Genomic DNA, 72,089 nt, shown 5'->3' on the forward strand with positions numbered 1-72,089 from the left:
CAATTTGGCTTGTTCAAGATTTATGAAGGTTTGATGCATTGACTTCTTGTTGGTAATGTTAAATTTGGATACCTTTAAAAATTATTATAAATTTGACTACTTTATTATTTTTGTTAATCAAGGTAATCTCTTTATTTTCAATTCAATTAATGTTGGTAAGATGTACATCAACGAAGACATGCATGAAATCAACGAATTCAAGAATAGGTTTTGATTTCATATATATTTATTTTCAATTGTTTTTGTGTGCCTTATAATTTTTTAAATTTATTTTACATTTATATAATATTATTTGCCGTGTAATTTAAAATTTATTTTTTTCAGTATGATTTTTGTAAATTTATTTCACATTTATATAATATCTATATTAAAAATATTTACATTAGGTTGGTGTGGTTTGAAGGCATACTTTTGCAACAATGTTATACATTGCATAAGTGCTTATTTTCCTCTATGTCGGTATGGACTTTTTGGATGTTGAATAATGGAGGTTTGTTGATGGCAGGTAACCGTTATAAACTAGTTTTTTTTTAACTGAAATTCATTTTTTTTTTCAACTACTATTTTTAAAATTTTTCATTCTAGGAAAATCAATCTGAGTAAGTGTTATACTGCTTTTGCTAATTATGATTTGAAGAGATGGGCAATATCGATTGCACTTGCATATAAACTTTAAGAACCTGTATTCTCACACAGATAGCTATACGTCGTCTTATCAAGAGTTACAAGCAGACATTGACTAAAGATTTTGATTCTGGATAAACAAGGTATATTGACTAATACAACCATAAATGTAGTGTACAAAGAAATTTTTACTTATTTGTAATATATTTTTGTAATATCCGTTTTGTAATTCCTGTAATTTTAATGTAAATTGTAACTGTATTAACAATATATGATCAATGTATAGTTGATTGTATTTCGCTTAATGCTTAAAGTTTAAAATTTTCATAAATTCCCCGTGTATTACACGGGTCTCAAACTAGTGTGTGTGTGTGTATCTTTATTCTTTTACTTTTATTTATTAAATAATGTGTAAAATGTTAGTACTATCCTCATGTGCCTTGCACTTGTTCATAATTAACGAGAAAAGTTAACTGGATTAATGTCAAAGGACATAACTTGAAAGGGATTTGAAACATGAAGTATGTTTTATGTCATTTCTTTTTCTTTTGTTAAAGGGCGTTCATTGAAAAAATGAGCAAACATAAAGGACGCCTTTTTGCTATTCTATCTAATAATAATAATAATAAGTTATGATTTATAAAACTTGAGAACTTTAGAAATTTTGGCAAAGAGAGAAAGTAGTGAAATGTTTCACTCATGAATGTATATGTATGCATGTATAAGGTGCATTTCCTCCTTTACATTGAGCTAGTATTTATACTACCAAAGATTAACTTTTTCTCTAAACAAGGTTAACTATTTGATGAACATGTAGTATGGCACACTAGCAATAAGTTTGACAAAGAGCTCATCTACTTGCTTAGTATATCTAGATGGTAAATCTTGATCTTGTAAAATAAATATTCATAACACCCCCTTTGGATTTGCAAACTTTGGGGGCCTTGAATTACTGCCTCGTTAGAAACCTTGCAAAAGAAAAACCCAATAGGAAAAAAACCTTAGCTAAGGGAAAATGAGTTCAGTTTATAGACGCCCCTCAAGTTGCAATATATAAGGTGTTATATTCTCTATACATGGCATATACCAATGCCATTAACGTTTTTCATGAATGTTGCTGCGTGAAGTGCTTTTGTGAAAAGATCAGCTGAGTTGTTGCTGGATTAGACATATCTCATCTCAACCTGATTGTCTTTAAAAGGTTCTGAGTATACTCAAAGTATCTTGGTGGTATATGCTTTGTTCTGTCACTTTTGATATAGCATTCCTTCATCTACGAGAGACAAGCTGCATTATCTTCATAGATAGGAGTTGGACTTCGATCTTTCTCTAGTCCATAAGAAGTCAATATGTGCCGTGACATAGATCTTAACTATACACATTCTCTTAAAGCTTCATGCAGTGCAATGACTTTCGTGTGATTTGAAGATGTTGAAACGAGTGTTTGTTTCTGAAAACGCCAAGAAATCACAGTTCCTCCATTCTTAAATACGTATTCAGTTTGAGATTTTGCTTTATGGGGATCAGATAAATAGCCAGCATCTGCATAACCAACCAACCCTTATTTTAAATCGTTAGGATAAAACAAGCCTAAATGATTGACAGATTATGCAAACTCATATAAAAAACAAAATGAGTCATTAGTTCACCCAAGACACCATACATGATTGACAGACTATGCAAACTCATATAAAAACAAAATAAGGTCTTATACTAGATTTGATAACTCATATGAATCGTTTAAGGTGGTATGTAAAAGTTAGACAACACATATAACTTCATTGAAATTGACTAATGTGACCTTGATATTTTGTGTGAGAAATTATATAACCCATATAACCTTAATACAATCCGTGTACCAAGTGGGTACAATGCATTTGCAACAAGGTTCATTCAATCACGTGATTTTGTAAATGAATCGTTAGTGAATTACTTGAGATCAGAGTGTTAAAAAGTACACATAGATTAGAGTCACAAGTATAAATAATCCTACCATTTATGTAAATATAGCACTATAACTTTTTGACTTGATCTTGATCTGCTATTCAAAATTAAAGTCCCTCAACTTATGGCCACGTTTTACAACCACCACATTAGGGTGCACGGAGTGCTCTTCCCAGCTGGTCCATCAAGATGGTGGTGTATCCACACATCTTTCACCATGCTTCCCTCTCCTCCATCCTGTCGGGACCAATTTGCTCTTTGTTCTTCGTGGATTCCAGGAATGCTGCCAATCGAGGAGTTTTCTTTAGTCCCAAACCACCCGGGGTGGTGTTCCCAGTGGGGCCTGACCCAACCACAATCCCAGCCCAAGAGCACTCCCACCACCCTTATACCAGGTGCCCTATGGTGAATGAATGAAATTGATATTCTAATGACATACAATTATAAGATTTACACTCAGATTAACTACTCAACAGCCAATCAATGTAATCAACTATTTCTGAGTATAAAATGTAAACATAACCACCACACCTGTATTCGACACTTCTCAACGTCGCACAATAAACTTAAAACTTTTTCTTTAACATCAAGATCATATATTGAACAATTACTCCACAATATACTTATTTTATCCAGCCAAACGACAACTCAGAACTGAAAAATGTAATTTATTAAACTGTTAATGATAATAAACAACATCCTACGCTTCACTGGTTGAGACAGCGTCGTCTTTGTGCTTGATCATACCAGAATCCACAAGAATTGGTATTTCTGCTGCAAGCCATGGAGCAAGCCCCAAACATAGAGCATGTGCTATACCAAACCTAGGGCTGAAATACAAAAATATAAACATACTTTTAACGTATTTAAACATACTTAAACAATAAAAGATACTTATTAACATGCCAAAGAAAAAAAAGCATACTTCTAAGTTTTACTGACATTGTTAATGCACTAACGCACAGATATCAACAAATCAAGTATTCAACAAGCGTTTTATACAGAAACACAAACAGAAATAAAGTATTCAACAGGGGTATAATATAAACCAGTCAACAAATTTATAAGTAAAAAAAAATCATGAACTTGAACAATAAAACAAAATTCAAGTATTCAGATTGTTATCAAGTGTGAATTATATATATGAATAGATAATTTGTTTATTACATAATGAATCTATTATGTAAAATTTCATGTACAGTAGAAGTAACAAGAATTTTCTTACAAATTTTTGGCCCAAAGTGGCTTGAAATGCACAGTCAAGCAAATTTTCCCCCCTCTGTACATCTGTATGCAGAGAAAATAAACAATGATTCAGTAAGTAGCAAGTGATAACTACATTCAGTATGTAGTGGAAAAGATATTAAATCAGCTAACAACAAATGACAGATAATAAATATTTCCACAAACACAAATCTTATGACTAGCATGCGTGTTATTATAGCTATGATCTCTTCCCCTGACTTTGAAGAAACCTAATGCATTTGAAAGTGAGACAAAAGGATAAACACATAGTGCACCGCGCTCCCATAAAAATGTCCACAATTCATAGACCGGTTGACAAAGACTAAATCATGAAATGCCACTTTGATGAGTAAATAATAACCACAACCACAAGAATCATTTTTAGTCTGGTATGCCTGCCATTCTTTTAAACCAATTACAGTTTTCACTTGAATATGTATTATCTAAGCAAGCATTTTAAGCACAAAGTTAGCCAATTTTAAACTGATATTTCTCCAAAGCCAATCCTAGAATCCATAATTGAATCATAAACTCAGCAATAGGGGTGCCAACAAGGCAAGCCGCTCGCGAGCTACTTGAGATCGGATTGATAAAAAGCTTGGAAAAAACCAATCCTTATCGAGCCAGAACCTCAAATAAAACTCGTTCAGTTATCGAGCCCGAGCTCAACCTCGTATGAGAAGATTGTTTAGGCTCGTCAAGCCTTAACGAGCCGAATGTATTTATAGGTTTTAACTCTTTGGATTTCTATTTATTAACTTCACACTGCACATTCCAGCTCCAGCTGAGCTCTGGCTCATTTAAGGTACTGCACACGAGCTTGAGCCGAGCTTAGGCTTGTTAAGCTTTTTGTCAAAACAAAAAAATTAGCTAAAAATGTATACAAAGTTATCAGCTGTCTAATAAATAATATACAAACCGATCTCGAGCTTGAAAAAACATGTCACGAGCCGAGCTCGAGCTCTCATAAGTCAAACTAAGCTGACCTTAAGCTTGTTAAGGTTTTCGTCAAAATAAATAAAAATAACTAAAAATGTATATAAACTATTTATAATAAATAAGAAACAAGCCGAGCATGAGCTCTCATAAGTCAAATCGAGCCGAGCTTGAGCGTAGTGGAGCTCGGGCTCGTTTTCACCCCTATTCAGCAAGAAATCATATGAAGCGTCAATTCAGTTGATCAAAGATGATTTTGATTTAAAAGAATAAATGATTAATTAAGCCACATGGAAAAATTGAGTTATCCTAAATACTATATCCTGTGTCACACTTGTTCATTTCTCCTGATCTAAGCAGTTAATGCGGAAAAATATCGGATATCGGCCGAGGACCGATATTTGAGATTTCGGTTATCGCGGTGAGATATCGGTGGGATATCGGTAATTTTAATATCATGCAGAATTTATATATATAGCACTTTAACACTAACAATTCAGTATATTCTCCTCCTATTAACAAATTAACCTTTTGCAACACAAACAATTGTAGCAAGTAGGAACTGATTAATACTCGAAACACCAACATTAAACACTAAAAGTTGATAATTAAAACTTAAAATGCTGATATCGGGAATATCAGTGATATATCTGTGAAATAACGGTGAAATATCTGTCAATATCGCTTCTGACCGATATTTCACATGAGGACCGATAACCGAGATACCACCGATATACCACCGAGATTGACTGCATGGCTCCTGATCGAAATCACTATAAGTTAAAATCAACCCTAAGAAACCTAATAATCAACATTTCCCTATTGAATTACAAATAACCTAAAACACATTGATAAACTCAGAATTACAAACCTTATGAGTCTTGCCGTCGAGTTGCGGCAGCTCAAGCTCGGGAGCGGTAGCCGGATAGGTGACGGGAATATCAAACTGGAGATCGAACTCGTACCTGAGGAGATTATGGACGTACCAGCACTTTCCGGTCCAGCGTGTGCCTTCCGGGTTGGCGGCGGAGATACGGAACCAGTCGTTGTCTTTGGACTTGTTCATGGAAGTGTAGGCGATCAAGGCTTTGTACTCTTCCTTGAGGCGCTGGGTCCAGGCGGCGCCGTCGCGAGGGCCGGCTTTGACGGATAACAGAGGGATTTGGGTGAGGGTTGACTTAGTGGTTGGATCCCAGCCCTCCATTGTTGCCGGTGGTGGTTGAAGAATTAATTAAACCCTAGGCGGAGGACAAAGAAGGAACGATATTATTCTCTTTCTGCGTAACTTATGAAAATTCTTCTTCTCATTTTTATCTTTTTCTTTTTTTAATATCCGAGCAAGGTTACACTTAAACATGCATACTACTGAATTTTGACGCTTCAAGTCTGATACCGTGCTGATGAGGAAACCAACTATGGCGGAGAAATCTCATTTAATCAGGTTCATCATCCGCGAGATGCCATTGAACCAAAAGACAAATTGTAAGACTTAGAGCATGTTTAAGATTGAGTTTGAAAAATGCTTATTTATTTTTTTAAAAAATCCATTTTGAAAAGCTAGGATTTGAGACTTTTAAAAAATTACTTTCAAAAAACTAAAATAAAAAGAATTTTTGTAATTGCCAAGTACATTTTAAATTATTGGCTTTTTGAAAAAGCCAATAAGCATTTTTCAAACTCAATCACAAACATACTCTAACAAGTAAGAAACACGATTTTAATAACCATTGTATATACTCTTTTCCAAAATCTCTTTTAATTGTGTAACATAGACTAAATTTTCAATGGCATGTATCCTCTTTCTTAACTAAAAAAATTACAAATTTACTTATTTTGTTTTATTTTATTAAAAACAAATTATATAATGACTATATTATCCAAAAGATTAATAACACAATAAAAATTGTGTTTTTACCCATTTCAACAAATGTTTTGATGTGTTTTTATTTGACTCTTGCGTTGTTATTGAGACATTTTTTTTCCGTTTCACTAATTAGATATTTTTTAATCCATATTAACTATTTTTTTTTGTCTCTTAGAGCATTCACGTCATACTCATCAAAGAGTGGGGTTTTTTTTTTATAATTTAGGGAGTGGTTTAGAGTGGAGAAGAGAGAAAATATAGTGATTTTTCTGTATATTTGAAAAGTTCATGTAGCACCTTATAAATTTTCTAATACTTTTTTAAAGTAATTGTGAGTGAATGAGAGAGAAAAGGTAATGATAAAGGTATAAAAAAGTATTATTTACTTGAAAGGAAAGCGAAAACGTAGTAACTCTTAGGTAGCGTTTGGTATGCAGGAATGATAGTGGGAATGAAAAAAGTGGTGTTTGGTTGCTCAATGGAATGGAATCATCCATTACACATGGAATCCCATTCCATCAAAACCATTCCTTCTCACCCCCCTTCTTTTTTTTCATTCCATTCCTCCTTCACCTTACTTTCTCAACAACACCACCACCAAACAACCACCGGTACCACCACTACCATCGGCACCACCACCAACTCCGCCGCCACCACCACCATCGCCACCGCCACCACCATTTTTGTCCCCGAAGCTACCACCGTCGCCATTGTAGAGTTTTTTTTTTTGCGGGGGGGGGGGGGGGGGGGGTAAAAAGTATTTTGATATAGGAATGTTTTTATTATTTGTATTTCATTTCTACAATTTTTTTGGATACCAAACAATAAAAATTAATAATTGATTTCATTCATATAGGTTAACCAAACAAGACAAAGGAATGGTAATGATCCATTTCGTTTCCTTGTCCATTCAATTCCTTCTCTCATTCCATTCCCCTTTTATTCCATTACCTCCAACCAAATATACCCTTAGTGTTTTAAATTCAAAGATGGTAGATAGGATGTAAATGCTCTTAGAAGAAAGAAACTTTTCTAAACGTTGTTATCCACCATAAACCCAAATCACTTGCCGAGGTAATCCAGTGATACCTGATCAAACCCGAGGGTCGCCCCAACCACCCAAACTATGTATAGCGTACACGTCTTGATAGTTATATTCAACACACATGTTTTTGACGTTTTTAACGCCCATGTTTCATTTATCTTATATAAGTTACGCATTTTATCAACGCGTCAGTATGCTTTGACCTTGGTTTTTTCACGGTTTTAAGCCTTTGCCACAACAATAGTGTCCTAATGCTAGTTGTTTTTTTATTTTTTTCTTTTCTTTTTACTTAAATCATTTTGTATGATCACAATTACAATAGAATCACATATAGATCAAGATCAGTAGTCTACAAACAGACAGACAGACCAGTAGGGTTTGAAGTTGAAACTATTCGCCATTAAAATCTCAACTACCGAAACCATGATCGGAGCCGGTAAGATGAAGCAATACACAAATGTTCTCGATAAACCCCTTAGTAAAGGCCGTCAAGAGGTACCATTCATTCCGTCGATCTATCCAATATCATCAAGATCCCATCATTCCCATTATTCTTCTAGGGTTTCTGACCCCAATTTCATCTAATTCGGATAACTAATTGCAAAATTGATTTGGGTTTTGAGAATGGTTATGCAATATGAAAGATTTACCATGTGGGTTTGAATTTGCAGGTGAGTTTAAGTGGGTTTGCTTACTTGTTTTCGGAGCTTGTTCAGTATAACCAGACTCAGGTTGATAACATTGGGGAGCTAGAAAGGAGGTAAAACTATATTTAATCAAAATTGGAACTTTGTTATTTTACGTTAAGAATATTAGGTCGGATGGAAAGGAAAGACGTTGATGGTCGATTTTTATTAAGGTTAAAAGTTTGACCGAAGGCCGATTTTGGGTATGTTACATTAAGATAGTTAGGTCACATGGAAAGACGTTGATGGTCGGTTGTTAACGAGTAACATTAAGGTTGTTGATGTTTCCGTGGAGTCTATATGAACTAATGAGTGTTGAATGTATGATGCTGATATTCAGACCTAATGAAGTTATGTTTGATCAGATTAGAGGATGCTGGTTATGCTGTAGGAGTACGAGTTTTGGAATTACTGTGCCACAGGGAAAAGGTAGCGGTTATAGCTTTATGACAGTTGATGCATATTTGAATTTTTGTATGATCTAATAGGTGGATGTTCAAATTATTATTAAAAAGCAAAAATGAATCAGGCCCATAGTTAATAAAAGCCCTCACTTCTTGCGCCTAGGCCCATTTATCAGGCGAGGCTCAATGCGCCTCTAGTTCCTAGGCGAGCGCTTTGGCATTGTCTATCCCAAGAACACGAGAAGATAAAAGCCTAGTGAAAGAAACGAAAGGAGGGCTATTGAAGCTTAGATCTAGGAGAGGTCAAAAGCATTATACTGATGCATTTTGTTATTCAAGTTTTGGAATTACATTTGAATTTTGACTATTTTAGTTCTATTAGAGATAAAGATAGCTAATTAGTTGATATTAACTGTTATATAATAGCTTTTGTTTATTTTATTTGAAAAATAGTATTATTTTTCATAGACATAATATATTTTAAAATTTTTTTAAGTGCGCTTTTCTTCCCTTAGGCCTTCGCTTTTTTTGTGCCGTGCGCATAGGCCCCAAACGAGGCCTATATGCTTTGAGCATGCCTAGCACATTTGATAACTATGATTAGACCTAATATTTTATATGCGTATCCATGCGTTGGTTGACCGATGGTTGCTGTCAGGTTTAATAAAATGCTTTTTATTTGCATTTCCTGCTTTGATTTGATCAAAAAGAAGTTGCAGTCTTTGAAGTTGTGTGTTTTAATTGTTAGGATGGTGCTAAATAGTTGATATTTATGCTGTATTCTTTTTCATAATAATTCATAATATAAAATGAAGCATACTGATTTGTTTTCATGTATTAATGACTCTCGGATGTTAACAATTACGAATTTATGAATCACATAAACAATGTCTTCAATTTGTTGTTTCCTGCTATAATCTAGGACATGTATGGTTAGTGATCCAAACATTTATTTATGTGTATCTACCTGTTGTGGGTTGTGTAATAGACTAAGAGGTCAACATGAGTAGTATGGTAATTGTTAAGACAGGTTGAACTGTTCATAATGGGTGGGCCTGGAAAATTTTGTTCAACCAAATTATATTTACTGAACAGTTAGCGTGTCAAATATGATTATTAAGTAAGCATACTAAACTAATTTTTGTAGAAAATGATGTATTAACTCGTTAGAGATAAAGATTAACTGAATCGACCCAATCACAAGTAAATGAGTCAACATTGCCACCTCTACAATTCTCCATGATTATTCAATATTTATCAAACTAAACTCAAGCATTGTTTGCTTATTTTTTGTTACTTTATGCCAGTAATTCTTTTTAATTTGTTATTTTAGGGTAACAGAAGGGAGACACGTTTGTTGGGAATTTTATCCTTCGTACATAGTACGGTATGGAAGGTGCTTTTTGGAAAGGTTTGTCGCTATATTATGTTTGACTTTGACTTTTGTTTCTCTCCTAAGTGATTAGTGACTGCATTATGTTTGACTTTCAAGTTTGACCATCTTACTCCAATAACATATTAGGTAGCCGACTCTCTTGAGAAAGGTACTGAACATGAAGATGAATACATGATTAGTGAAAAGGAGCTTCTGGTCAACAGGTAGTTTATTTTAATATCATAAGCGTCTTTAATGTGATTTTATGATCTGTATTTGTCACTAATTGCGTATGCGCTTTGTTTCTTTTTCAATTGAAGATTTATTTCAGTGCCAAAAGATATGGGGTCGTTCAACTGTGGTGCTTTTGTTGCTGGGATAGTAAGGGTATGCGCTTAACTTTAATTGGTTATATTTAACACAATTGTCATTTAAATCATAGACTTTTTGTGTGTGTGTGTGTGTAGGGTGTTTTAGATAATGCAGGATTCCCAGCTGTTGTGACTGCTCATTTTGTTCCGGTGGATGGTCAACAACGACCGCGGACAACTATTTTGATTAAGTTTGCCGAGGAGGTAAAGTATTATATAATTTTGTCATTATAGTATCTTTTATTCTCTTTGATTTGAATGTCGGTTATCAAATTAAAACTACATATAGTGGCGGAAAGTCGGCTATCAAATGAAGAATACAATATTAATCTGTTACATGTTAAACCCATATTAGCATAGCTGTCATATAAGTTTTTGACACCTTCTTGGACTGCTTAAATCATATCAGTCGGTTATTATAAGTATATTAACGATCTCCATTCTTGTTAGGGGGTGTTTGGGTGAGCTTTTAAAACTTGCTTATTTGCTTGTTGAAAAGAAAATGTGTTTGGCAAAGCTCCTCCAAAAGCTTCAAATTGGAGCTTTTCAAAAGTTGCTTTTGCTTTTTCAAAACCAAATAAGCAAAAAAGCAATTTTAAAAGCTTTTGCTTTTTCAAAACCAAATCAGCAAAAAAGCAACTTTAAAAGCTTTTGCTTTTAGTTGTCAATTGTGTTTTGTGTACGGAGTATGATTTATTAATGTGTTTCGTGTATTAAATATGATTTATAAACAATTTAGAGGTGTGTTGTAAAATAAGAGTGCCTCACGCCTTTTGAAACCAGAGTTTAAAGTCTTGGGGCGATTCTATATATACCCATGAAAACTGTATAATTTTGAGGGACATATAGGAATTGCCCCTGATAAAATTATTTAGGAGCTTTTATGCATTAAAAATACACCTACTTTTACCACATTTCACAAGTTTGATCCACTTAACCGGTTTTGTTTCTAGCCAAGTGTTTTTGTTTTACCGATGCATAACATATTCCAAGTAAATGGATTGAGATTGTTTCCCACCTTTTGATGCAGGTACTACGAAGAGAAGCAAGGTTAGGATGATTTGTTGTTATGTGTTTGCTGGCGAGCTTTGAAGTACTTGCATACTTTAAAGATTATGAAAATGTAACAAAGTTTGTCTACTATTAGTATCACCAAGAGTTGCAACTCTTTTTAACATTCATCCTAGCAATTGTATGACTTTTAAATTCTCAGGGAAGGGGAGTTGTTTAACTTCTTTCTATATAATATATATATCAATGACACGTGGTATGCCGTATGTGTGCCACATGAGCTAGTATAGGTTGGATGTCTCCTTGGTAGGGTCTTCTATAGCTATTGCATTTCGAGGTGTCGTAAAGTGGTAGGGACTCTATGTTGTGACATCAACATGTTTCGTGTACAACACTTGCCTGGTTGCATCCGACGTTTTGTCTCGTTTGAGGCATTGTCACATGTTTATGATTGTCGTTTGGACAGGACCATTTGCTCTGGTTTTCAATCGCGTTAAATGCTCGTCTATTTGCTTTCAGGGGAGGTCCATTGCTTTCAGACTTTGGAACTTCACTTCTTGTGACGTTAAACTTTGCTCGATTCTTTGGTTTAGCATCTTCTTTAAGTGTACTTCTATTTTGTTTCTCTTTGGCATGTTTCTTTAGTTTCTAAGGTTGTGTTTGGTTCATGACTTTTTTTTAACGAATTGGAATTTGTAATATATATATATATATATATATATATATATATATATATATATATATATAACTTGAATGGAATTACAATTTGCCAAAAGAATTTGAAATCTATCAAAGAAATTTGGATTTATAACAAATTCGGGTGACAAACAATTATGAGGAACACCATGTGGCCCTACTGAGGCCGCCTACTAGTCGCGGTTGCTATGTGGCGATGACGATGGTGACGGCGGCGATGGAAGGGATAGTCACTTGGTAGCAGGGTGACAGGATGACTGGTTGTAGGAGTAACAAATGTGAAGCAGCGAGTGATGAGAGATTCTATCTACTTTGATTGAATTCTTTCACATTTCGAAATGATTTTGTATTCTTTAGCATGAGGAATGAAGGAGCTAGAAACTCAATATATACTTAGTCCTTGGGTTGATGGCTAGTGGCAGAGAAAGTCTTTTGAACATCCAAAGGTCTTGGGTTCGAGTCCTAAAAAGTAAAATGAAACTTGACTTTTAAACAAATATACTTAGTAACGGACGCGAGACGATAAGTGGTCGGGATTCCATTTACTTTGGCTGAATTTTTTCATATTTTGAAGGATGGTTGAATTCTTTTACATGAGGAATATAGGGAACTAGAATATCAATATATATTTAGAAATCCTACGTATGTATTTTACCCATATGTCATCACATATATGAGACTACTTGTGGCATGATACATGTTGACGTTTTTAGTTGTTAAATGCGGTATTAATGTGTTTTGTATAGGAAATATGATTTGAAAACGGTTTTGAAGTGCTTCTAAAAATAAAGTAAATTGCACTTTTCATCCTTTATGTTTGCATCAAATTACAAGTGTCATCTTTTAACTAACGTATTTACAGTGGATGTCTTTTTTGTTTTAATTTATAAACAAACATTGTTCTTTTGCCCTAATCTCGTTATCTATTTCTTTAAGTTTAAACATGCAAGTGGCACGTTAGGGTAAGATCGGCATTTAACAACTTTTGACCCGATTTCCCAGCATGCTTCATCTTCTTGCCCAATCCTTTTCACCTGTCATCTCCGGTACCCTTCAACGGCTGCCTCACGTCCCCCATGAACCACCATCACCGCAACAACACCGCCATGAATCACTTTTATCGCCATTCTCTCTCTTACGAACCCTAGATTTTTTTATTTTTTTAGATACCAAATTCGCCCTAAATTAAATGATGAAATCATGAAACAATTCAACATTGCTAAAACTCAATAGTGGGACTGAGAAGGATTGGAGAAGAAGATGAAGTTGTTGGGGAATAGTATTAAAAGTTGTTAAATAACAATTTTATCCGCATATGCTTTTCACATGTTGAAATAACGGGTTTAGAGAAAAAGAACATTTGTTTATAAATTAAACATAAAGAACATTCACCATAAATACATTAGTTAAATGATGACCTTGTAATCTGATGCAAACACTAAAAACGTAAAGTGCAAATTAGTCCTAAAATTAAGAGTGTCTCACCCGCGTGAGCTTCGAGGCCCTTCAAAAGAAAGAACTAACATTTCAACAAATCATTTTTTTTAATAGAAAGTCACTTGTTTATCATAAATTACGACAATAATTTTTGTCACTTAGTGATTGCTCTTTCTTTATTGTTGTGTACCAGAAGAAAAAGATTAAAAACCCAACAAAAGAAACTGAAAGCATACAATTTATCTTCATTAGTCGAGTTCTACACGACATAGAATCTTCCAAGAAAGAAACGTCTACTGACTTCAAAGTCACCACTAAATTAAAGCAAAAAACTTACGTGAGTGCTTCATTTTGATTCAAGAGCAATGGTTTTTTATTTAAGTTTCGTGTGTATTTTTTTTCTTCTTTATTGTTTTCGAATTAGAAAGTAATAGACGAACCAATTGAAAACGTTCTTATCCTGCTTTCCCAACTGATTTTTTTGCGGCCTTACACCAACATTTTCAAAAAAACGCAGCCCATTTCTAATGATAAACCAACATGGAAGAATGAAAAAAGGAAAGAAAGTGAGGAAGAAGAATAAGAAGAAAGGATCTTAAGCTATATTGGATATCAAATTCTCAATTAATGGAAGAATAATCCATAAAATTGGTGAATCGGTTTCTTATATTTAATTATGTAATTGTTTCTGATTTTAGAAATCTTAACAGCACACGTGTAGTTGAAGTAAAACTTTTTTAAATAATATTGGACATAGAGTTTTGATCCATAGAATATTTTTGTAATGTTTGTTTTGTAATTCCTTTAATTTAATGTAAATTGTAATTATATTAACAATATATTATAATTGTGTCGTTTATTGTATTTTGCTTAATATTTAAAGTTTAATTAAAATTTTCATTAATTTTTCGTGTAATACACGGGTCTTAAACTAGTTTAATATATAAAATAGATTCTCTAACCATGTTATTATTGAACAAGTACCAAACGCGTCTTCTAATCTTCAATATTAAATAATATAGCATCCAAGACTCAAACAAACAAACAAATCACTTAAAGTAGGCGACCGAACTGGGTTCTTCAATACTATCTTATTGTTAAATCGGCGACCAATTTGGTACTTGTACTAATTTGGTACTCGTCACGTACCAGTACAAGTACCAGTACCCGGACTTATTCAGGTTGTTTGTTACTTGTACTGGTACCAGTTTCCAGATCGTCGATGATTTGGAAATAAAAAAGCAAACTGGTACAAAAACGGGTACCGTATCGAAATAGTCGTACCAATACCCGTATCATACCGAAAATTTTGATATGGGTATTGGTACATGTTTTTATTGATTTTCAGTACGAGTACAATCAGGTAGAGGTAGTGTACCAAGCTCATCCCTATAATAAAGGGTGAATAAGCCGGACTTAGGTATTGGCATTACCTGTTGATACCAGCAACATGGTTGTGTTAATGCTTAATGTTTTAGGTTAGTTATGTAGTAGATAGGAAAGATGATATATCAAATGCTTCTTGATAGTTGAAGTGTTGTATCTACATTAAAGATTTATGAGCATTACCACTACAGTGTTATATATCCTATTTAAGTTATACACAAAAGCATGGAGTATTATCCTACTAGAAGGATGTAAATATGAGATAGATGACAGAGGTGATAAATGTGAAGTTCATTACTACACAGGAAAATCATTACATTGTGTTGAACCAAAAGATGAACCATAAAGTCATTTAGGTGAGATCAATGAGAATGGTCAGAACCAAAACATCATCTTAGTCAGATGGTCATTACAAATGGTCATTACAAGACTATTTTATTCTTTTCAAAAAAGCTACAACTATACAACTAAAGGGTTAAACTTATGTTTCAAAGAATTGAATTGGGCTTTTATATCTAAAATTGACAAATTATGTTGATTAGAGGGTCAATGGACCCTCTTAACCGGCCCTTCCTTAGTTCCGCCTCCAAATGGTGGTATTGTCTCAATGTTTGAGAATTTCAATGAGGCACATAAGTGAAATACATACATAAATCTGAAAAATAACATCTAATAATGTAAATACAATTTAAAGAATTTTAGAGAATTTAGTTTATAAGATTGGACGTTTAAAAATTTAATGAATATTTGCATTTGAGGTTAAAAAAATAATGCATGAGTAGTTTATTTTTAACGTAGACAAAATTTAGATATTAGAAATTAAATACAAGTAAATCTATTTTACAAACTGAAAAATTTTAAGTTTCAAAAGTTGTTTTAAAAAATAATTGTACAAAAACTGGCTTATACAAAAAGTAAAACTTTTAGACGGAAAGAAGGTATAATAAAATGAGACTAAAAAGGAAATAAAATGGAAGAAGACAATAAAAAAATTAATTAATTAAAAAAAATACCCAGCTAGGTCAGAGAAGAGAGGGCCACTGTAGTCTGTACCATACATTCATACAAACCCACGTAAGGGTGCGAATTATTGATACTGTCCACACTACGAAACTATGGTGCATGTCGAATTAGTATAAATAATAATAATAATAATATTTCGGGTTAAATAAGTTGTATTCCTATCATTTTCCGAAAGCACATATTGTGTTAAGGTTGTTGACATCTTGTTATATATTTCAATTGGATTTAGATAAACTAGAATGAAGATTGAGAGGATCAACTAATCCACACATTAATTTGTTTTCTGGTAACTAGATGAGATGAGCAAGCACACTTTCTACATTTCATGTTACATTGGCACTTTCTACCTTTGTCGTCTTCAAGCATGTTATATGATTGAGTTGAAATAGATTTGCCACCTTTAAGTCATGACTTACGTTATCTTTGTTGCTAGTATTCGAGTATATCCCATCAAACCAACCAACCAATCAATTTAGCTCTAAATTTGGTATTCTCTCATCATTATTGTCTAGCCATATTTAGAGAATATTTGGATAAGTGAACATGCCAACTTGTTCGAGTACTACCAACCTGCTTTTATAGCACTTGTTATGGGTCGTCTTTCAAGGCCCCGCATGGCGCGCCTCTGGTCGCTCGAGTGCAACTCGTTCCATCATGCTTATGGACCTGATAAGGAGTAGCCACAACCCCCGGCCAATGATACTGCAAGACACAAGAATTTGTGAATTGTATGAGAAGGGAGAGCCATGGTTAGCTAGTAAAACCAAGCGTTACAAAACAAAACATGCCAATATGATCACCAAACATTTGCCGTTGTACATTAATATCAAAAATCAACATTTCTTTATTTGATGTCGTTTTCTTCACAATCATAAATCAACCAAGATGCAAACCTGCAACATTTCATAAAATAAAGTTTGTCAACACAAAGGTCGGTGAGCAATTCATAAGTTTAATCATATTAGTATATAATAAAGATAGCCACAAAACTTGCATACGAAACGATAAATAAAAGTGGTAATTTGGATAAATAGATATCGCTAAACACATTAGCGACACCTAGCTATAAGGGGATGCCAAATAATCTAGGATTTTATAGTTATCGTTAATTGCATTACGTTAACGACACCTTGCTATAAGAGATGCCAAATAGTCTAGGATTTTATAGTTCCACCAACCAAAAGCGATAAACACATAGGCATATAAGCATAGAACACCAAATCGAGCAATTATTTAGGTAAAGTATACAACTACGTTTGTGGTTTAAGATTCAAATATAAAGCATTTTGTTGAATAAGTATGAAATGTCACCCCCAAAATAAAAGATGGAAAATGGGGTATGAAGTACTCATCTTCAAGTGGTAAACTTGAAAGATGATAATTTGGAGATTTATCGGAACGACGAGTTTAACGCACAATGCCTAAAAAGAAAAGAAGTCTTGAATTTAGAAAGGTTGTCTTGAAGGTCTTTAAACAAAATAAATGTTGAGAAATGTAAATAATTAAGTTCAAGGTTTAAAATGTGACTATTTAAGAATTTATAATAACCCTTTAAAAATGTAAGTTTGCTCGAAACCGGGTTAAAGTATCTAACCTTAATATTTACTCAACCTATGTTAAGTAATAAGGTGCGTAAAATGCAAGAATGCAAATCCCTTTGGAATAAAGATACTAAAACAGGTTTTTTTTTATCGAGTGTTCGGGTTGTCGGTTCGGGTCTTGATAATTGGTCAAACCCAAAGTCAACTTTCCAAAATATTGAATGTTATGAGATAACTCAATAAAATTTAATAAGACTTAACCAAGTATGTAGTTCCATTGTTTTAGAACTAACAACGCACGTTAAGCGACTGTTCGGTTTTGTCGGTCCAAACTTTGTTATGAGATCAAGTTGGATCAAACATTTCCAAGTACCTAAGAAAATATTTAAAAATCAATTTGTAACTATTTTTAAAGAAATATACAAGTCTTGATGGCTAAAAAAAACACACTTGTGTGTCTTAAGCGAGCAAGAATCGGTTTGGTTCGGTTTCCATCTCACAACAAGTTCATAGATGGTTTCCACATGTCCAAACACTAATGAACTTGTATAATAATGTACAAATAAAAAAAATACCAAAAGTTAACAATAAAGTCTTTAAACAAAAGTTCGGTTTTCGGTTCGGATCGTGTTTCGGGTTAAGACCGAGGTAAGATTCTACAAACCCATAACCATAGAATTTGTAAAAATGATTTTAGAAACTTAGATCTAACACTAAGTATGTTTAAACAAACAAAACTAGTAACAAAGTTCGGTTTACGGTTTAGAGCTATTTACGGTTAAACCGAAGCATAGACTTTTAAAACCCATAACCATGGAACTTGTAAACATGACCAACAAACTAAAATAAGCAAGATTAATATTAATGAAAAAGTTATATATATGTATATATATCAAGGACACGAAGTCCTCCATGAAGCCTTGCCTTATGGGGTCCGAAACCTCACCGACCGGAATCAGAGAAGTAACTACCAAAGGTAAACAAGGGGTGTATATTATATATATGTTGCACAACCATAAACAAGTATTAATAAGGCTACATAAACTAATTAAGATGAAAGACCAAAATCCTTCAAGAACACTTAGGAAGATAACCTTGAATCTTTGATGTTTGAGAGAGTTTTTTTTTTTTTTTTTTTTTTTTTTTTTTTTTTTTTGGAGTTGTAGCAAGGGAAAATGAAGAGGAAAGGTGGTGTATATATAGGGTAATGTTGGTGGTCAAATATGGGTGTGAGACACAAGAGTTTTCATGCAAAATGGATCAAGACAAAAACACAAAACAACAAAAAAATAAATAAATAAATAAATAAAAACAGGATGTTTTTAAGACCCAACAAGTGTGAAATAATATTGTAACATAAATCCATCATTTTGATTATAACATAAGCTTTGGTTTACATAATAAACAAATACAAAAACGAATACAAACAAGACCCGAAATTGACGAATGTCACACGAATTTACCAAAGCGCACCTATACCTCAAATTTTTCAATATGAGTTCTCGAATGCTATATACAATAATTTCAACTTTCAAATACACGAAAACCTAATGACTAATTTCAATCTCATCACGATAAATTTTAATAAATAAAAAATTCAAAGGATGTTAATTTCACTTACAATCAACATTGAAGTTCGGAAGAGACAGCAAGCGGTGGTGGATGGTAGTGGGGATGAGAGGTAGCGAAGCAGGATACAAATAGGTTTATGCCTCGAGTGTTAGATTTTGATCGGTGGAGTAGGGGTTGTGGAGGGGCGACATCGGTGGAGGGGCAATGGCCGATGGAGGTGTGACGCCTAGTGGAGGAGCAAGGGGTGATGACTAGAGTTGAGAGTCTGTGAAGGAGAACGATGGCTTATGAGGTTAGAAAGAGGTTGGAAAAGGTAAAAAAAGGTTGGGCCAGATCTGCACGAATAGGGCTGTGCAACGGTTCAGAACCGCGAGAACTGAACTGGAACCGAACAAAAAATGACTGAAAAATTGAACCAGAACCTATTATAGTAAACCAGTTCGATTCCAGAACTGGTAAAGTCAGTTCTCGCTAATCGGTTCTGGCAAGCACTGGTTCGGTCGTTTATTTATCAATGAGTTATGCAAACTTTGCAAATTGCAAAATAAGTTTATATAATTGTATGTCTTCTTTCATGGTAAAATTAGATTACAACATGAACATCCGTTATATTTTTTTATTAAAACCTAATTGTTGAAGCTAAATAAATCATTAGTGGCAATAGAGAAAAATCATATCATTTTATATTAAATTACCTTGATAGCTTAAATCAAAATTGATCATGGCTGGTAAGTATTGAACGCAAAGAAAGAAGATTTGAATTAAAAAACGATTTAATGGATGCGTTAAATAAGTTATCCTATAAACAATGGGGATTGGTAAATTTAGTTAAAACACTTTTAATATTCCGGGTCTTCGGTTCCAAGTCTAGAACAACCGGTTTTACCCGAAACCGAATTGGGAACCGTGTAATGCAAATTCTGATAACCGAGAACCGTAAGGTAGCACACGTTAGATTGAGGCACCGATTCGGTTACGGATCCTCGGTTCTGGGCATTCCGAACCGTTTTTTGCTCACCCCTATGCACCACGAAGAGCCCACGCTGATGTTTTTTTAATGAAACGTCTGCGAGAAAACAAACACCTTGCTGAAGCTCATGTCTGCGTGTGGTCTGCGCGACGCAAACAAAAGAGCTCAAGCAGGGATTATTTCAGAAAACAAACACCACCTTAGTCTCCACACAAAACGAACGAGTTTTAGCGGAAGCCATTTATAACTGAAATTAACCTTTTTACCCAAGTTTCCAAATTTCCGAGAACATCTAATTATTTAGAACCGACCTAACAAATTTAACTCTAAACCTGCCCGAAACCTCTTTTCTCCAAAACCAACTGTCTCCACCATCATTGAATTTATAATTCATGACCATATTTCTAAGTCATTCGTATCCTCATTAAATTTAGCCCTATGAAGCGTACTTCCCTCAATTAGTTCCTTCCGACCCTTTACTAAACTAAACAACCTTTTTTGCTGGAATAATTGTAGAACAATTTCTCATGTCATTATAAAAACAAGAATGCATGTTTTTGTTTTTTTTTTTTGAGTATCATCGTGCCACCAGTGGTGGCACGCGATCATATTCACCACCAAAGCACCAATTCAGGGAGGAAACTCAATATTTGAGAAAAACCACCTCTTGTGAGATTCGAACCCAGGACCTTATGGTCACTAAGTCTTATCTCACCACCAAGATACCATTGGACTAGAAGTCCTTTGGTAAAAAAGAATGCATGTGATATAAGTTTTTTATAATCCGTTATTATTTTTTTAATAATTAAGAGCACGTTAATGAGAAATGAATGTAGGTATTTACTTATTTTCGAAAATGTAGGTATTTACTTATTTTTTTTATAATCCGTTATTATTTTTTTAATAATTAAGAGCACGTTAATGAGAAATGAATGTAGGTATTTACTTATTTTCGAAAATGTAGGTATTTACTTCTTTTTTTTTTATAATCCGTTATTATTTTTTTAATAATTAAGAGCACGTTAATGAGAAATGAATGTAGGTATTTACTTATTTTTTTTTATAATCCGTTATTATTTTTTTAATAATTAAGAGCACGTTAATGAGAAATGAATGTAGGTATTTACTTATTTTCGAAACATTAGAAGGTAAAATAATATAATTTTTGTGATAAATGACATTTTATTATACTATATATACGTGGAATTAAAACAATAGAAAAATACAAAAGTGGGTCCCAACCCAGGAATGGTTTTGATAACCATCCAAAGTCAGGAGCAGTGTACAAAAAAACCGATCATGTGCACAAAATCAGTAGCAGTTGAGATCTGTTTGACCCTGTAAATCCATGCATCTTTCACTTGTACCCTCATGCATCTTTAACTTGTACCATTTGCCATGAATTATTATTTACACTCTCACCTTAAAATCTTATTATGAGACCGAGGAAATTCTTTACAGCAAATACTAATAATAATAGTTAATAATAAAGGAAAATCTTGCAAGATACGTAAACCTGACACCACACATGACCACCCCCATCACACTCTACCCCACTTGTACCTTTAGCATTGCAACTTGTACCCACCTAATGCATCTGTTCTTGTACAATTAACCTAAGGCTGAGGGGTGCGGAGCGCTAGTCAGGGCGCGAGAGGACGTTCGCTCGCGCCCCGGGGCGCGAGAGCCACACCACCGGGGCGCGAGAGGGGCGCGAGAGGGGCGCGAGAGCGGAAAACGAGGCAGGCGCAAGGGAGGTAGCGCTCGTGAGCGGCCTTGGGAAGGGTAAATAGAGCCGTTGGGTTATGAATATAATTAAGATGTATATATAATAATAATGGTGGGTCTGATTTTGGGTGGCAGGGTTATAATTTTGACTGTGATTTGGTAATAAAGTATGAAGAAGAAGAAGAAGAAGAAGTACAGGGGAAGGTGACCTGGTGGCTCAATGCTATCTGTTTACACGCCTTGTCGTTTAATATTTGATATATTATTATTGACAGGAATAGTAATTAATTATTAGTTTATTACCAAGTAGTAATTAGTAATTAATCCGGAAGAGGTTGATCGAAGAAGACGAAGCCGAAGAATAAGAATAATGTTTTTCTTTAGTACTTTAATTTTTTTTTATATATTAATGTGTTTTTTTAATTAATGTGTGTTTTTTTTAAATAATTTCTTGTTTTTTTAATAATACGTTTTTTTAATACATTTATAAAAAAATAAAAAAATAAACCGCTCGCGCCCCCTCTCGCGCCCCTCCACACCATGCCCCGGGGCGCTATCACCACTACCAACACCCATCTTATCAAGTTTCTCTCTCTGCCACACGTCACAATATTATTGGATGGCGCCCCCACTCGCGCCCCCTCTCGCGCCCCCCACACCCCTCAGCCTAAGTATCAAAAACCTTAAATTATATCAACATTTTGAAGAAAACCATGATGTTTTTCTTCATACAAAAAGAACAAAAAAAACTTGTATTATTATGGATTGAACATATAGTCTCCGCATTTGCATTTCCAACTCATGGGTTTGTAGTTGGAAAGATCATCAGTTCTTGAATCAAGAATGTTTTTAGGAGTTGTACTTGATGCTTGTTGAGTTGTACTGATGAATTTAGGTACAATTGGGACTTGGACTGCCTCACAATGACCACAGTTTACACAATATCTCTTCTCACATCTTGGTGGTCTTGATCCAATCAAAAGATTTCTTCTTTCCGTCTACATCAATCCAATTCAATCAAATTATTAGTAAGGTGCTACTCTTTTTAGTTAGGTTGATTTTGATTAAACACTAAAGAAAACAATAAATCAAACCGGCTGGATTGGTTGAACACATAGGGACGGCAAAAACATCCGAAAACGGTTTAGTTGGTGGTTTGGAATTTTATTTTTTTTTCTAAAACATTGGCTTGCATTAGTTGTTATTAAGACCGGTTTTTCGAGCCATAAACCTGTCTAGATTATTAATATTTATACCAATTGTTAAAGCAAAACCTTAAATGTGTTACAAGATGCATCCCAAAAGACAAAAGTACTTACATTTAACACTGAGAATTAAATGATAAAGTTCTTTGACTCTTGTGGTCCAACTTACAAACTTAGTACTTACGGTTTTAATAAATTAATAATTAATATATAAATAAACAAATAATAACAGAGTATAATCTTTTCGAATGTCTTGTGGTTGGCAAAAATGATTACATTTGAAACAAACCCCAAAAAATTGCTTACCAAATACAGTTTTTGATCAGAATTCAAGATGAATTCGTTTGCCTCTTTGTAGACAGTTGTTGTTTCAAATAAACCATAGTTTATATTAGGATGAACAAATTCGGTACCGGTAGACAGTTCTTGACTAAAGAATTAAGTTGAAAAAACAACAATTAGCAAATCAGTTTCACCTGGGGATTCTTGTGTATTGGCTTGAAATTTGTGTCACCTGAAAGAAAGAAAGAAAAGAAATTGAATCAGGTTGACCACATATATAGAGAAAGAGAGTGACCCACAAACCTTGAGGCATAAATCTTGCATGGGTGGAGTTGGAAATCAAGAAAATGATGAATAAAGATTGAATCTTGATTGGAAAGGAGCAAGTTCCCATTTGAGAAATTGTGGAGAGAGAATTATGAAAGTGGTAAAAAGAAGAAACAGTCAACATTTGCTGTTGAGTTCATTGTTGTTGTAAATCAGTGGGAGTATGAGTGTGCGTGTGGAGTGGTTGTAGAGAGAGAGAGAGAGAGAGAGACAGATGGTGATGTAAGACAGGAAGAAAAGAAAGCAACATGTGGAAACACTCCTGAAAAAGAGAGAAGCCTCATCACCTTCGTTTTATAGCCCACGCCACCTTAAAAGAATTTTAATTTATTAGTATTTCATACCCGTTAACACGAGATGTTTAACTCGTTTATTGTAATTTATCAACTCATTTATAACACGTGATGTTCGTTTGCTTAAACGTACTACAGAGAGCGTCCCAACTCTCAACTACACGTAGTGTGTGTAGGTTAGAGCTAAGAAATTTTTTAACACGATACATACAACAATTCAACTTGAAATCGTCTAAAAAATGACGTGCAATCTAGACGTCTTTGACAATATCATGACGCACAATCAATAAGTGGCATGGTTTTTGTGATTTTATTTTCATACATGTGTTTTGTAGCACTATAGGGAAATCTCATATCGGTCATAGATAAAAGAGATTCTTAGTTTATAATGATTGTCCTGCTTCAAATAACACCAACATGTTTTGAACACTATGACTACGGAAAAGATGAAAACTTCACAGTTAAGTATGCATAGGTAGTAACACTGGCCATACAGAAAAGTTGAGTGGCCAAATTTGACAAAACTACAAAGATCTAAGAGCATTCTCATCCAGTTCCCTATCCCTATATCCATATGTATCATATAATTACATTAAAAAACACTATATTTTTATCTCCTGTTCAATTAAATAATATTTTTTATACCTTTTTCATTACAGTTTTCTCTCTCCACCCTATAATTTACAAAAAAATCACTACATTTTCCCCAAATTTACAAAAAATCACTACCTTTTCTCTCTCCACCCTATAATTTACACTCACAACCACACCCTATAATTTACAAACCCTCCTCACATAATTTTAGGGGATGGATTGGGAATGCTCTAAGTATAGGCCAAGTTATCATTTCTAAAAAGATAGTCGTAGATCACAAAGACTCGAATTACAAGTTGTCAAGCAGTTCGCCTCTTTTTCCCCTCTCATTTCTTGTATGGTAAGACCTCTTTGTAAAACTCAGTCTTTCTTTTAAATTGTTTCTAAAACTTGAGTTTGGTTTTGGATTGACATATTTACAATCCATAAGTTATTTAATTATTGAGTTATACTAATAAGCTTGATTAGATCATGAGCTTAGTTTGGCTTGATATGTAAAACTCGGTTTCAAGGTCACCTAGATGGTGTTTGTCTTTCTAAAAAATGTTTGTGCAGACTCTTTTGTCTGCGTTGCGTAGACCACATGCAGATTTTGTCACCTGCAGACTTTTTGTTTTTTCAAATACGTTTCATTAAAAAGCGTCCGCGCGAATTCTTCTTGGTGAAAACTTGGCCCACCCACTTATAAGATATTCTAATATCTGCAGAGGGTTAAACACTACCACCTACCAACACCTAATGTTAACCACAACGACCACCCACCACCACCCATCGTTCGCCACCACCATCCACCACCCACCACTAACGTCTACCACCGTAGCATCCGTCAATTTCCATACCCGTATTCGTTTTATTTTAACCGATTCGGGATTATATTCAGATCTTTCATTATCAATAAAAAGTTCATTTATTTAGTAATTATTGGTGTTGAATTCATTTTATATTAATACATCATCAAAAACATGCCAAAACAATCCTTAAAATTAGGGGTGTTCATCGGATCTGTCACACCCCGACTAGCATAATGCGGAAGCGTAAAACGGGAATGTAACAGACACCTCTGGTATCCACAACATTGTTTATAAAGAAACATTACAAACTAATTTACATTATATTACATTGATATATCTTTGTGTTCAAACTAGGTGTTACAACAAAATACGCTCGTTAAACTATTCTATTCGTACTATAACCTTGCATCTATTCACATAGCATTGAGCATGTTCGACAATAGATAGCACGACATCACTTTATTCTAACTTCGGTAATCCTGAAAAGCAGTTTAAAACGGGTCAACTACTGGAGTTGGTGAGTTTCACGAGTTTCAAGAAAACAGTTATGAGTATTCACAAGTTAACACTTGTAATCATGATATAAGTATGTATGTATGTAAATAATGTAATTATGCTAAGCTACAGTGAAGCCTTGACTGTATATGCTGCGTGCATCCATTTCCCACGCTCAATCAACCACTGTGGCTCCCCTTCCGCCCATAACATGCCCCGGTAGCTATGTCTAACACTACATAGCCTGTATATATAAATATGGTCATGTGCAAACGGCGCTATGTGACACGGCAACCAGGCTGATTCCGTTTGGGTTTGTCAAACCAATAGTACTATTCACAAGCCACCGGCTCGAAGTTAATCACTGTGATCGTGGGGACTTTCGTGTGTTAGCACTTAGATAATTCACATCATCATACGTTTCAGATATGTATACACAATCAAACATGCTTTTCACCCCAAAAGTTTGTAAAACTGTTTAAAGAGTGGGGTCATGAAACTCACTGTTTAGTAGATAATCAGTAGCACGTCGGTTCAAGGTTTGTGTAACTTGTAATCACCGTTTCCTATAATCAATATTATAATAATATTAATATTTTAATATTATTATAATCTCAACACTAAACTGGGCTGTATAACTAATCTGGGTATAGCTGGAACGCCCAGAAAGTGGCAATAGGCTTAGGTCATGATATTGTTCAATGTCTAATACTTAAAACCGAACTTGGCTTAGTTTCCCGTTTTCCCAGCTGGGCCAAGTTGTTCGTTTACGCGTTCTGAAAACAGTTATGGGGAAATAAGCTTGGGTAAATGTGCTGGTTAATAAAATGATTAAGTTATAAAGAAAGATTACATATTGGGGTCCCGGATTAGCTACGGGGCCCGTTTCCGTTTATTTAGTTTGATTTGAGAAGAAACGCGCACAATCTATCCAGATTGTCTAGGTTTCTCATAGAAATGCTCGTTTTTACTTAATTAATCCAAAAATACGATTTTTGATCACTATTGGTGTTTTGATATTCCCGCAGGTTCGTTAATCGCGAACTTGCCAGTTTTTATAAAAACTGAATTTGTTTAATCTTCAAATTAGCATAATTAGTTAACCGTTAATTATTAAATTATGAAAATTTAGCCACTTATCAATTAAAATATTTATATTTTTATAAAAATATTTATGGAATTATTTACTGATTTATTAATTTATAAAAATTCATTTTATTAGTTATATTTCGCCTAAAAATCGTCTGCTTATCCCAAACAATTTCCAAAATTTCCACAAAAATTTCTGAATACTCAAATTATGTCCCAAAACAACCTGTATCAATTCCAGAAGGTAAAAAGCTGGTGTAATATTCTTTTCGGCCCAACTTCGGCTATAAAAATTCACACGAACGCATATGCACAAAACACACTTAGACTTCTCCAAATGATCCCAAAATTCAAATGTGATCAAAATTCATTAAATCTGAGTTCTCTGAAAAATTTCATAATTTTTGAAGCATTTTAACTATTTTTCCCCATTAAACGTCCCAATTCGGTAATAAATTCGCCAAATATTCTCGGATGGTCGAAAAATTACCAAATTTGGACAGGGACTCAATGATATGGTCCCTGATGTCCCTGAAAAATTTCAAGACCTAAAAATATGCACATCACAACCTTAATCTAAACAGCCCGTAAACGAGTGTTTCGGCATTACCTTAGCGGTTTTGGTTCGTTTCCGCCTTTCTAATCAACTTTTCAAGCTCTTTTGCTCCTATGTAGGCTAGATACAAGTCCTATATCACAAACCAAGAAATTTTTCATCAACATAACAGCCCTTGAGTTAGGGTTTCGGCTATTGCACAAAGACGAACTTTTGAACTGTAAAAATGCCGTTTCAACCCTCTAATCCGTGTTTATGGCCAAAAAAACTATCAAACCAGGTTCCTTACCATGTGTATGATCAAAACATGTTTATGGACCATTTTTAGGATTTTTACATGGTTAGGAATGATTTTTGGCAATCATACTATGTTTATATGTGATTAACATGATCAAAACAAGTTAAAAAATGGATGAAAATGATTGTTACCTTAGTTTTTTTTTTTTTGAGGTTTTGATGTTAGCTAGAGGAAATCTACAGAATTGTGAATTATAATGTCAAAATATCTAGTATACATAATATATTTTAAAAGGGTAATGCTTAGGAATGTGGTTTTTACTTTTGTTGCGTACGGAAAAGAAATGGACCCCCTTTTAGGCCCATTTAGCCCAATTTTCTTGATTTATGTGCCCGTACTTGTAAGGCCGAGTCCAAATTTATTTCGGGTTCTGTTTTTGGCGCGAAAAATATATCAAGTACGACAAACAGTGCGAAAACAATCGTTTTTCGGCCATTTTTGTGTAAATTTATAAAAACATACTACAGTAGAAACTCTATAAAATAATACACTTGGGACCACCAAAATTTATTAATTAAAAGAGTTATTAATTAATCGATAAATTAATAATTATTAATTTATATATTAATTAATATTTTATTAATTTATAGTAGAATGTTCTGACTCACCCAGAAGAAAATGTAGTTACACAGTTGTTGACTGATGAAGAAATTATTGAAAACGTTATTGGAATTAATAAAGATGATATCGATGAAGAAGATAATGAAAGTTCTACAATGGAGCCCCCTTCGCGAAACGAAGCTATTAAAGCGACAATCACATTGAACAATTTCTTGTTGAGCTATGAGAAAACAACACCAGAAGTTCTTACCATGCTAAGGAAAATTAGAGACGAGATTCAAGGGAAAATTGATTTCAACAAAAAACAAAAGACAATTGAATCATTTTTCAAGAAACCTTCATAAATAATTCATGTAATATGCTATATATAAGGAATTATTAATTTATATTTTATATGGGGTCTAAAGAAATTATCAAAAATGTATTATCTTATAATTTTAGCGAATTATTAATTTAGCACCCTATCCCCGAGTCGGGACTGGCAAAAAATATTATCTTAGAGAGTTTATTAAATAATCGAGTATTAATTTATCGAGTTTCTACTGTATTCATTTGTAAAAATCAAAAATATTTTCACGGATCGCTTAAAACATTTTAAATAAGTGTTTAGTAAGTCTTTTTCGGCTTAACGGATGATACAATGCTTGATTTGTAACTATCTTTCGCGTTTAAATCTATAGCGGGTAGTTAAACGAGCATGTTTTCGTTTAATTTGTTTGCTATCGAACTAAGGCCATATTACTAATATTTTAGCTTGTATTAAACGTATATCACTTATAGATGGCCCCCCGGGTAAGTTTGTGAATTTTTTCTGTTGCAAATCATCTCAGGAACAAAACCCCTCTGTCAATTTCGAAGATTGAAGGGATTTTCGTGTTTGATTAGTTTCACTTGTTTATGACTTTATGTGTTGTTTAAATTGGGGTTTTTCGTTTAATTAATGACCTGAATGTTTTTGCTACTAACTTTTCTTCAGCTTACATTAATTCTCATGTTTTGAACCTGTTGGAACCAAATCCAACCTTATGTCGATATTTGGACCAACTATCACCGAACCACTCACTTAAACATACTTTTTCACTATTTTTATTGTAAAACCCCGAGATTTACAGTTTATTAATCAAGTTTAATTAGTTTATTGATTCAAGCATATTATATGATTCTTGGACTAAACCCGCAGGTTCGGTTTCGTTAACTTGCTTAAGTTGGCATTTCTAAATTTTTATTATTATTCGCACACTTTGATCGTTAAAAGGTGAGTAATCACTTTCCTGTTTTCACTTTTGTCTTGGGGCTAACATGCATACCACAACCATATATTTTTAGTTAATTGAGTCCTCAACTACAATTCTATATATTGCGTTTGTGTAAAATTTGTTCAGTTTTTTTGCAAGGTGTTTACTATTTATTATTTTGATGGTCTCATCCTCATCCTCATTTAGTATTATCGTATATCGACAGAGTAGCCCAAATATGAGTTTGGTGAAAAGTCGTTATTTGTTATATTAATTGTAGTAATTAATGCATCCAATGGAACTGTTTTGCTTTTAATATTCATATATATTAAAACCTGTATTGTTCACTCAACAATTTGTTGACACTTTTTTTAACACGTGTGCATATCCTTACTTGGGATGACTAAAAGTTTGAACCATAAAACTTAATTTACTTGATTTGATTTGAATTATCGGTTTTTGATTTGTTTGGAATTGTTTGGTTTGTTTTTGAATGAATGATGTACTTTAGTTTTTATTTAATAAAATAAGTAGATATTGTCATTAATATTATCTATTAGTGTGTTGTGAAATACTGAACGATTTGTCGCGACCTGTATATTCCACCATAGGTTGGGGTGTGACAGATTGATATCAGAACCGAAGGCTGTAAGATAGGTGGTTAGATGCAACCTAGTAGATTGTTTAGGACCCCATATGTGCTTATGTATTTATCCTAACTGTTTAAATTATCACTCGTAGCTTATATTATTTAATTATTTTATTTCATATTAATGATGTACACAGGCACACAACTTCGAGGATCTGCCTCACTCTCAAAATTCATTTTCAAAAATCTAGTTGTTATTTTATTTTTAGAAAATTCCTTAAAAATTCCTACATTTTTTATTTTTATTCCCTTCTCTTTGATGATGATTCGTATGACGGGTCTGTAATAACTGGAATGGGGGCACACTTGCGATCCAAACCCTTGACACCTAGACTTGCGAGTCTAAGGATCAATGCGCATAAATATCAATCTACAATGAGAACCGCTTGCTTTCCTAGAGGTGTTCGGTGAGGATAGTGGAACCTATTAGGTTAAAGCATATCACACCAAGCGTTATACGAATGTACTAACCTCTTGGTATTAACGTGACCATTCATTGTTACACTCCTCGTTTATAACCGAATTCATTGTGATTCGTGGCTAAATTCGGTTTCCTCATTGTGTTTTAGTTAAATAAATAGGTAAAGTATGATAGGGTGATGACGGAATACTTCAACTATTCACTTAACACCCTCATCTTGATTTTATCATGTGTTCTATTATTTTATTGAAACACCATGGTGATTCATGAACGTTTAAACACTCAATTTTTGGGTTAAGTTCAATTTTCATTTGTTTTGTTGGAATAAACATAGTGATTCATGAAATTCCAACACCTCGTTTATTTGTGGACTGAAACATGAAATTCATGGTGATTCATGATTGTTTCAATTTACAAATAAGACCCTAAACTTTTGAGTTATTTTTATTTTTGTTTTTATTCAAGAATGTTACAAATCTCAACCTCATTTAAACCTCAGACACAGACACAGCTTGATTTAATGACTTATTTAATTATTTATATTGTTAAAATTTTCAATCTCATATATTTACAAACTTACTCCTCATCTTACGAAAATTTTCACATTTTACCCTGTAGCATGTGTCACACCCCGACTTAGGGCCTATAAGTGTGACCAACAGTTGGTACTAGTTTTGTAAATATATCAGAGTTGCGGGTTATTTTTGCGGAAGACTTTGTTTATATATCTAAGTATATAAAACTTCTCTGATAATATATATCTAAGTATTTTATTTACAATAACCGTTTAATGTGATTATAATATTTTAATACTTAAAAACCGAGTCATCTTCAAGCGAGCATCTAACTTCATAAGTGACTTTAATTCCTTGCCACCAGTTTCAAACTTTATTCCCTGAAATGTGGGGGGGGGGGGGGGATACGTCATCGATATGCTGGTAAATCGTTGACTCTAAAAACATTTAACAAATATTTAATTGACAAGATAGTTTTCTTGAGCAAACTCAGCGAAAACGTCGTTTATTTTCGGGATTTGTAGCACTCTCATATACACACAATTCTCCTGGAACTGATGCCTATTGGAGAACTGGTTATGACTGCTTGTTCAGCTATGTTTAGATCCAGACACATGTGTACTCGGTCTGAGTTGATTTTATTTTCTATCTTGTATATAAGGGATCACGTAATCTCTTATAAACATTTGACTGACTTTTTAAGAAAAACAACCCGTTTATCTTATTGACTGATTGAAAAATGTTTAACCCATTCACCTGTGATTGTCTCTCTGAATGGTGTTGTGATCTCGTTTGAAAACCTTTGTGAATTAATGATGCGTAACGTATAATAAAATAGGCTTACATAAATACCTGGATGTCGGACGGGTGTAACATTGACCTAAACATTGCCAAGTCAGGTAAAGACTTGGTGGGAGGCACAAACCAACTTGTCAGCTTCGGTCGCAATGGACACTACACTATTATATCATAAATACTAGTGTAATTAACTAGTGATAAGACAATGCTTACATTATCTACTTGTTTAACGAACTTGATTTCAATACAAACCTGTGAACTCACCAACCGTTCTGTTGACCCTTTAGCATGTCTTTCTCAGGTTGCTAAACTTTGTTGCACGGATAGGAGGTCTCATGCATGTTCCATATAAACAATAAATAAGGAACTTTTGATTTTCAAGTACTTTAACTTTTGGATGCCCTGGTTTTGCACTCAAACATTTTGTTTTGGTTTTGGGAATTTTATTCCCACATGTTATGCTTCCGCAACTTAAACGTTAAACTCTAAAAACATTTTCCCGCTTTTGGGCAAGTTATGCTTTTAAATAAACTTAGGTGTCATTTGGTGTAACTAATGACTAAGATCCTGGTTTATCACACGCCTCGCGGTAAAACCCCGCATGTGAAAATTGAGAGTGTGACAAAAATAATCAAGCGAATAGGCAGTTAACGACATTTACAACGATTTTAACTAATGGACGCAAACGCTAAGCGAATGCTTCATCATTTAGCGAATGTATTTATCTAGACCTTCAAATTTTCATCCTTAAACACAATAACTAACCACAACCATAAACATACCAAAACCTATCCAATTCACCTCAATCTCAACTCGCAAACCACAACCAATCAAACTAACACCAATTTACAAAAAACCTGCAACATTCACAGTCCACACCGATCAATTTTAACCTCTAAAAGTAAAATACAAACACTGTTGCATCCCGCCATGAACATTCAAATCCAAAAACTTCCAATTCAATCAAACAACATTCTATTGAACCAGTAACCATTCAATTCACTTCAATACAAAGACATTCCAATCCAAATTCATATCAATTAGCACTGAGATTAAAAGAATTTGATTAATTCTAAAACCCGGTAAAAACCGATATCAATTCAATCCATAGCACCTTCAATTGACCTAATTACTGATCAATTAACAAAGCAGAAACACCTTAAGCTTTGATACACTTAAGAGACCTCAGATCAATATCAAGCAACACTTAATTCGTCAGTATGAGTTATGATCTAGTTCTTTGATAGTGTTAATCAATCATTTAGGGTTTAGTATGTGCACCATGTATATTCTAGAGAGAATTGGACAAAGTTTGGACACAATTATCATAAAATAGATCGATTCGTTACTGAAATCATAAATTGGAGAACTTATATAGTGGCAGGGCCATTAGCCAAAACTCTTAGCGAATGGGCCCTCCATACGTCAAGCCATTTACTGACAGGCCAGCGAATGGCTATTACAAAATGTTTCACATACGCTGACTAGTTCAGCGTATGGACTTACAAACCCAAAACCCCATTCGCTGACAAACCCAACGAATGCGCACACTATAATTACCATAATAGTCCTTGGACTATTACAATAAGACCAACTACAAATAAACAAAGACCAAAATGACTAAACGTGTATCAACAACTATAGGCACCGAAAATTTTCAAATATGGGTACCGGTACCAAAAATACTGAATACGGTACTGGTACAAAGGCAAAAATTCGAGAAAATACCGATATTGTACTTAACCGTACTGGTACCGTACCTTGCCAGATCGTACCAATACCACACTGATCCTGAAACATCAAAAGTTGGTATCGAATTGGTACCTGATATAACTAATTTGGTGTCAGTATCTAGTACAATTTGCTCATCCCTACCTACAAGGAGTAATTTAAGCTATCGAGGGATCAATGTTTAGAATATTCTCTGCCTATGTTGTGGCATCGGGGTAGAAACAAGGATTCATGTTTTAGCGACTGTAACTTGGCAACTCAAATTTGAAGGTTGATCGGGTAATGGTTGGAGTTGTATCGGTTATTAAAGAGATGAAAGGCTTAGTGGAAGCGATTATTTTCTTGACCTGGTGATGCATTTGAAAAGGGAAAAAATTAGGTTGTTCAATTAAAAATGACCTCAAAAGAAGTTTGTTGCAGATTCGATCAAGTCTTTGGTGTTCTTACGGATCGCAAGTAGAAATTTCAAATTTAAAGTTAGTTGATCCAATTGTATGAAAAATATTTTTATATTTTGGCTCTAAAAGAATTCTACAACAAAAGAAAAGTTTCACTTTCAAAACTAAATACCATACCTAAACACACGTATGCTAAATTTACATATTTAAAGAATTTTATTATTATACGACGTGAATAAATTCAAACTTGAGAAACTTTTCATTGTTTTACGTATCAGTCTAATTTTATATGTTAATGTCACATTGGGCATATATTGTTAAACGTTTTTACATATTCAACTATTTTGGTTTAACAATCCCGTCATTAAACACGAATCTAATGCACGTATCAACACACAAGTTCAATAAAACAATTCAGTATTACTTTTACTTGATTATTTTACGCTGTCGGCCAACGTAACACATGGGCCTCGATACTAGATATTCATTAAATAAAAGATTAAAAACAAAGCTCAAAAAAGGTAGTCAAAAAGGAGTTGACAAGTGTAGTGGGGTTTTCAGCTCTTTGTCTGCACCTTTTTATTTGACATTTTGTTTTCGTTACTTTTCGGTAAAAGCCGACCTCCCCCACGCTCTCTCTTACACACATTTCTTTTTTTTTTTGTTTCTGTTCTTTGTACCTTTGTGGTTTGGTTTATTAAAGGTTATTTAAAATTAAAATCCCATCTAAAATTTTACAAGTAAACTCAAGACTACGGTCAAAGATCCTACTTAAATGTTATAATGAACAAAATTTTAGTTAGATTTATTTTTATAAAACCTACAAATTGATTTGATTTATTATGTTGTAAAATAACAAAAGAGGAAATACCATGGTAACCATTTTCTAGATGATATTATAACTCCATAGCTATGTAAAAGTAATTTAAGACTATAGCAATACGATATGTCATTGTATCTAACTTTATTCTCATCAATGAAGGCTAAAATACGTAGCACATGCACCAGCAAGCTTCTGCTTGTATACTGTAAACGAATGCGTCTCTTGTGGTAATTAGTTAACAATATATATATATATATATATATATATATATATATATAGGGGATGGTTCATGAAGAGAAATAAGATTACTGTGAGAAATGAATATGTGTCACTAGTTTATTTTAGGTTTTAAATGTTTAAAGATAAATGAACAAAGTATTAATGCATGCTCTCTTTTCAATTAATATAACTAATAGATATAATAGTTATCTATTCAATTAATATAACTAATCAAATTATTATAATTTTGAAAATATTAAGAATTCATTTATTTTTATAACTAATTTTTTCTCTCTTGAATTTTTATCCTACACAAATACAATTTATCCATACATTAAAATTTCTTTATATCCAAAACCAATTTCTTCCAATTCAATATATTAATATCCATTAACACATAGGTACATTATAATGAATAATACAAAAAACTATCTTACACGTGTTTGCATTAAATATCAACAAAAAAAGTACATAACCTACATAAAAACATATAGCCTATACTTGAAAATTTATCCTATAAAAATACAACTTATTCATACATTAAATTTTTTTTTCTATCAAAGACCAATTTCTTCCAACTCAATATATCAATATTCATCAACACGTAGGTACATTTTGATGAATAATACAAAAAACAATCTTACATATATTAGCATTAAATGTCAATAAAAAATATACAACCTACACAAAAACATATAACATAAACTTGTTTTAAGAATAAGAAAACATATAACCTACGCACGTATAGGATATGTATATCTTTGTCTAGTTTATATAATTGTTGATGTCGAATTACATATGTAAGTTGTATACTTTTTTGTATGTTGTACGTTTTTATTGCTCAAAACAAGTGTAGGTTGTATATTTATTGTTTATATTTAATGGACACATTTGTATGACATTTTCTTATTATTATTTATTACAATAATTTTTTTAAGTATATCAATTGAAAAAAAAATTATGTTTTGATATTTATTATTAAAATTACGTGCTGATATATGCTAAGAAATTGGTAAAATAGTATTATATGAATAAATTGTATTTTTGTTGGATTAATGAAGAGGTGGTAATAAATTATATATAAAACTAAATTAGTGTTTTTATTTTTTTAATTGTTATAGTTAAATTAGTTAGGTATATTAATTAGAGAGATATTTATTATGATTATATTAGTTGTATTAATTGAAGAGAGAGAATGCATTTATTGTTGCATTTACATTTTTTTTATTTTTTATTTTTAAGAGAAAAGTTAAAATACAAAGTGAGACAAAAATAAGAAAGGTGAGAAGGATTTGTGACCATACAAATAACCCATAAAAAAATTAATAAAAAAAATCATAACTCAAAATATTTATAAAAAATAAAAAAGTTAAAAAGCAAAAATGTTTCCCTCATCATTCTCGTTCCAAAAAAAAACAAAAAAAACAAAAAAACAAAAAAAAACTCGAAAAGACACAATGCAGAAACAAAAGACACAATGACGAAAATGAACAAAAGACACAACTGTAACTAAAAAAAGACACAATAAATCGTAAAATATAACACAATGTTGACTAATAAAACACAATATAAAAAAAAAAGACACAATGTTAAGAAAAAAGTCACAATCAATGACGAAAATAAACACAAAACATAATGACAAACAAAAAGGCACAATGGTCTTTTTCACTCAATATTGTGTCTTTTTCGAGATTTTTTTTAAGAACGAGAAGACGGTAGAAACATTTTTGTGTTTTTACTATTTTTGTTTTTTTATTCAATTTTAAGTTATGATTTTTATTTATTTATTTTTAATTTTTTATGTATGGCTATAAATCCTTCTCATCCTTCTCATTTTTGTCTCCATTTATATAATAACTTCACCTATAATGTGTAGCCTTCAAAGTAAAATAAATTAAAAAATCTCCTCAGCCAATCACTTTTCTTTTATTGTGAGTAAAATGTTAGTATTGTCTGGTGAGATATAGGTACTAGTACCAAAGGCTATTCAATAAAAAAAATATAAAATCATTATTCTTCTTCTTCTTCGCCGAACAGGTCACTAGCAATTCCACCGTTAACGCCGACTTAGTTCACTGGAAAAAAGTTTCCATATGCTTTCTTCATCATTTCTTTTCTTTTGTTTGGACCATGGGCACTTGAGCTTAAACAAAAAAATAAGACATAAACTACATTAAGAATATGGGCTGGACGGTGGGCTTGAGCCCACCCTAATTAAACTGTGTATCTGCCGCTGTTTACACGTGAGATCATCTACTAATCAAAAAAGAAAAAAAAAGAAAAAGATAAACTATAACCTTATATGAAATAGAAAATGCAAATGAAGAGTATGTTTGGGATTGAGTTTAAAAAATATTTATTGTCTTTTCAAAAAGTCATTTTGAAAAGTCAGGATTTGAGGCTTTTAGAAAACTACTTTTTATACCTCTCAAAAAGCTAAAATAAAAAGAATTTTCGAGATTGCCGAACGCATTTTAACTTATTGGCTTTTTGAAAACACCAATAGGCCAATAAGTATTTTTCAAACTCAATTCCAAACATGCTCGAAATATTATATTCGGTCAAAGTCACAAGTATTCTACTTTTAAGGGTTTGAATTAAATACAAATGACTTTTGTCGTGAGAAATATATAAATAATTAGAGTAACTATTATTATACTATAACTTTTGAACTAGAGTAATTATTAATACACTATTATTTTTTATAACATATTTACTCTAGTTCAAAACTGTAATTACTCTAATTATTTGTTTGCTTAGTAGTTAATTTTATTTGTATCGAAACTCACCCATACTTTTAATTAAAACAAAAGTAAAAGGCAAACGCTTCAAATAAAAACTAAATTATTAAAAACTTGTAGTGATATTACTGTGATAATTTTTAAGAACTATGGATCCGTTTCTCCACATTTTTTCTACATTCCCGCCGATTCGCATACAACTCAACCATTGGTTTCGTATTTTGATCCATTATTATATTTATTATTATAAACTTTTTGATCTTTCAATTCTCACTTTGAGAACGCAAAGCTTGTTCTTTTGACCTCATGACTCTATAGCAATGTTTGTCATCTCCAAAATTATTGTTGGGGTTTCCTTGCTCATTATCAACCTATATGTCTTGATGTGGAAAATTATTATCATCATCATCATCATCATCAGCAGCATTGATTCATTGTTCAACGTTAACGTACTCCTTCCTAATCAAGTGAAAAGTTAATTTTATAGACTAACCTCCTGCAGACATAGCTATGACTAGTGCTACAACGCCACCATTGCTAACATGAACCACCCTTGTGATTTTGGTGAACGTTCTTTCCATCTAAGATCACGACACTTAGTTCTTCAAGCACCATGTTGTTTTTTGACTTTAGCAGAAAGATCTCAAACACACAACACAAAGCATTAGTCAGATGACATAAGCATATGAAGGAGGAGGTTGCTTTGTTCTGGCATGATGTTTCATCAAGATACCAACGAGCTAGTATACCACTAACGTAGATAATATAAAACACGTTCATAGGAAGATAATATGTTTTGTCCACGGTCCATATAAAACACGTTCCATAACATGCACGACTATAACGCAAATTGACTACCCATGTAACCAATATGTTTCCGATATTTCTTAGCAAAACTTCTGCAATATCTTATGCGATTATAGATCCTTACAACGTCTATCTTCCAGCCACATGGGCAAATTTACATATAATTTATACAACAATAATTGAGTTTCTAAAATCGGCCATATGTTGTACACGAGACAGATAATTACATAAATGCACTTACAATCGGTCTGAGACGTGAGCCATACATGTCTTTAATCTACACCAAGAAATTGTCAACCATATGCTGTATGACGTCAGCGCCATCCGAATTCATCCAGGGAGTATTTACCTGTGCCCATAAATACCAGGCGCGTATGGTTCAGAATTTTCAGTTAAAGCATTATTGGAAGTTATCATTTGTTCACAAATAGGACCATGAAACTTGAGTTATAAGGTTACAAAAAAGAATATGTTTTGGATCTGCATGCCAGCAATCAGATCTAACATGTTAATTCTTTGGTCAAAGGTTGCTTTTCAAATTCTGAATTTCATACAGATGTTATTCTTGTATTTTAGCACCAACTCTTGAAATTTTTGGCTACCCGTTTTGATATTTAATGTGTTCTTCCTATTTTTGATTGAAATATTTGACATCAACTATAAAGTCAGACTAGCTTGTATTCCATGTCTACCATGTGAGACCACATTGGCCTAAGTGTTAATATTCTTTGTGATAGTTGAAGAAAGATCTAAGTAAATTATTATTCAACTGAAAATATATTGTGAATAAAGAAGATCTTGACATGTACAAATGCTAAGAAAGATAGGCAAATTATTGAAATGAATATGGGTCGGGTCATTGTTACCTGGATCGTGTTATGTGCAAGGTATCTCTGTCTACTTCCTTTAAAGCTGACATCAACCCGCTCCCAGCTTAGTTTGGTCAACCCTTTAATCATGGTCTCTGCAATTGAAAATGATTAATGGTCAAACTATTTACAAAAACACAGTCAAACTGCCAAACATTACTTCTCACATTAATATCTCTTGTGTATCTATCTAACAAATACGGCATAAATAAGTGTATCTATCTCTTGTGTAAACAAATTGTAACAGGCTGGTCCAGTGGTGGAAAAATGGATGGGTTGGGGAATGGGTTAAAAAGGATACTAATTACAACATGTGAGGTAGATCTGAAAACATTTTCCTGGTCATTTTTACATTTTTTAAATTTAAAACGATACGTTGAACATCATTATATAAACTATATCCTTACAATAACAATCTTAATTCTTGAATAAAATGCTTTCTAGGTTGTATCAGGGTTGCGAATGAGCTGAGACAAGCCAGAGTGGGCTCGGCTCAGCTCGTTAAAAGCTCAAGCAGCTCGTAGCTCATTGAGCTGGCTCGTTTTTCTTAAGTTTTTAATAATTTACACACTGATATATATATATATATGTATATATAAAAGAGTTAAAAATAATATTTGTAACATAAACATAATGCATAATTTATAAACTATTGAATTCATATAATGTATATATACATTAGAAGTTGGGTTATAGTATATATATACCAATTGTTTTAATTGTTTAATTTATACAATTAATATTATTTTAGAGTAGTTTTATCATTTATTATATAAAAATTTGTGAGTACATATATCTAATCACAAGTTTGCATATGTATAAATAAACATACTAGATATACGCATAATAACCAAATTACATATGTGTAGCAAACAAAATTTACACAAGTATAAAAACTAATTTCCATAACCATAATCATAAAATTGCATATAATAATACAATAAGTGACAAAACTACCCTCAAATAATGTTAATATGTAAAAAAAATTATAAAAAAGGTCAGTTGTTAAGAGTTCTTATAGTTCTCAAATTATTTTTAAAGTTCTGAAATAAACCCTACATGTTAGATACATAGGGCGGGATTTATTTCAGAACTTTAAAAATAAATTGAGAACTTTAAGAACTCTTGCCAACCAATCATATTGTTTATTGTTTTTATATATTTAAAATTATTTAAGGGTTGTTTTGTCATTTATTTTATGTAGTTTCATGATTACATATATGCAAATTGGTTTTTACACATGTAAATTGTTTGTTCCACATATATGTAACTTGGTCATTATATATACGTAAACTTGCGATCACATATATGTAACCACAAAACTATATATAATAAATGATAAACCTACCTATGAGCCAAGAGTCAAGCCAACGTTGGCTCTGGCTCGGGCTAAGGTTTGTTTACAGACCGAGCCAGCTTGGCTCGGCAAGTTTACAAATGACCCGATTTCAAGAGACCCACAAACTTTGAACAGTCCTACGCTGTATGCATTATAAGTTGGTTTTTTAACTACTTCTTTTCATATGGCCAATTTGATCTGTTAGAGATGGATCATAGCCCGAACTGATCCATTTTTAGAATAAATGATTCAGAAACTTGCCACGAGCCCACGACTATCTAGGCCCAACAATATATTAGCCTATAACTTCCCAAAACAACTGAACCATGGTGAAAGATCATTGGCAGCCAGTATCAAAGAATTTTTCACATCGGTGTCATTATGAGGGTTAGAAATTGAAATACTATAAATTAGTATACCTTCCATGGTGGCAGTCCTAGTCTTGCGACCATTGGTTGGTGTGTCTATAGAGCCTTCTTGTTTTGGTGTATTTACCGCACCTTCTTTAAGAATATGAGGATATTTATCACTTCTTACAAGATTCTTGCGCTAAAATTAAAAGCATAGTTAAATGCTTTCCAATTATTATTACTACACAATACACGTTACCAGTTTTACCTTAGGTAATTCACTTCGATAACGAATTGATGACGTGCTCCATCCCACAAGATCTAAGTACAGTGTTAAGGAAAAGAGTAATGCATGTTTGAATGCAAAACTTAAGGGTGCATTTGGTTCATATAATATGATGGAATTGGAATATGGAATTCAAGGATAACTAGGTAGATTTAGGATACGGTCAGAAAGGACATTTGCATAAGCAACGCGGCGTTTGAAGGACTGCAAAGCTGATCTACAAAATCAGGCAAAAAACTAAGGTCAAATTTAAAAGAACTAATGATATTAACTAGTAATTTATGCAGACTTATCTTTTTAAACTCACATGAACTTTAGGTCTTCAGTATCACTGGCCATCTGAACCAATAGAGGCGGTTGTCCATCTACCTTATCTTTCAAATATACATGTCTTCCTGTTCTTTTAAGCACCCCGCATGTGTGGTACCCCAGTCTTTCAAGGCTTCTAACTCCACAAAACATTGGGACCTGAAACCATTGACAGTTAAATGTGAATAATATGCGATAAGATTTCTTTTTTCTTTTTTTTTTTTTTGTGAATAATATGAGATAATATTTCTCTATCTTTTTTTTTTCTTTTAGCTTTTTTAGTAATCATGAGAACCCGTTATCAGCAAAATCACGAGACCCCTCCAATACCTTTCTAACCTATGGGATGAGGTAAAATGTAACTTGCTAAGGTAGACCTGTAAACGAACACGAACGGGCCATGCTCGTATTAGTTCGTTTAACTTTAACCAAATAAATGTTCTGACACGAACAACTAAGCGAACAAGGTTTTCTTGTTCATGTTTGTTCATTAAGAAAATGAGCGCGTTCGAGTTGTTTATGTTCGTTCTTTAATAGTATAAACGAACAGTTCACAAGCATGACCGGAACCAGATGAACAAACATAGCTTAGTGAACACCAACTAACAGTAATGTGAACATCAGTCCGTTGGGCCTAAAAGATTAATAAAACCAAAGTAAATTGTAATGAGTGATATTTTAATTTCATAAAACTACACTAAACTGTAATGGGGCCTAAAACTTTTAAATGAATATATAAGCAAACGAGCACGAACGAACCTAAATAAATGTAACTAAGACATATAATTAACGTAAAAGAACGGACACACACATTTATAAAATGAATAAATTTAAACAAATGTTCGCGAACATTAATGAACGAAAGAGACATGAGCTCATGTTCGTTTATTTATCTAAATAAACAAAAAAAATTCCATGTTTGCTCGATTATTAAATAAACGATCATAAACGAACATCCCACCAAACGGTTCACGAACAGTTCACTAAACCTTCAGTTCTTTTACAGGCCTATGCGTGGGGCAAGTGGCCTTCAAGAGAGTTAAAAGGCAGAAACAAGTGAAAACTGGATTTAAACTAAGACCTCTGCTAAAGGAACTCAAGTATAAAAATTTAGATTACCTGTCTATGACCTCTTGAACCAAGATGTGGAGTGGCAATAGTAATAAAGTTGATAGGCTCCAATCCACCAATTTTTCCATTAGATATATGTTCTGAGCATAAATTGGCTTGCGTAATTGGTTTTTCCAAAGGCCCATTGTTTCCATTTTCTTGACTTACTTGATTTGTGCAATCTTGTGTGTAGAGTTTAGCAACAGCATATCTTGCGATTAGGCCACCAAGCGAATGACCTATGAAAGAAATCTTGTCAAGATTAGGATGGCGTTGTATCACAGATTTCACCTGCAAAACCAGCACTTTAAGTTGATGAAATAATTACACTTTTTGCACATCCTAAAGGCGGTTATGCCGATAATTATTTTGAAAAACACCAACCTCATCTGCTAATCTGGTTCCCATCACATCAACACCATCAAGTGTCTTCAATGCAGAGTTACGTTTGCTGCCTGTATTTTTACCACATTGATCAAGAATTTAAGCCAAAATCAGCAACAATTATTTATCAGCTTATATGATTCCAAAATGACTTTTTACGGCCGATAAGTAGCATGTCGTAGTTTTTACTCGATGACCCCATGAAAAATAGTGTAAATTTTGCTCAAATTTATCTTACACAGACAATTCCAGTTCAAAAATTGTTTGTTTGCTCTGTAAACGAAGCATATCTTTTTGCAGATATTTTCCACATGTAAGGACCTAAGAAACGATATATCCTTAACTACGGACCTAAGAACGATATATCCTTAACTACAAGTGCTGGTAGAAATGCTTACAGTGAACAATAAGATCATTCGGATACTTCTTTAGAAACTGTTTTGCAGCAAATCTCCAGTTTTTAGCACTGCAAGTATGTAAGCAATTAGGTTAAAACATTTACCCATCACCTCTATATATATACACACAACATTTATGCAATTCTAAACTGATACCAAAATCAAAACCATATCAGTCAAGTGAACCACCAAAATACATGTGTACTGGTTTGCTCTTTGCAGTTTGATAGTTGTTTTACATTCCGGTTTCCATGTTTAATCGTGCGATTCCAGTTCATACAGATTTGCGGTTTTCTCAACACATATGGTAGATTAAAGCTAGATAATCGATTTTAATTTGTCTAAAATATTCTGTATCAATGTAAACATAAACGCCACTTTAAATAGGGTTGAGCAATAACCGAATGGAAAACCGACGAAACCGAACCGAAATTAATTGATTATTTTTTATACCCTCGATTTTCCAAAATTAACTGAACTGAAACGAACCGAAGCATTCACATTTTCATATAGTTGTAGCTTTTAAGTATCCTTAACTCTATTTAATGTATTTCATGTTTTATACCACCATTTCATTTCATGTATTCATATCTCCATTTCATCTATTTATTTCGAAGTAAAAATTTTAGCCCAAATTTGATTTTGATTATTGACCGAACTGAAAACCGATTGGTTAATTTGGTTGAGGCAATTAAGAAAAAGAACAACCTTGATATGCAGTCAAATTTTCATAATCTGAAGTTAAAAAAAAAAAAAAAAAAAACAAACTGGAAATGTTGCTTCAATCCAAAGTAACTAGATCCATAATCAACAAAATAAAATAATAAGCAAGCGTTGACCTGCCAATCAAGCCGTTGACCATAACAACGAGGTGAGTCGGAGAGTCATGTTTATTATTATTATTATTATTATGAGTAGAAGCTGCTGATTCCATGTCAACGTTACCGTGTGCATCAACTTCTTCAACCGTCGGAGGATATCCATAATCATCCGACGACCTAAAACAACTGCTTAATTTCTTCTTCTTCTTCGCATTTGACTCCATTGGTTTCAGTTAGCACCAGACGAACGCAGTGAGATTTGACGTCAATTAGGGCGGACAAACGGCAGTGGACCTGTGGAAGCTGACTGGGGGAGCTGAAATTACGATTTTGGGAGGAATATGTGAATCTCAGGTGAGGGTAATAATGGAAATATGGTGTCATATTTGGCGCCGCCGGAGGACTCAAGGGGAACGTGGCTTCACATGTGCATTATTATATAACTGTATATTTAAAATAAATTAGAACACATGTCAAGTTTTAGTTAATTTTTATAATTTTTTTCCTCTAATATTAATATACCCTAATATATGTAATAAATTAATAATTATTTATTTTTCTTTTATACTATATTTATATAATATCTATATATATATATTATTTCTAAAAATCAACAACAAATCATGTTTCTCAAATGAAAATTGTTTTGGAAGTTAAATTTGATTTTATGGGTCAAAAGTTGGTAAATAGATTGTTTGGTACAAGTAACTGCATTTAGGTCAAAATTTGTTACGGGTAAAAAATGAAAATTTTGAGTATTTTTAAAAGTCTGAGAATGAAAAACAGATTTATCGTTAAATTTGTTATGGGTTCAAAGTGTTGACTTTAAAATGTTAAAAGTATGAAAGTTAGAATTTTAAATATGATTCTTCGGGTTTCAAGTTTATTTTTAAGGGCATTTTTTGAAATAATTAAAAGGTTTGGGATTTGACAAATTGACTATTTTTCGCTCAACTATTAAAATTTAAGAAAAGATTGCGAACACTTTCGACATGCCACCCCATGCCTATCAATGCAGAACTTTTATCAAATTTGAAATATTTATGTCAACATTAATTTTTCCTTCAATGGTGATCAAAACGTTGTATGAGAAGCATGTCATGCAAACTATACTCAAATGAAACAAAATATTCACAAAATTGAATGGGTTAGCATGTTATTTTTTATGTTGTCATTATGACAAAGTCAAGAAGCCCTCTGAAACTTAGCAAAATCTTTTTTATGGTGTAGCTCGGAAAAACAGTTCTTGAATAACATCCATTGCTACAATTTAATATCCTACTTTCCTTTGATGGGTGGTAAATTGATAAATATATCAATAAAGGTAACGACTCTTTTATATTTAGGCTGAGTGGTTAGAACTATTATCGTATGAGAAGTCCTATTTTCAAAATTGGTTCATAACCAAAATTCTTTCAATTATACATATATGACACCGAGAATGAATTTTTCAATAGAAAGAAGCATTCTCGGGTACGATTTTGCACAGTCATTTTTTTTATTAAGTTTATTTTATGTACACATTGTATAGATACAAGCATACATATAATACATTTTTTTCATGTACGCTATGTAATTATTTGTTTTACATATTTTTTATAATTTAAATTATCCCGTGTGTGACACGGGCTTTAAAACTAGTTAAATTATAAAATAAAATTAGTTTTCATATTAGTTTTGACGAGTATATGCTAAAACAAAAATCTATTGAATTTTTTTTAACTACCACCTTTCAACTTTCGTGTCACGCGGGCTAGTTTTCTTTTTTTCCCTTTTATTATTGTTGTGTATATATATTTTTTTGTATGCCATGTTTAGGTGTTAGTTAGAGTTAATGTTTAGTTTAGTTTGTTTATTTTGTTTACGTTTGTATGAACTTGTGATGGTTAATTGGTGATGCAAAATGTATATGTTCGTTTAAAGGATCATCTCAAATGGACTCTCATTGATATATCAAGTAATGTGACCTAACATTTTGTTGTTAGAGATTTTAATTTTAGGCTTGATACTTGATAGTAATGGCTTTGATTCAATTGATGGGTTTGAATTTCTCAAACCTAAGTTTATTTTCACGTCTATCTCGAACGAACAAGTCGAATATTTTGTTTTCTTGTTGTAATACAAGCAATATTTTCTTTGACTACATTATGTAACACCAATCTTTGTGAATTTGTGATAAATACATTTAAACTTAATATTTACCAAAACACATATTTCCACACAAAAATTCTACAATTGAAGCATATATAATAAATGTTGGTTGTAGTTTTAGTATAGCTGGTGGGTTTGTAGCAAATTTGTATGGGCTTGTAACTGGGGTTTGGAAACTGCCACCATGTACAAAGCACCGACTGCGTAATATTTTTAATGGACCTAATGTTTGTTGTTTTTGTTGGTCGGATGTCGAGCCGGTTCGCCTTCTCCATTGGTGATCTCCTTAGCAACCATAAGTTGTTTGTTTTACGCAAATATTTTAATTAAATTTAAAATTATTTAGTTGTGTTGTATTACACTAGTTGTTAATCATTTGAATCAACAAATTATTATGCAGACCAAAAAAGGTAATTTTAGGTCAAGCGGTGAAGTTGCCAAATTAGCACGTTTAAAAAAAGTAAGCTGAACATGGCACGACACAATAAGGACACATCGTGAAGGTGCAAATGTAAACGTGAAGTTCTTTCACGTTAATTCTATCAATCCAAAATAATATACGTTCATTCAAAGTAAACATGAAGCTCTTGTGTTATTTCTATCAATCCATTGATATATTAATATTTAGGTATATTGGTTTTTATTAATCCCAACTATCGTCTTTTGGTCTACTACCGGTCCCAACTAACGAATTGGCTGTTGACGGAGTGACGGTTCCAACTTTTAACGTATTTGTTACTAACGGTCCGCGACTAACAGAATCCTAACGTCGTTAGTTTCAGGTCGCCGGAAAAACGTTTTTGGCCTAAAAACTCAAAATTTTTCCCGAAAATTTAGCATTTTCGTCCCAAACATCCTGGTGTATCGGACCTTTAGGAACCTTTTTCTAGTAAAAGCCCCAATTATTGAGGCCGCCGAAAACTTTAGAACCATCGTTGAAATCAGTTGATGGGGCTCAAGTGGTGGTAGTTGGATGCCGGTGAGTCAATTGGTGGTGGTTGCGGTGTTCAGGTGGTGTTTTCCGCCAACAAATTTGACTTTTCCGGCCAAAAGCGTTTTTCTGGTGACCTGAAACTAACGACGTTAGGATTATGTTAGTCGCGGGCCGTTAGTAACAAATACGTTAAAAGTTGGGACCGTCAGCAGCCAATTTATTAGTTGAGACCGATAATGACCGAAAGACGATAGTTGGGATTAATAAAAGCCAATATACCTAATATTTATGGCCTTTGTATTCCCTCATATTTAATTATATATCATAACACTGGCAATCTTTATAATTTAAATAACAATTGCATTAAAAATAAGGAATTTTTACGTATATCCCATCTATAACTTCCTTTATTACATATTACTCAATGCTAAACCTTAAATTACATATTTTCTCTTCTAGTCTTTAATTACCATTTTACCCTTTTACAACTATATGTAAATGCCCCTATATTTATTTGAGCTTAAGTGAATTTTACGTAATTGACTTTTTGACTTTGATACTTTTTTTATAATGCTTTTTTTTATTATAATTAATAAAATCAATTTAAATAAATTTATTTCATAATCTACATATAGAAAAGCAGTTTTGAAATTTTATATATTATATAACTATATTAGTGTATTTTATAAATAACTACTATGTAATTATTTGATATAATTTAGGGAGGGGATATATGTAAAAATCTCTATATACAATATTATGTGATATAATTTGTTGATTTCTCATGTTAGAAATGTTGAACTTACAAGCTATGTAATTATTTTTTTTTATATTTGCTAGCGATTAAAAACTTCGACCCCAATTGAATTTATTAGTTTCGGTATGTTCATCTTAAAACCAACTCGGTTTGGGTTTAAATTGGGGATATACGTAATTGTTACTATTAAGAATGGGAGATATATAAATTAGTTTATTAAGGGTAAAATGGTCATTTAGTTAGTTAATTTAAATGAAATGAGAAGATGTGTAATATATGTGGTTTAAGGAGGAGAAATATGTAATTTAAGATTTAGCATTGGGAAAATATGTAACAAGGGAAGTTATGGAGGGAATATATGTAAATGACTCTAAAAATAATAATGAAGCAAGGCTATCAACTATCAACAGTATAGCTTCCAAGATTACCTCGAGCATACATAGTCTTACAACAAGTGCAAGCCCCCAAACAACCAACATTTATTGGAAGAATTTCGACAAGCTTATTCTTCCTTACATGTTGAACAAATTATTCAGATTTTGTTTCATGCGAGTCAATAAGCGGACCTCGTGACCTTTAAGGGTCTCCTCAACAACAGGGTCAGTTTGTTGAACTCCAACTATGGTGACACCTTCAAGCTCATTCAGATATCTACTTCCTTGGCGCACGAGTCCAATGACCACAAGCGGCTTTTTTACAGTTTTACATTTTGATATCAATGTTATCCATTGCGGATTGGCTTGGGGACTTTAGTGTACAATTGTAAACCTCCTCAAATATTTACCAGATCATTCAATGGATATGAAGATATAAAGATAATAGCGCATGTATTTATGCGCCAAAGATCTACTGCTTCTGCATTGTCACTGATAGCATAGCCAAATAATGAAATTTGACCAGCCATGTACTCGCTGCCACTATGCAAACAAACAACTTAAATCAATCTTCACAACTTCAACCCCAGATAAAAAAATAATAGCGTCCTACAACATTGTAACAACCGAGAAAGAAGCAAAAAACATAAAACTAACTTCTTTCAATCGAAGAGTAGGTTTGCCCTTTATGTGGTTGTTTCTACTCTTTTTGTTAGTGTTAGAGTAGGAAATCATGGTCATTAAAGGATTCAATTGCCTGCCCCTTTCATTTACTCAATTGATATATATAGATGCATACAATGATGGTAATGCCTTATTCTAAGGCTCCAATATAGGAAATATAGCTATACAATAGCGGTACAATATTCTCCTAATATAACGTATGCTAATACACCCCCTCAGTCTAAGGTGGAGGATCACGGATGCTTAGATTGGTACGAAAATATTCAAACAAGGCCCATGGTAATCCTTTTGTAAACATGTCAGCAAACTGGTGGCGAGATGGTACATGGAGAACACGAATCTGGCCCCGGTGTACATGTTCTCGAACGAAATGAATGTCAATCTCGATGTGTTTGGTACGTTGGTGCTGAACTGGATTACCAGAGAGATAGATGGCACTGACATTGTTGCAGTAAACTAAGGATGCATGAGATGGCGGTCGACCTAATTCAAGTAGGAGATTCCGAATCCAACATAGTTCTGCGACCACATTTGCGACTCCACGGTATTCAGCTTCGGCACTTGAGCGAGAGACAGTGGACTGTCGTTTGGTTGACTATGAGATGAGATTATCCCCAAGATATACACAATAACAAGATGTTGATCTGCGGGTGTCCGGACAGCCCGCCCAATCGGCATCGGTATATGAGACAAGTGTAGATATGGGACCACGACGCACGTACAGACCCTTGGACAGTGTGCCTTTGACGTATCTTAAAATTCTTCGAAGAGCATTCATGTGGTCCGCACGTGGGGCGTGCATATGCATGCAAATTTGCTGAACTGCATAGGAAATGTCAGGGCGTGTAAATGTCAAATATTGTAGGGTACCGGCAAGGCGACGATACATGGTAAGGTCTTCGAGAAGTGTACCGGCATTAGCACCGAGCTTGCCGGCAGTGTCAACTGGCGTGTGTACACTGTGACATATTTGCCCGTTGAAGGATATCCAATGCGTACATTGTTTGGGAGAGAAATAAGCCATTCGGATCCCGTGAGACTGATAGGCCCAAAAAATAGCTCAAGGGTCCAAGGTCTTTCATAGGAAATTCACCCAACAAGTTTGTCAAGATACGCTGTTTGAGGGTAGCGGATGAAGTAGTGAGAATGATGTCGTCCACATATAAGAGAAGATAGGCGGTACAATGACCATGCGTGTAGATGAATAACGAGTGATCACACGAACTTTGTCGGAACCCCAAAGTGGTTACACAATCTATAAATCATTGGTACCATGCCCGTGGTGCTTGTTTTAGCCCATACAACGATCTCTTGAGCCAACAAACATGATGTGGTAAATGTGGATGACGAAAACCCATAGGTTGATGCATATACACGGTTTCCGATAGGTTCCCATGGAGAAAAGTATTCTGCACATCAAGTTGACTTATGTCCCATGCATGAAATAATGCTATGTCAAGAACTGTACGAATAGTTGCCGGCTTCACGACCGGGCTAAAAGTCTCATCACAATCAACTCCCACCTGTTGAGAGCTGCCATCACACACCAAACGAGCCTTATATCGCTTAAGTGACCCATCTGATTTAGTTTTATGTTTAAAAATCCACATACGCCAAATTATATTCATATTCGGCTGGCGGGGTACTAGCTCCCATGTCTCATTTTTAATAAGAGCATTGAACTCGTCTTGCATGGCACGGGTCCAAACGGGTTGGCTAGAGCATCGGACGGGTTACGAGGTATAGGTTCAAGGGTGGTGTTGGTGTGAAGATTAAAGATGGGTTTTGGTTTGGTAATTCCGGCCATGCTTCGAGTTGTTATGGTCCGGGTAGGTGGTGGTGAGGGTGGGGAGGGTGAGGAGTGGTCGGGTGTAGGGCTAGTAGATGATGTGGAAGATGTGGTGGAGGATGATGGTGAGGTGGGTACGGGTGTGGTGGTTTGAGAATTATGAGTTGGGGTGGTGGGACTAGAAGGGGTGGTGGAGGGATCCGAGGGTGTTTGGGCCGAGATGGGAGAAATAGGTTGGGCCGAGATTGTTGTGGTTGTGGGTACAGGATCCGTTGTGATTGGTGGTGATTGGGTTGTGGTTGTAGGATCAGAATGTAGGGTAGATAAGGAAGTTTGAGTTGGTGAGAAGTTGTTTATGGTTCCAGGAGAGAAGGTGGGCCAAAAGAAGGATGAACAATTAGTTAGATTTGAATGGAGAAAGTGATATGATGGTGGGGGGATGTTTTGTGAGGCAAAAGGAAAAATGGACTCGTCAAAAACGACGTGTCGAGAAATGATGATTTTTCTTGTGGACAGATCATAACATTTGTATCCCCGATGATGGGTGGGATAACCGAGAAAGACACAAGGTGAGGAGCGATTTTGAAGTTTATTGATGGAAGTGGAAGGGAGAAGTGGGTAGGAAAGGCAACCGAAAGTACGAAGATGTGAGTATGTGGGGTGTTTGTTGTATAGAAGATAAGTAGGGGTGCAATTTTGTTTTGTTTTGCTAGGTAGGATGTTTATGAGGTAAGTGGCCAATTGTAGAGCATGATGCCAAAAATTTTCGGGTACGGAAGCGTGGGTGAGAAGAGTGCGGATAATATTGTTAATTGAACGGATTTTGCGTTTGGCTTTTCCATTTTGAGACGATGTATGAGGGCAAGAAAAACGGAAAACCATGCCATTTTTAGAGCAAAAATCATGAAACGGTTTGTTATTGTATCTAGTTCCGTTGTCACATTGAAAGGATTTAATGCTAATATTAAACTAGGTTTGTATATATTTGTGGAAGTTAAGAAAGATGGAGAACACGTGTGATTTATTGGTTAGAGGAAAAGCCCATGAATAATTGGTCAAATCATCAAGAAATAAAATATAGTACCGGTGACCACTGGTGCTAAGCACCGGAGAAGTCCATAAATCACTATGCAATATATCAAACGGAAGATAAGTAGTAGAAAGTGATTCATAAAAAGGAAGTTTAACATGTTTGCCAAAAACACATGACTTACATACTCGTTTAACAAAAGGTTTATTAACCGAAATAACAGGATGTTTATTCAAGAAATTCAATAAATCATTGCCAGGATGTCCTAGTCTTTTGTGCCAAAGGTCCTGTGATAAAGCAGCAAAGGTGGTGGGACTGGTGAACTTGGTGTTGGTAGAAAGGTTGAGCGGGTAGAGATCGCCGGTACTATTGCTGCGGAGGATAGGAATCCGCGTTAGGTAGTCCTTCACAAGAAAACCAAAAGGATCAAATTCAATGGATATAAGATTATTAATAGTAAGGCGATGAACAGATAATAGATTTTTGATAAGGTTGGGTGCATAAAGAATATTATTGGCATGTATGGGTTTAAATGAGGTATGAAATTTGGTGTAACCGGTCCCTAATATTGGATTTTGAAACCCGTTGCCAACAATAATATTGTTCGAAATGCGGTTATTAAAATAAGATGAGAGAGTACCTGTGTTGTTGGTCATGTGATTTGTGGCGCTGATGTCAAGATTCCACTGCAAGTCCGGGTTGAGGGTCATAGTGTGCAGTGTCTGCTCTATGTTGGTTGGTACGAATTGGTTATGATACTGAGTGTAATGAGCTTGCGGACAGTAGTTGGCTTGTTCTTGTGGTGTGGACCAAGTATGCCAGCATGTGGGTTGGGTCCAGTTGGGAAGTGAGGTCGATTTGAGGGAACAGTGGGATGTGGTGTAGGTGGGGTGTGGAAATAAGGTGTGTTGAGGGTTGGTGGGTTATATCCCCACTGATTAGTGTAGGATGGATGGTAGGTTCCTGGAGTGGATTGAGTGTGAGGGTTGTGTTGGTTGGGTGGAGTTCTACCACATCGACCACGACCTCGACCACGAGAGTCACGGCCACGCCCACGATGGGAAGTATCATAGGAACCCCGACTGTCATTAGGTGTCCCTCGACCATAGGAGTCCCGTGTCGGGTTGTTTAGTGCAGTGAGCAAAGCAGTGCCAGCGGCGGTATGTGACGGGTTACCAACCCTTCTAGTTTCTTCTTGTGTAAGCCGAGATCTAGCTTGATAGAATGATGGTAGGGGTACGGTTTGACTGATGAACATACCAATTGCATCATACTCAGTGTTTGTTAGACCGGTAACAAGTTGTAAGACAAGGTCGACATCGGAAACCGGTGCCTCCACTTTTGCTAATTGGTCAGCTATTACTTTGAGTTCTTGGCAGTAGGCTGAAATATTTGGAAAAGATTCAAGTTTCATGTTGGTGAAGCGGGTTTTCAATGCTATTGCATTGGATGCTTGGTTGTCTTGAAATAAATGGGCAATGGCTTCCCATGTCTCCTTCGCGGTGGCTTTCGGTTTGATAACCGTCATGAGAAGGTTTTGAGAGATCGTACCATACATCCATTGTTTAACAATGGCGTCCAACTGGTCCCAAGAAGTGACCCCAACGAGTGAAGCTTTGTCTTTGTCTGTTTCTTTGGAGGAGGATGAAGGAGTATCGGCTGGGATGATATGATCGAGCACTTCGAAGACAGTGCAATGGATTGTGAATAATTCAACCCATGACGTATATTGGCCGTTTTTGAGGTCTAGGATGAGAGGAATAAAGTTTCGGATATTGTTGACAGTTAAGGCAGGGTGCATGGCTGCCATTGAAGAGGTTGAAGAAGCAGTATGGTGGAAGCGACGGGTGTTGCAGGATCGGAGATTAGCCTAGGCGGCGGCTAGGGTTTAGAAGGATGATACCATGTTAGAGTAGGAAATCATGGTCATTAAAGGATTCAATTGCCAGCCCCTTTCATTTACTCAATTGATATATATAGATGTATACAATAATGGTAATGCCTTATTCTAAGGCTCCAAGATAGGAAATATAGCTATACAATAACTGTACAATATTCTCCTAATATAACGTATGCTAATAGTCAGAACTTGAAGCTATTTTACATCAATGATAAGAGCGGTAAGCTTTTATGTTTCTAAGATATTAAATGCGGAAATAGATAAATTGATTTCAAATCAAAACCAAACCAAATTACACATTCGATTTTCGATTCGATTAACTGATCATATAATCGTTTGGTTCCTGTAAAACTCAATTTGGTTAAAACCGAGGAACCCATATTAAATGTATTGGGGCTATACATTTTCCTAGTTGTACACCCCATCAAAAATTTATATTACATGTATCCGGCTATACATTTTCCTATTTGTACACAGTACACCCCATTACAAATATAGCCTATAATAAGACAACATAATGAGATTTTTTATTTTATTATTATTCTTATCGTTCTATTTGTTTATCATGTAGTGGGTAGTTAATCCTTCCCATGTGCATTTCATATTTAACATTGACTATCCAATGCTAATGCAGTCAACCTTGAAGGCTTGAAACATAACAATTGGCTAATTAAATAACTATATATAAAGGGAAAAAAAAATTGATAAAAATTGTACCTTGCTTATTAACCAAAATCCAACTTACGACATGTATTGCAGGAGGCACATATCAGGTAGCACGGACTGCATGAATAACAACAAAACAATAAATATATGTTCATATTTGCAAAAGAAAGCAACTAACAATATATAATAAAAAAACACTATAACTATAACAATTAATATATTTACCATATAAGTCCTAAGGATTATGATGTGCTTGTAACACTAATAAAGGTACATGATATGATATCCAAGCTTCCTTTAAATCATGGCTTGCAGCAACCAATGTAAATTATATGCGCTTCTCTGTTGCTATTCGTTTCTAAAATTTGAAAGATTTTTAGAGTAAACTGCGGTTTGTTGTGATTTGTTCAAATTTGTTAATTCTGTCCAAAAGGTTTAAAATTTATTATTTGTCCCCGAGGTTTCATTTTCATTGTAATTTTCGTCAATCTCATTAACATATTTTGGACGAAAATCGCAATGAAAGCGAACCCTTATGGACGAAAATTGCAATGTAAATGAAAACTTAGGGATAAACATAACAAATTTAAACTTCTGGACTGAAATAGCAAATTTGAACAAACAATAGGGACGAAAACCATAGTTCTCTCTATTAAATATTCTATTATTTTCTTTTATTTTTTGAGTGATTGGTATAATGCCACGAGTAAGATTTGAGACCAGTTGAGTTATAAATTGAATTCTTTATTTGCTTTTTTAGTTAATTTTGAATATTTTAGTTATGCTTAATTTATTTGTATTTATGAGGCTTTTTTTTCCTCTATTTTTATTTTTAATTTAAAATTTGATGAAACTTGCCTCTTTTCTAATTTTAAGTGTATTTTTTTTTTCTAATTTTGATTCTATTTAACAATATTTAATTACATACGTTTATACTTAATATATAAACTAACATAAACAAATAAATAATAATAATAATCTAATCACCAACCAAACCCCTTCCGTTAAACCCTTTTTCGAGAATGTATCACTGAGAAAAAAAATGTGTCTACATGTCAGTCGTCTACGTGAACATATTTTTCTCATCCAAATCTCCAACAAATCCAATAACACATGGCGTTATATTGGTTAGACAAACTGGCGCAATTATTAGACATAGAAAACAAAATGAATGGGGTAGTGTGATAATTATTAGACATGGAAAACAAAGTAAAGTCAATCCATAGCCACTTGTGACGTTTTATATATTCAGCTTCATTCGTAACTAACTTGGTATACATTACCGTCACATTCATATCCAGAGTGCAGAATGTCCGATGAAAAATCACTGGTCGGTGAAACCCAACCCATTGTGGAACTTAATGCCGACGGTTCATACACTCACTCGCCTCGTATCCTTCCCAAGCTCCCTTCCAGATTCCGACACTCCCGCCCTCTCCAAAGATATAACTATCAACTATACCAACAAAACCGGCGTTACCCCATTGGAAAAGCTCCCTCTCTTAGTTTCTTCCACGGGGGTGGCTTTGTTTTCATGACTACGGCTACAACCATAAATCATGACTTTTGTGACCAACTAGCAGCATACCTTCGTGTTGTGGTGGTGAGCACCGCCTCCCAGCTGCCTATGACGACGGGGTAGAGGCTTTGCATTGGATCCATGGTTGACCGAGTTTGCTGACTTCTCTAGTTGTTACTTAATGGGAAGTAGTGCTGGTGCAAACCTAGTCTACCATGCAGCACTACGTGTATCGTGATCTTGAGCCCTTGATAATTAAAGGTTTGATTTTGCACAATCTGTTCATTGGAGGAGTGGACAGGACAGAATCAGAGGTCAGACTGGCGTCCACCGGGTTTCTCATTACATTATCCTTAAGCGATACGACGTGGAATTTGGCACTCCCTGTCGGTGCAACTCATGACCATGAGTATTGCAACATGATGAGGGGTAGTCTCGACGATATGGGTCGGATCAAAGATGTTGGCTGGCGGGTGATGATGGTCATTCGTGATGGGGATTTGATGATGGATCGTCAGATAGAGTTCGCAAAGGCTTTAGAGTTGAAAGGTGTAGAGTGCACATGTTTCTACAGTGATGGTCATCACGGGGTTGAAGCTATTGACAAAGCTAAAGCTGAAGAGCTGTTACATGAGATATCGCGTTTCATGTCTTCGGTTTATGGTACCAAATCGAATGCAATATCTGGCATATAAACCGATATTAAAACATTGCTTGTCAACTTTTAGTTACATTTTACATAATGTAGTGTGTGTGAGTTTGTAGATCATGATATTGTTCTTTAGTTGTTTGATAGAATAACTATAAGGCTGTATTTCTACAATTATAATAATATACTAGTTTAAGGCGCCTCGTGTTGAGTGGTCACAAAATTTGTTATTTCTAGCAGTTTATAACACTTTGATAATACAGTTGTTTATGTTAAAGAATACAGTTGGATTTACGTACAATTTGGCCAGGCTTAGTCAAATGTTGGGCTCACGGTGCTATCTATATAGTCAGATTTTTTGTGCAACAACTAATATTTTAGAAAAGTTCATGCAAGTGCAGAGTAATTGATTCAACAGATGAAACAAATAGTGTTTATACAGATCACAAAGGAACCAATTGCAGGCTTTTACCTGGCGAAAGTCAAACCTGCTGGTTTAGGTTTGTTGATTAACAGTTCAAAATTGTAAGTGGGTCATCGAATTTATGTTACAATTCTATCATGTTTTGAGAAGGATTAACTTCTTGAACAACACTTGAATCTTGGTATGTTTCTTGCTTGCTTAAGGTGATCGGATACAAACAACCTGTTTACTTCTTCGGACCTAGACCGAAATGGAAGGAGGAGTGTTTGTGTGTTTTGAGTGTGTGGAGGCAATCAGGTAAAGATGGAACGAGGGGTTTAGGGTTTTAGGAAGGTTTAGAGTGTTTAAATACCCCCAAGCCCATGAATCTAGACTCATAATCACTCCCTAATCCATCTTTTATTTCCAAGCCCACTACCCAACTTATTATTATTATTTACCTAATTAAATGATAACTCATAATTAAATTAATAAAATTCTTTTACTTATTATTTTAAATGTCGGATGTTACATATAAACCGAGCGATAAGATTATAGCTTCATAACCCACACATATATATCCCCGCTCATGTTTATGAACATCTATGTTCCAATGAATGCATTGCTCTAGTTTTGATGAAACGAATGAACTTGTGCGCAAGGGAAAACTTGACTTTGTTTAAAGAAATGAAACTCTTAAAAAGAATATGAATATTGAATGTAGTTTTTAGTAAACAACTTGAGTAGGAAATTGGAATAGGCCAGATTTGAAACTTCTATGGATTCTGAAAATTTTGAGGGTCGGTGAAGAGGTAGGTCCCAGCAGAGCCCAGTTGGACCCGCAAGACTAACCTTGAAGAGGGACGTCTGCGCAGAAACCAACTGGATCCGCAGGACCAACCAAGCTCAGAGACGTGACGTCCTTACGCGCAGTACGCAAGCTGTTCCCGCAGGAAATGCCTTCCAATGGTGAAGGACTCCGCCTGTCCCCGCAGCCTCGGATACAAGCCATTAGGGAAGGCCACCCGCGCAGCAAGGCTACACGCACAAGGCACTTAGCTCTCATTCAGTGTCACCTGAAGGAATGAGCAAAGCCGGGAACAATCCCGCACAGTGGCGGGAGGGGGAATACTCCCGCCCAAATAAGCCAGTCCGTACAATACAGGAAGATCTTCTGTACTGTACCTGACGAGGTTGGGCAAAAGATCTGACTAAAGATACGACAGCTTATTGACAACAGTATGGCGAGCAGCATGCTCCTGCACTGTATGTTACTATTAGCCGCTGCCTACTCACCAACTCCTGTCATACCACGTGCGTAGCCGGCAGTTGGTGGAAAAGGAATAGTACACAGCAGGCCTGGTCACTATCAGCCGCTGCCTACCCACCAACTACCAGCAGGGCACGTGCGTAGGCCACTGTTGGTGGAACAGGAACACTGTTGCAGCCGGCCACACCTCCTTGGAAACCTACCTACGGCTATAAATACCACAAATGGTATGACCATCTCATCTTATCATATCTTACCATATTATACCTGATATCTGCTCTAGCAATCTCTTAATATACATTTATATTTAAAGAGCAATCTAGTCTGATTCTCACGCCGGAGGGTGGTCACAAGGAGGAACCCCCCCTTCTGAGTGACAAGCTCACGGTGTCTGTTTTGCAGGTTATCAGAAGAACCATCTTCTCTGGGTCTAACCCCTCGTGGGAAACGTCTATCTAACCCCCAGGTTACTCGTAATCTGCCTGGGGTCCGGTTAGTGTTTCTTCATTGGCGCCATCCGTGCATAAAGCTAGAACATTTTCCTCCAGTTTTTTCAAACTTTTAGAAAGATGGTTAAAGAAATTCCGGTAACCACAACCCCAGCTACTGGGGGGAATACCGGCTACACAGTTTTTACAAACACTACCCCGGCTACCCAAGCCGGGGCAAGTGAAGTAAATATTACGAACACTACCCCAGTTACCCAAGCTGGGGCAAGTGCAGTAAATAATCGCTCACTAGGATTCACCGAAACCCAGTTTGAGAAACGAAGATTCCCCCGCCAAACTCTCGATGAAGTTAAGGCATGGGCGGAGGCACGACAAAAGGAATTCCAAGCTGAGTTGGACGAACGCTTGCGTTCCGTCCAACAGGCCGACGAATTCGAATACTTGGGCGTTGACTCGGAGGAATCCGACTCCGACGCGAACCCTCGCCATAGGGCAAAATGGAAGCATAGGGAAACGGACTCCCAACCGACAAGGCATTTTGGACAAGCCTTCAAACCAAAAAACACAGGTGGAAGTCCACGTGACTTCTCCAAAACATTCAGACCAAACGTTGCAAATGCGGGAACGTCCAAATTTGCAAAGGACATTGCGGAAGCAATCGCCCCAAAAAGTGCCAAACAAATGTCAACCATAGGCACATATGATGGTATATCTGACCCAGATGATCATTTGAACAGATTCATAGCGGGGGCAACCGTCAGTAGTTGGACGGAACCTACGTGGTGTTACATGTTCCAAATGACACTTGTGGGGGCTGCTAGAGCGTGGTTCGATCGTCTACCGGTTAACCACATCTACGACTGGGCAGACTTCCAACAGAAGTTTAACCAACACTTTAGCCAGCAAAGAAAGTATACCGAGGAGCAATGGACAATCCTCAAATGCATTCGAGAGGAAGATGAATCTTTGCTAGACTTCATCACTCGCTTCAACTCGAAGAAGCTAAGCCTGGGTAACATTAGCGAAGATCTTGTTCGCGCTGCTTTTATTCAAGGCGCGAACGACCCAGAGCTCATCCGCACCTTAACGGGTAAAGATGGCATGCCATCCACATGGGATGCCATCATGACAGCAGCTAAACGCTTTGCGGAAACGGAGAAGCAACTGGGTAGAGATCTCCCTCAGAGCACAAACCTCTACACCCAGAAAACAAGGGAAGACAACGTCCTTACCGCCCGATTAAACAAAAAGCGAAAGCTAGGCATTTGGCAGTCAAGGGTAAACTTTGACACCTCATCCGGCTTGCAACATCGGTTAGGCGGAAGGGATAACGTACGGTCGAACCAGAACTCAAGATGGACGCCGTTCACCAAAAGCGTCACTGAGATATTCGCCACCGAGGAGCTCCCATGGCCAAAGCCTCAAATAATCCGACATCGTCACAATGCTGATCGGAGCAAATACTGTGACTTTCACAGGACAAAAGGCCACAACACTGAAGAATGCATAGACGTAAAGGACATGGTCGAAGCATTTGTCAGAGATGGGACGCTCGCGCACCTCGTGGCGCAATGAACGCTGACCAGTCTAATGCGTGTAGAACACCAGCAGGGGAAAACACGAATAAAATTCCAGCTTCAATGTGGAGACTACATGCTGCGTAAAGAACGAGATCCCGAACCAGGTGCGTATCGGCTCGATGGCACTCCCATCCCAACAACATGGAAGGGAGCTCATTTACACAGTTTGCATGTAAATCAATTCCAAATTTGTAAAGGCCAAGAGCCACTTCTAATGGAAATGATTCTCCTTAAAACATCGATGCTGATGATTTTACATTTATACTTTATGAACTATCAACACGGATATGCCGGTTTTCACCGCATAATTACGTGAAAAACCGTTGCATGGGGAAGGCGGCAAAACCCGCATAAACCCAAAAAACGGGAAACCTTCACGCAGGTCAGTTGACGGGGAAAGGTTCAGTTATCCCACTAAATGAAAGTGCCGGTCTATCCGCATGAATCATGAGAGGAAACTGAACACTAACCTATCAACAACCATGCGTCGAACGGTTAACTTATTCAACACTAATATGCCGGTTTTCACCGCATAATTACGTGGAAAGTCGTTGCATGGGGAAGGCGGCAAAACCCGCATAAACCCAAAAAACGACAAACCTTCACGCAGGTCAGTTGAAGGGGAAAAGTTCAGGTATCCCATTAAATGAAAGTGCCGGTCTATCCGCATGAATCATGAAAAAGGGAACCGAACACTAACCTATTGACAACCGCGCGTCGAACGGTTCAAAAGAAAATTTCTAACAAAAGGATGAGAAAAACCTACACGCAGGTCAGATATAGGTATAGTTTAGCCATCCTACTAAGTGCAAGTGACGGTCCTACCCGCACAATCACGAAAGAGGAAGCGAAACTTCACACCTATTATCTGCCACGTTCAAAAGTTAACTTATCCTAAACACTTAGAAATTTCATAAAAAGATGAGGAAAACCTACACGCAGGTCAGATGGTAAAGTTTAGCCATCCTACAAAGTGCAAGTGACGGTCCTACCCGCACAATCACGAAAGAGGAAGCAAAACTTCAACCTATTATCTACCACGTTCAAAGGTTAACTTATTCTACACTTGGAAAATTGCTAATTTAAACTAAAGTGTGCAAGTCATATAACGTTTATAAAGCAAGGAATCCAATAAAAGAAGCGGTCTTACCCGCGCAAAGATTTTTATTTCATAAATATTCATTACAAGAATGGCCGGGTAACTACCCGCCTACAAGAAAATAAATCTATACAAGCTAAATCTATCCTAGCAGTGGGAAGGGATCTTCAAGATCAGGCTTCAGGGCCACTTCCACTTGGACCAGCCCCATCAGTAGAGCGTGGCAGTTCAAGGAAAGCTTTGAGGATAGCTAGCCCATCATCAGCAGCAGCGACTTCGTTCACCTTCTCCACCACCGGATGCGGGAAGGCGGCGTACTGATTCACTGCTTGGTCGTAAACAGCTTCAGTATCTACATCGAATAAAGGGAAGTTGGAAGGCGGAATGCCTTTCTCAACGAACCCTAGACCAAGCAGGAAGCCGGCCTTTTCCCCATCCTTGTGAGAAGCGTTGAGGGCTGCGCTCATAGCATCGTTATAAGATGTCTCTGAGAAGACCCGATGCACAACCTACAAAGAAAAAATACAAGTGTCAAAACCTTTTCTATTTACAAAGAAAAGCGTAAAGACATGAAAACATACCTGAGACAACGCTTCTCGAAGAAGCCATTCCTTGGCAACCAGAGCTTCTTGGAGGGCAGCTTGAGCTTCGTTACGGGCGCGTTCGGCTTCACTCTTGTTAAGGTTGGCAAGCAACACTTCTTTAGCCGCAGCCTCTTCGACGCCCTTTAGCTTCCGCTCAGTATGGTCAAGCACCCCCCTCTGGTCCAAGATCTCCTGGAGCTTTTTGGCGTCTTCCATCGCCAAGGCATCATGAGCCTGCTGGAGAGCCTCTAATTTGGCTTTAAGCTCTTCATTCTCCACGCGTAGAGGCTCAGCAACAGCTTCAGCCTTGGTGGCCCTCTCGGTTGTGTTCCTCGCAGTCTTCTTAGCCAGCCGAAGCTGTTCATTAACAGCTTGGGCAGCCTTGGAGCGGGCCTCGAGTCGAGCTTGAACTTCAACCTCGAGGGCCTTGAAGGCCTTCTCCTTTTCCGCAGCGACTGCGGAAAGCCTTTGGTTCTCCTCCCGGACAGCCCGCGCTTGAGCTACTTCTTTAAGGCGAGCTGCTTTTAACTTGTCGTTTTCACGACAAAGCAGCTCGACGCGCGGCTGCATCCGGGCCAGGAGAACCCGAAGCTCATTGGTTAGCCTACCCTCCTGGTAGCTAGCCATGGCTTCCCCCAACGCACCACTGGGAGCAGCGTGACGAGCCCATTCCACGCACTCTACAGGGGTGCGAAGGGTTGTTCCTCGGCGAATGTTCCATCGTGGAACATACACTTCATTGGAATCCGACACTGCAAAAAACATAAAGCAGTTAGGAAAAGATGATAAAAAAAAAATATATATGAAAAGGGCCAAAAGAACCCTACGCACCTGTAGGGTCAATAACAGGCCGATAGCCGCCGAACCCATCACCTGAACCCAACGGAAATCCATCCAAGAGGTCAGGCAGATGGGAAGGTGGCAGAGATTGGCGAGAAGCCCCATGCGTACCTGATGGATCGGCCGTCGGTGCCGATGACGGGGGCATGGTAGAAGCCGCCGCGGTAGCAGCTGCGGGATCCGCAGCAAGAGTGACCGCCGGCTCAGTGAAAGATGCTGTAAAAATCGCACTCACAGCCGGTGGTGACGTCATCTCAGCTGAAACAGTCGGCTCAAAGGAGTGAGCAACTGAACCAGCGGAAGCAGGCGCAGGCGCCTGGGTCGACGCCTCAGGTAGGCTGACCAAGCCTACCGTCATTGGCGGAGAGGTACTCCTCTGCGCTCCACCCTGGAATGCGTCAACATCCACACCTGCGTAAAGAAGATAAGTGTTAACGATATTAAACTATGAAGATAAAAGCTAAAGGAAGTTGTACTTACGGGTTTTCTTGAGCCTGAAAGTACGAACGGGCGGGGATGAACCCGATGGAGCCGGCCTCTTCACGCCGGTCACCGTCGTCATCCTGGGCTCTTCGGCGACAGTTGTCACAGCCTCCGGAATGGTGATCTTATCACCACCGGGATTCCCCGCCACCTCTTCGCTCTCGGTCTCCGAGTCAGACCGAGGCGCCGGATCGGCAGTGGAGGCCACCTTCTCCTTTCCCTTCCCGCCGGCAGCCTTCTTCTTCCGCACCAACGGAGGACCATCTGCGGATTCCTCATCAGAACATACGATTAGAGGAATTCCAGCAGAGGTTTCAACATTGAGGGGTCGAGGGTTGAAGAGCGCCTTACCTGGCCGCCTGGCGCTCAGGATCTCGTGGCCTAGCGGGTAGACCTCCACGAACCGATCCGCAGTTTGTTCAAGGATGGGCAACTCGTTCTCGTCTAGAGCGCGAGTACCCATCCGTGCGGGACCGTCAGCCTCCCGCGGGTTAAGGAGCGACTGCAGGTCGTTCCCCTCTGAAATAAACAGGAAAAAAGTTAGAGGAAAATCAAAATCAACAAAAAGAAACAAAGCATACCGTAAGGAACAGAGTTCGAACCGTATTCGAGGACGATTGGGACCTTTTGCGCATCCGCCGCCTTCCACACCCGGCTCATCCCCAACATGACCATCCCGGACTCCGCAAACCGGTAAACCGGAGATTGGACCCGAGATATCTTCGAGAACCATTCCGCCTCTTGGTAGTTGGAGGTGTGAAGGCTTGGGAGAGCTTGCCCATTCTTAAACTTCATGGCAAGGGGGATGGCGCGAGCGGAGATGAAGAAGAACTCCCGCTTCCACGCGCGAAGACTGCGCTCGGTCGCGCAAATCTTCAAACCCTTGATTCGGGTTGTCAGGGTATACCACCCCTGGATGCACCTCCAAGTATAGAAGGTCATCAGCCGGTCAACATAGGGCTCAACGCCCAAAATCCGGCACACCCACTCGAAGTGGCGAATCTTGGCGATCGCCATGGGGTGCAACTCGGTCAAATGAACACCGTGCCTCTCAAGGACACGGTAAACAAACTTTGTCAATGGGAACCTAAGATTCCCATAAACAAAGAATGCAGCATAAACCCCGATCTTGCCTCTGGGGGCATCGTACACCGTTTGATGAGGTTCAGGAAACTCAGGCTCGAGAGACTCGAGCATGAACTTCCTGACGACGTACCGATACAGATCGCCGGGCAGAGCACACTGGCACTCGCCAGCAGTACTCTTGTCATCGGCTGTAGACTCGAGATCACGTGAAGACATCTTGCAGAAAGAAGAAAACGATTTCGGGAAAATGCTTGCCTGAAAAGGTGAGTATTCGCCGGAAATCGCTAAGAAGATGAAGAGAAGAGTGAAAGTGTGGATTACAAAGAACCCTCTCCCCCTTTATATACTAATCGCAATTAATGCGATGAAATTAATGCGGAAAAGAGAGAAAACGAAGGTGCAATGAAACTATGACACGTGGCAAAAAGCAAGCTGGCAACAGCTGTTGACAGGACGCATACCATTAATTTCGCGGCCACGCGCCCGAAAAATCGGGCCCACGCGCCTGAAAAAGCGTCTGGAATGACCATGTACTGTCACGTCACCATAACTTCCTGCACGTCCTGACACAGTCAGAAGAAACCGTCGCACGACGTTTCAGAGGTTTGGACTATTCTTATCCTTCCACCAACTATTCGAATTTCAAAATTCAAAATTTAAAAATATTAAAAAGTAAGCGGGAAAATACCCCTTACCTTGGCAAACAAGTAACCGTAAGACGGATGCGGGTACAGTGTTAAGGCAAAACCCTTCACATACCTAGCACCCGCAGGGAATTGAAGCCAAGTAAACCTTGGCAAACAAGTAACCGTAAGACGGATGCGGGTACAGTGTTAAGGCAAAACCCTTCACATACCTAGCACCCGCAGGGAATTGAAGCCAAGTAAACCTTGGCAAACAAGTAACCGTAAGACGGATGCGGGTACAGTGTTAAGGCAAAACCCTTCACATACCTAGCACCCGCAGGGAATTGAAGCCAAGTAAACCTTGGCAAACAAGTAACCGTAAGACGGATGCGGGTACAGTGTAAAGGCAAAACCCTTCACATACCTAGCACCCGCAGGGAATTGACGCCAGGAATACCTTGGAAGTAAAGTAACTGTAAGACGAGCGCTGGTACAGTGTTAAGGCAAAACCCTTCACATACCTAACGCTCCGCTGGGAATTGAAACCAAGAAGGATCTTCTGGGCAATGCTTGCGGAAACGGAAATAACATCCCCGCATAGTGGGAACGTCGAGAACTACGTTGTTTGAAGCTCCAGGATGGAATTGGTGGTTTTAACATAATTGATCACTATGTTCAAAACTACCAAAACCTCATGGAGAATCCACACAAGTGGGACTCAACGCTCCTGACTTGCGAGGAAGTTACAGACCTACCCGCATCATACCCAAAGATCAAGCAGGAAACTCGGGAATTTCTGCAAGTGACAAGGACTTCCGTGGGAAGAATCCCCATGGAAAACCTTAAAAAACCCTTTTTAAAACCCTTTGCTTAAGTCCAAAAGTTCACCTCACTTTATTAAACACTCATGAGAAGAACATTGGACTGGGGGGACTTGAAGAGGTAGGTCCCAGCAGAGCCCAGTTGGACCCGCAAGACTAACCTTGAAGAGGGACGTCTGCGCAGAAACCAACTGGATCCGCAGGACCAACCAAGCTCAGAGACGTGACGTCCTTACGCGCAGTACGCAAGCTGTTCCCGCAGGAAATGCCTCCCAATGGTGAAGGACTCCGCCTGTCCCCGCAGCCTCGGATACAAGCCATTAGGGAAGGCCACCCGCGCAGCAAGGCTACACGCACAAGGCACTTAGCTCTCATTCAGTGTCACCTGAAGGAATGAGCAAAGCCGGGAACAATCCCGCACAGTGGCGGGAGGGGGAATACTCCCGCCCAAATAAGCCAGTCCGTACAATACAGGAAGATCTTCTGTACTGTACCTGACGAGGTATGGGCAAAAGATCTGACTAAAGATACGACAGCTTATTGACAACAGTATGGCGAGCAGCATGCTCCTGCACTGCACTGTATGTCACTATTAGCCGCTGCCTACTCACCAACTCCTGTCATACCACGTGCGTAGCCGGCAGTTGGTGGAAAAGGAATAGTACACAGCAGGCCTGGTCACTATCAGCCGCTGCCTACCCACCAACTACCAGCAGGGCACGTGCGTAGGCCACTGTTGGTGGAACAGGAACACTGTTGCAGCCGGCCACACCTCCTTGGAAACCTATCTTCGGCTATAAATACCACAAATGGTATGACCATCTCATCTTATCATATCTTACCATATTATACCTGATATCTGCTCTAGCAATCTCTTAATATACATTTATATTTAAAGAGCAATCTAGTCTGATTCTCACGCCGGAGGGTGGTCACAAGGAGGAACCCCCCCCCCCCCCCCTTCTGAGTGACAAGCTCACGGTGTCTGTTTTGCAGGTTATCAGAAGAACCATCTTCTCTGGGTCTAACCCCTCGTGGGAAACGTCTATCTAACCCCCAGGTTACTCGTAATCTGCCTGGGGTCCGGTTAGTGTTTCTTCAGTCGGATGACTGATTGTGTATCACTGAAGTTTGGGTTTTCTATAGGTTCGATGTCGAAATTTCTACGTGTACGAAGTCAAAATACATAAATATATAATATACTAAAAAAGAATTTGTGGCGATCCCGTTCCCCAAAAGCTGTCTACACTCCTGCTTCAAAGTAAATTAGATAGTGGAATTTTTCAAATTAAACATCTTGAAAATTACATTGAATAACAAAGATCAACTCAAGTTGACGTCAGTTTCTCTTGCTTCAATGAATTGATTTGAAAAATTTAAGGATGGTGTAATTCCTACTTTTACAGCCACTGAGTACGTGCAGTTGGGGGTGATACAACGCAAAGTGGAAATTAGCAAGAATGTGCCTTGCAACCAAGATGAAGGGACTTTTAAGTGTTGCCAACTTGCATGTTTCCATATGTGATAATGATGAAGAGAGTTGTACCTATACACAGATTATTGTTTACACCCAAGTATTTTCTTTTTTTTTCTTCTGATTTTTTCAGTGGGTTTAGCCTAAAATAAATGGCTTTTAGGTATGTGATACAATGGTTGAATGAAAATAGGTACACCTCTATCTGAGATGGAGGGACTGTTTGACACGTCACTAAATTTTCCAACATGATATTATACATCATCCCTTGAGAGTGGATGACAGCCACATAGGATTAGGCATCTCTTCTGTAACATCATAATGTGAATTATTAGTGAGAGTTATGATAAGAATTATTTTGTTATATAATAATAAGAACAATTTCAATTATATAATAAAAATGCATAAAGATAAATATGTATGGTTGGTGTTGTAAGATTTTGATTAAAAACCACGTGACGGGACGTTGTGGTGTTACGTCAACATATTTTATTGTTTTAATTTTTTATGTTTGTCAATGTCGTCGTTGCCGAACGAATCGTGTCTGTTCGCTGCGACAAACGCAAGTCTTTCGTTTTTGACATGTTAATTTGTTGTCTTTAGGTGTTGACGAATTTAAATTTTGGTTTGTTTTCGATGGAACCTGATACTAGGGATGAGTAAAACGAGAACTAGTACCGATTAGGTACCAAGTTCTGAGTTTTAGGTACCAGCACGGTACCCATATTTCTCGATTTTTGCCTTCAATACCGGTACCATAAATTTGAGAACACCGGTACTGATGCCCGCTCATCCCTGTCTGATATCGATCGAATTTGCGACGGTTCTCCGCCGCAACACGTGGGTTTTCTTTTTTAAATGTTAATTTCTTGTATTTGGGCGTTTGAGAAATTTATTTTTTGGTTAAGTTTCGATATCGGAACCCCATACCGACCAAATTCGCGTCAACCCATAGCGGCACCGCACGGGTTTTACCTTCCGACTAAACATCGTAATAAATAAGTTTTTAATCATAAGCTATACAGGTGTCAATACTAATTTGTACGTTTTCCTTTCTAAAAAATAAATAAAATAAACAATAAAAAAACTAATTTGTACGTTTACTTTATTGGTTTTATTGCCATTACTGTTATGGACCTAACAGATATCGACTGAATTCTGCACGCTTCTACGCGAGGAGTTTTGTAACCTGGTTATTATTATTATTTTTACGGATCATTATTATAACTATTTTTGTTCTTAACTAGTGCTTACCCGGCGCGTTGCGTCGTGGCAGCTGGTAAAACCCCAACGTTGAAACTTGTGTTGTAATACCCCAAGTGTTACGATTGTAAGTCGACGTGAATTTAGACATTATTAGTTATGCTCGTTAAGGTATAGACACTTTTGGTAAAACATAAGTGTTCAACCCAAAAAATAAATTTGTCAAATTAACATACAAGAAAAATATAATATTCGATGTATATTTGGTCGGTAAACCCAGACAGTGATAAACCTAAGCTTTGTCGGTCCAGGACATTGAGGCTGTATTTCGACACGAATTCGGTCGCTTTAGGTTACCTCCGTTACGGTACAGAAGTTAAAAAATGGTAAAAATATAAAAATTGAGGTGGACCAATGGGCGACGTCGGACGATGAACTTGGACGTTGGTGAAACTTGAACGTTGTTGGTCATAGTTGTTAAGGTTGTGAGTCTACGCGAATTCAGTCTGTTTTGTTCGTTACGGTTCCAAAACAAAAACCAAAAAACAGAAAAGCAAAATGATAATGTCTTATACGCTGCCGCCAAGTGACCCAATCGACACTGAGCAGCACCAAACTTTCTAATTATTATATATAATAATAATAATAATAATAGTTATTGTTATTATTATAATTGATTAATAAAAAAAAACATGATTGGATCCCATATGGCTGCCATTTACTCTCAAATGATGATGTATAATGCCATGTTGGAAAATTAGTGACGTGCCAACAAGTTCCTCCATCTCATAGAGGAATTAGGAATACCTATTTTCATTCAACCCTTGCGACAGACCTGAAATCCATTAATTTTAAGCAAAACCCACTAGAACAAAAATAAATCAAAGTTAAAGTAGATGTGCAGATGGCCAGAATTAGCGTTCAAAACAACATGTAAATGACAAGGACATGTAGTCTATGGCTTCAAGTGATACCGCTGATCATTCTGTATCGTATCCGGACAACTTTCATATGAAGAACTGAAGAAGTAAAGAAGACTCTCGATAAGCAAAGTGTCATTTTGAAAGAAGTTGATAGTTTTGATAAGTTGAAGATGAAGAACAAAAGGATTGAAGAAACTACAAAAGTTGCAATGTTCAAGAAACCATTCAAAACTAGCATGTTTCAGATGTGGTCAAGAAGGGCACGGGATCAAACATTAAAAGCAAGTTAATAAGACTAGCGCATCCTTTACAAAGGACAAGGTTCAGACGGTAAAGGCAACAAGAATTGCTTCCTGGATCAAAGCCCACAAAAAACTCATCTTTGAATGATCTGAAGAAGCACTATTTGTCCAAATTAGTATTCTCATATTACTGTTTCAAAACCTTCAAGACCAATAACAATTAATCATGTTGGGTTCCAGTGTTGATCGGTCAACGGTTTAACAATAAAACCCGATTTTAATAAAAATTTCTTAATTATTAATCACATTAATTATTATCAACGTAGCGAAATAAATAACATGAGAAATAATCACCTTATTGGAACCTCACAGGATCCGGTTACAGACTATACGAGTACAAGTTCGAAACTATCAAATTAAATATGAATCAACACCGACAATATTTAACCTCATTTAATAAATAATCGGTTGAGACACCGAGGGATAACGAACTTCGCTAGGTGACTATATTAAACGAGACCCGACGGTGGCGTTGCACGAAGGCCTAGGGTTCTCCTTAATCTCATTTTCTAATGATTAGGTTAACTAATTATATTAGTTATGCCTAACCGGACCACCAAGCCCATCTCTAATTCTAAAGCCCAGTCCATCTCATTAACATTATTAGTCAATACCGGTTAACTAACTTAAACGAATTTTGTGTTTGTTACCCAAGGGTAACTCTCACGGGTTATAACTCGGTCGGCCGCATTGACTTAACTGAACCAGTCCACAATATCCAACACTCTCCCACTTGGACGGCTTCTGGTTAAGTTTCTCAATGCTAACAACCAGCGGTGCTTTAGCTACACATGGCTACCCCTAACAAGTTATGACATTTTAAATTCATTAACAAAAAGATATTGGAATACACTATTGCAAGATAATGAGCTTATGGTAATCGTTTTCATCTATCCTTTCTGCATAAGACATCAATTGAATAATGAGACATAGATCAGATTCAATCTCACATGGCGTTCAATTATTGTTGTTCTCGATCTAGAATTAAAGTGGTCCAATCAAACACATAGTAACTTTGGGTGAGGCATCACACTTCACCAATTTGAATCAACGAGGATGCCAAGATGTCTAAATGTTACATACCATGTAAGAGTACATAATCTCATCTTGATTACATACAACTCCCATTGAACTTCAGAATATTCCCAACCAATGCCTTTATAGCTGGTGATTACACGACAGCGGTTGACATTGATCAAAGAATAGCCTTTATTAAATGAAAATTCTAATATGTATCTTAGGTCTATGGATACTAAATGAGTATACCAGTATCAAAACATCTTATGACTAAGATCCATGAAGATGATTTGATGCGAGTTACATCCAACGTCATTCATAATAAGGTCTGTGAGTTTGGAAGTCAACTCATTGAGTCCAAAGTCAGAATAGTCTTAGTTCAGATTTGTTCCCACAAGTCTGACCGACAACGGATAATTTAGAATACAATATTCATGGATTAAACATATTAAAAAATGAACACAGTTATAATATTCACGTTTGCATTTAACGATTAAAAAGTGAACTCAAAAGTGTAACTGTTTAAATGTTCATACATCCAAATACTAAATCAAAACAAATAACTAGCCAATCTAAGACCTATAGCATCCTTGTGTCAATCATGCTTGTCCTGAGTTAATGGATCTGTTAGGTTTTGATCTGTGTCTACTTTGCTTATTATAATATCTTCTCGTTTCAGTATTTCCTGTGTAAGATGGAACTTTCTTAGAATGTGATTGGCTCTGTGATGAGATCTGGGCTCTTTGGCCTGAGCAATAACACCTGTGTTATCACAGAATACCTCGATTGGTTTATGAATACTCGGAACCACATCGAGGTCAGATATGAATTTCTTCATCCAAGCAGCCTCCTTAGCAGCATCTGATGCAGCTATGTATTCAGATTTGGTGGTAGAGTCCGCCACCACACTCTGCTTGGAGCTTT

At 36.1% G+C, this 72,089-nt stretch overlaps 3 protein-coding genes and 1 pseudogene across 3 annotated transcripts; 2 read left to right on the plus strand and 2 right to left on the minus strand.

The window, feature by feature from the left end:
- Positions 1-3,158: 3,158 nt before the first annotated feature.
- Positions 3,159-5,953, minus strand: LOC143579550 (ubiquitin-fold modifier-conjugating enzyme 1-like). The gene is made up of 3 exons (XM_077062820.1): positions 5,621-5,953; positions 3,794-3,855; positions 3,159-3,398 (listed from the first exon to the last, which is right to left on the minus strand). Exons 1-3 carry the CDS (start codon positions 5,951-5,953, stop codon positions 3,269-3,271), a joined length of 525 nt encoding a protein of 174 aa, XP_076918935.1. The 3' UTR covers positions 3,159-3,268.
- A 2,115-nt stretch (positions 5,954-8,068) lies between these two features.
- LOC143579562 (uncharacterized) lies at positions 8,069-11,607 on the plus strand. Its single transcript, XM_077062824.1, has 8 exons — positions 8,069-8,153; positions 8,330-8,418; positions 8,710-8,773; positions 10,082-10,159; positions 10,271-10,347; positions 10,444-10,510; positions 10,591-10,698; positions 11,525-11,607. The coding sequence occupies exons 1-8, from the start codon at positions 8,082-8,084 to the stop codon at positions 11,552-11,554; spliced, it is 585 nt and encodes a 194-aa protein (XP_076918939.1). The 5' UTR covers positions 8,069-8,081; the 3' UTR covers positions 11,555-11,607.
- A 27,215-nt stretch (positions 11,608-38,822) lies between these two features.
- Positions 38,823-44,624, minus strand: LOC143579573 (lipid droplet phospholipase 1-like). The gene is made up of 10 exons (XM_077062834.1): positions 44,571-44,624; positions 43,732-43,799; positions 43,334-43,404; positions 42,959-43,240; positions 41,838-41,998; positions 41,692-41,747; positions 41,513-41,565; positions 41,314-41,443; positions 39,553-39,650; positions 38,823-39,035 (listed from the first exon to the last, which is right to left on the minus strand). The coding sequence occupies exons 1-10, from the start codon at positions 44,591-44,593 to the stop codon at positions 38,964-38,966; spliced, it is 1,014 nt and encodes a 337-aa protein (XP_076918949.1). The 5' UTR covers positions 44,594-44,624; the 3' UTR covers positions 38,823-38,963.
- An 11,522-nt stretch (positions 44,625-56,146) lies between these two features.
- Positions 56,147-57,200, plus strand: LOC143580014 (carboxylesterase 1 pseudogene; annotated as a pseudogene).
- Positions 57,201-72,089: the final 14,889 nt, after the last annotated feature.

Source organism: Bidens hawaiensis, unplaced genomic scaffold (assembly GCF_021521415.1).
Source record: "Bidens hawaiensis isolate Kalapana, Puna unplaced genomic scaffold, B.hawaiensis_p1.1 tig00001463_1, whole genome shotgun sequence".
In the NCBI taxonomy this organism is placed as follows: domain Eukaryota; kingdom Viridiplantae; phylum Streptophyta; class Magnoliopsida; order Asterales; family Asteraceae; genus Bidens; species Bidens hawaiensis.

Bases quoted from the DNA above. Each gene is read 5' to 3' on its own strand.
- LOC143579550 (XM_077062820.1), bottom strand. From the start codon at position 5,953: ATGGAGGGCTGGGATCCAACCACTAAGTCAACCCTCACCCAAATCCCT. The intron at 3,856-5,620 runs GTTTGTAATTCT...CTCTGCATACAG, and splicing joins TCGACGGCAAGACTCATAAG to ATGTACAGAGGGGGGAAAAT. The intron at 3,399-3,793 runs GTAAGAAAATTC...TTTGTATTTCAG, and splicing joins CCACTTTGGGCCAAAAATTT to CCCTAGGTTTGGTATAGCAC.
- LOC143579562 (XM_077062824.1), top strand. From the start codon at position 8,082: ATGATCGGAGCCGGTAAGATGAAGCAATACACAAATGTTCTCGATAAA. The intron at 8,774-10,081 runs GTAGCGGTTATA...TTGTTATTTTAG, and splicing joins TACTGTGCCACAGGGAAAAG to GGTAACAGAAGGGAGACACG. The intron at 10,348-10,443 runs GTAGTTTATTTT...TTTCAATTGAAG, and splicing joins AAGGAGCTTCTGGTCAACAG to ATTTATTTCAGTGCCAAAAG.
- LOC143579573 (XM_077062834.1), bottom strand. From the start codon at position 44,593: ATGGTCAACGGCTTGATTGGCAG. The intron at 39,651-41,313 runs GTATACTAATTT...TTTCAATTGCAG, and splicing joins TAGGACTGCCACCATGGAAG to AGACCATGATTAAAGGGTTG. The intron at 39,036-39,552 runs GTAACAATGACC...TTATGGGCACAG, and splicing joins TTGCACATAACACGATCCAG to GTAAATACTCCCTGGATGAA.